This window comes from Leptonychotes weddellii, chromosome 3 (genome assembly GCF_054177405.1).
Source record: "Leptonychotes weddellii isolate Sample4059 chromosome 3, ASM5417740v2, whole genome shotgun sequence".
Classification (NCBI taxonomy): Eukaryota; Metazoa; Chordata; class Mammalia; order Carnivora; family Phocidae; genus Leptonychotes; species Leptonychotes weddellii.
The window spans coordinates 126092769-126156924 of record NC_138371.1 but is presented as its reverse complement, the minus strand read 5'-3'; the positions used below and the strand labels follow the sequence as shown (position 1 = coordinate 126156924).

Here is a 64156-nt window from a genome sequence, read left to right as displayed (position 1 = left end):
CCAGGTAAGGGGTGTGTGTGTGAGAGAGAGAAGCCCCAGGTAAGGGGTGTGTGTGTGTGTGCGTGTAGTAGACAGAGGCAACGAGAGAGAAGGAGACTATGATGCAAAGGAGCAGAACCTCCCTCAGGGAGTTTCGAGAGCCAAATGTCCTGAAAAGCCCTTGGCCCTGTACCCGGCACAGGGTGAGCGCTGTGTGGACGCTATTTATTCTTATCGTGGCCAAGAGGCACGGAGTGTGTGGCGGATGGGGAGAGAGAGAGAGGAAGGGAAGGTGGGAGGCGGGAGGAGCGAGTCCTTGAAAGCCGGCAATTTAACAAAAGCTGGAATCTGGGCAGACCTCCCTTGTTCTGGCTGTTCTCCCATAGAGCTGACTATGCTCACCTTCCTCCCCTATTGTATTTTTACATTTACATAACACAGCCTCCATTGTGTAAAGGAAAATGATTTTCTGGATTCCCCAAGTACCTCAGCACACAGTGCATTGAGGGTCTGCCGGGCAACAGGCAGCCAGGTCCCAGGGACAGGGACAGTGGGGTCTGGGGGCCACATATCACCCCTACCCCTAAAAGTAAAGCCTCTGCTGTGTGCCTGAGCCCTCTCTGCCTGCCCTCCTACCCCCATCCATCCTCTGGGTCTCCTCCTATCTTTGGCCAGAGGAAACCGCTTCCCGGATGTGTAGGATTAAGGGTGAATCGCACACAGCCCATGGATCCCTGGATGAAGATGGGTCCCGGGTCCCTCCAGGCCCTGACAACGGAGACCAGCAGGAACTGCTCCTTGGTGAGAGACTGAGACAGAAAGACAGAGGCACCAAGAGGCCCCCTGACAGCCACTAGGCATGTGTTGTCAAGGTGGCTTACTAGGGAAGAGCACGGGTCCTCACTTTCCAGACTGTTCTAACGGCGGGTCCCCTGGTGCTCTGCCCAGCCTCCCTGTGGCATTGCTGTGCAGGGGAGGCTGCGTGCAGGCTTCCTCCTGTCCTGGTGGCAAATGGCAGCAAATCCCAAGCTGGGTTATTACATCAGCGGCTTTTCCCCTCCTCGGCCCCTGGGGAGCCTGGGCCAGGGTGGAAGGCAGCAGGAATCTTTTCCAACACAAACACGTGATGATTTCAGGTAGCAGCCCCTGAAAATGGGAAGAGACATCCTAAGGGTTTCACTCAGGTTGAAAGGGTTTGGAGCTAAGCCCAGTCCCTTCAGGGCTGCAGGCCAGCCCAGGAGACTGAGAGCTGGAGAGATGTCCCTTGAAAGACAGGTTTGGTGACTTCCAAAAGCGAATGACCTTAATTCACAGAACTGAACACTCCTGTTCCTTTCCCATCCTTTGCCTGTTTGCAGCAAAGAAACACCCAGCTGGGACCTCCCCCGTATTAGGCAGGAACAAATGGAGTGTTTTCCTACTGCGTAAAAAGCCCGAGTTTTCCCATCTACAGAGCATGGAACAATGCCATCAACCTCTCCTCTTTTATTTTCCCAAAACACCTTCCGGAAGAGAGAGCCAACACCAGATGAGGGGATGTCTGCCTAATAGGCAGATAGATACCTTTGTGCTACTGTCGTATTGAAGGTCATCTTGTGTCCCAGCAGCCACTTTGACTTCCTCAGGACAGTTCGATTGGGCCCCAGCAGCAGCGTGAAAGCGGGAGCCGAGGCTGCCAGATGCCATGGACCCTGCAGCGTGACTTCGTGCTTGTGAAACCTTTAGTAAAGGAGCCTGAGAGCCCAGGAAGCGGCGAGCAGCCCCCCCCCCCCGCACCCTGCTCTCTGCTCGTCCTGAGCGCCGAAGACATGCCCAGTCCACAGACACCAGGGCCCTTTTCCCATGTCTTACTCCCTGACAATCCTAGTCCCGCCTTACCACCAGAAGTGTACCTTTATTCTGCTCTCACCATCCCCTGCCACCACCAGCCTATATCCAGCCTGAAGATGCTTATCAAAAGAATAAGTCAGATGAGAAACAGAGGAGAAATAAGCCCTTTTCTCATACAGAAAGAACACAGATCTGGGAACTGGGCAAGTTTCTAGCATCCCTCCTGAGAACACGTCCCTCTGGGATGTGGTTCTGGAGTGAAGAGTGAGTGCGGGAGGTGTAGCGGGGGCAGGGTGGGTGGTGGGACCTGGGGCCTGGCCCAAGCAAAGCGTGTCCAGGGAATCTGAGTGGGTGATACAGTGAATCACTGAAGTGTCAGAGAGTCCCCTCCCTCCCTCTGTGTTTTTCTTCCTCCTTCCTCCTCTCCCCCCACCCCTGCTTTTCTTTCTTTCTTCTCTTTCTTCCTTTTCTCCGCAACCCCTCTCCCCATCGGTTTTGAATCTCCAGTGTTGTGTGAGTCGACTGCATGTCCTGGGTCCATTCCCTTCAGGAATGACATACGAGGAGATTTGGAGATAACATGTAATCAGAGTGAAACTTGCAGTCGGCCAGGCTCTTAACAGATACCGATGGCTCCAGAGCCCAGATCAATTCTTAGTCCCACCAAAACTCTGTCTTCAGGAATGACTATAAATAGCCAACCGTGGCACTGAAGTGGTATACGAACTTTGAATTCTCTCCATCAGCTGGGATGAACTGTGTCCACCCATCTGCACTTTCCCGTCTGGGCATTCTTGCCTCTGAGAGTCTGTTGTTCTAAGACAGGGTTCTGGTAGGGGTAGGATTTTGAATGTGAATTGTTTTTTCTTTTCTTTTTTTTTTTTTTTTTCCTATGCAGTCCCCACCTGTCCTGAGTAGCAATTATTATTATATTATTATATGGTTGCCAGCAATGATTACATACATAATTGTATACATAGATGTAATTATATACATATATAATTTGTATACATTTTACAGTTTTTTCAAAGCAATGTCACATACATCATATCATTTGCTTCCCACAACAGCCCTGTGATGTGGGAGGGCAGGATATCTTCAAATGTATGGCTGTGGACATCAAGGTCCAGAGAAGAAGTGATGGGCAGAAGCCGGGGCAAGAAACCAGGGGCCTGAATTCTGGTCTTGGACCATTTCTACAATTCAAATCTACCCCCCCATCCCTCCAGTCTTGCTGAGAGTGTGTATTCATCAAGGGTCTACTATTTGCCGACTCCCGTGATCATTCATTTCCTGAACAATCATTGAGCTCCAGGCACTGGTCTATATCTGCAATATATAGCAGTGAAAATAAACACAAAACAGAAACAAAACCCGTTGTTTCTGTTCGTTAGGATCAGGCCCCTGTGAAGGGCAGCACCATGATGAAGAGCTCAGACGCTGGGGCCGGCCCGCCTGGGTCTGAATCCCAGCTCCCCCATTCATCAGCAGCATCCTCTCTGGCAAATTTTTCCAACCTTCTGAGTCTCAGTTTCTTCCTCAGTGAGTCAAGGATAATGATGACACCTACCGGAGGTGCGTTTTGTGAGGAGTCCACGAGCAGATAAACAAGTCCCTGAGCAGTATCTGTACACAGCAAGCCCTCCATAAGTGCTTGTTGTGAGTCTACCTACCTTATGGGGAGACTCAAAAAACCAAGTATGTGTGGAGATTGTAAAGTGCTTAAGAATGCTTTGCAGTAAAATTTGGGTGATGACTCTATGTTTGTTTCTTTCTGGGCTTTTCCTCTTAGCAGAGATTTCCCTTCTCTTCTCTGTATCTCCTTTTGCCCTCCCCCAAGAAGAAATGGATTACTTATAAAAATCTTGTGGCCAATTTTAACAAATATTTATTTGGGCTTTTCTTCCAGAGCTCTCTGCAGCTCTACTCAGTTCTCCTTGTGTCCCTAATGCAATACTTAACATTTTATCTATCCAAGTAAGAGAAAATAGAAGTCTTTGTGTACAGATTTGTTATCCTGAGGACTTTCAATATGTCAGTGGTGCAATGGATGCCTCTGTTTTGACCGATGGCATTTTGAACATTCAAGGCTGAAACTTTCCAGTTGCTTCACAGATAGAGCTTGCCTCCCAGCACTTCCCCTGACCCCGCCAGTAAGGGGGTAGCTTGACTTTGGCCACCATCCCACTTGACTCCCCACTCACACTGGGGCACTGAGAGGATTGATATCCTTGGTAGTCCCAAAAGGTTTTCTCACAGCTCTGCCAAGGCAAGTCAATTACTTGTATCACTTCTATGGTTTAAATTCTAAATTTCTTAGGAGAGTCTGCCTTATGTTATGGGTTTGCGAAAAGGCAAACTTTCCAACTTAATCCAGTGTCTCTTGAGATGAGGGTTTGTGCATCTGTCCATGGGCAGGTTGACCATACGTCCTGATCTACCCAGGACAGTCACCATTTATGTTTGGTGTCCTGGTATAATTATCAATAGTACCCCCTTTCGTGCTTACAAACATCCTGGCTGGGGCCATAAATGCCAAGGTCACCTACCCACGGCACACAGTGAGCCTTCTCTGAGCCACCGTCTGTGAGTCGGGCCCAGATGGGCCCTTGAGGCCTAAGGAGTGCGGTGAGATTTAGAAATTTAGAAAAAGAAAAGGTGATGGCTAGAAAACTGCCCTCAATAGAACACTGAATCTCACAGTCATAAAACATGCTCAAGATACAGTAAGTGTTATGGCCGAGACAGAATTCCACAAATACCCACGTGTACCCCCACATCTCCCAATCTTCCCTGCAGATGGGCTGGGCCATAGGACTTGCAGGGGCCAATGTCGTGGTGAGCGGAAGTGAAGGGTCACTTCTGGGCCAGGGCAGCGAAGACTGCTGTCCCTACTAGACCTCAGTGACCCTGGATAATGATGGTGGCGTAACCTGGACTGTGGAGATGCTCCCTGCAAGGAAGCTTAGCCAGCCTGCTCCAGCCAGGCTTGTGTGAGAGAGAAGTGAACACCTGTCGGCTGAGTGCCTGAGCCTTCCAGTTGTTACCACAGCACGGCAGCATCCAGATCTTAAGCTAGAATGTTCTTGTGTCTGCAGAGGATGAGAATTGTGTTTTAGCAAAGAGCAGCCTACGTAGGAGTGCACACTTCCTTCTCTTTTGGGCCAGCGAGCTCTTTCTTCAGTGTACTGGCCTTCCCAGAAACAGTGTTTGATCTCTGAGTGTGCCCTGCGAGGTTGAGGCCTGGAGGAAGCCCTTAGCCTTCCCACCGTGCACATTTCCCTCCTACAGGGCTTCGGGAGTCAAGTATTAAGCACCCTGTACCCCACTCTGTGATCTACTTGAGACACAAGGATACACAAGACCTGGAGCCAAATAAGACATCATGTCTCATTGCTGCTGGGCTCTGCAGAGAGCCCCAAATGCTTCAAACGTCGGCGGGAAAAACTCCTGTGCAGAGTTGTTGCACGGTTAGGTTTGGGGGTGCTACTGCTGAGTCCCTGCTTGGGCTTAAACGAAGTCAAAGTTTTTAAACTGGTGAGTCTGTTTCCCAAATGCTAACGGGTAGATGGGCAGCATCAGAATCATCCCGACACGAAAAACCAATACATATGCATATGCCCATCTTCCCTGGAGATTTTGATTCTCAGCGACCCAGGGTGGATTCCTGCTTGAAAAAACAGCCATCCCGTTGAGCACCACATCAAAAACTTATGATGTACTATATGCTGGCTAACTGAACGTAATAAAAACAAAAAATAAAGAAAATAAAAAACAGCCATCCCCACCCCAAGTGATTGTGACGAATAGCAAGTGATTGCTGACAAAGGGAATGTGGTATTTCACGTTAATTCAATGAATTCAAGGAGTTGCTAGTGTTCTCTTTGTGGGATCTGCCAACGTACCTGAAAGACCCAGAGAAAGTGCGTATGTGCCACCCAGGACGTACTGATGGTCAGTGACTGGTGTGACTCAGGCTCTCACCAGAATGCACAGTGAGATGTAAACTTTCTTACCTTGTGAGACTTGCTCATCTGTCTCTCGCTAACGGCTGGATTTTCCGCCCGAAGAGCAGTGTTTTCAAACTGTGGGTTGGAACCTATCTGTGGGTTATAAGAACCGTTGAGCAGGGTGCAGCTAGTATTAAAAAAATTAAATAGTCCAAGGGTGCGGGGGCCGGGAAGAGTGCATGACATATGTTAGGGATAAGTGTGGTTCTGGAAAACTTGTTTTGGTGGGTGTGTTGTGCTTTCGGTTGCCATGTATTTCTTACTATGTGTCATGGCACAAAATGTCCGTAAGTCTCTCCTGGACAGCAAAAATCAACCATGACTCTAATTTACTTGGGGCAGCCCCTGTCTCCTCTTTCAGAAGAGTGATAGAAGTCGTCACCGGGGACGGCAGACTGTCATACACAAGTACTTCCGGGAGGCTACCTGGAAAGTAATAGAAAACCAATTTGTACATGATCGCATAGCCTAGGGAGATAAATCAGTCTCAGGAAGTTTTACCCATAGCAGCTGACTCAGTCCACCACACCTGTCACCTGGGGACCGCTGGCTTTATCTGGAACCCAATCTGGCCAAATTTCAGTTTCCCTAATCACCCCCATTGACTACTACTATTGTGGGAAAGACCAAATTCGTGTCGGGGGAAGACTCTATCCAATAAAGGAGGAGCCCCAAAGTGTTGGCCCAGCCCTGGCCTTTCCCGGTGGTTTGGTGGGTATGCTGTTCTCAGGGCAGGAAGGGCAAGGCCATACTCAGATCAGGTCTAGGCACTGTGGGAGTTAGAGAGGGCGCAGACGAGGTAAACCTGATGTCAAGTGGCCTTTCTTCTTCCGGCCGCTTGACAGGAGCCCTGAGGTCTTATCTTTCACACTACACTGGTCTTACTCAGTGACCTAGACGAGAAGAGGCAGCGGAGCCAACAGGATGAGGGGACCAGCTCGCAGAGCATCTTGTGTGCGGCCCTCATGGTGGCAGGTGCCTTCTGCCGGCTTGGGAGGGGCTTGGGGGGGGCGGCAGTGGGGGAGCACAAGGGTGGGGGGCTGTCCCTAAGGCTGCTAATTTTGGAGCAAGCCTGCTACCCTCTTCTCAGGGGGAAGAGTGAGGGAGGAGGATGGGAGAAAAGCAGGCCTTAAAGAACATCACTGAAGGGTCTGGGGTGAAAGACTCCAGTGGACCCAAAGCCCCCCTACCACTCCCCCCCGCCCTGTTTCCAAGTGTGCCATTTACAGGAAAGCCCCCAAATGGTTGAGAGAGGTCCTGGCCACTGCTGCCACTTCTGTGCTTAAAGCTCTCACAATATTCAGGAATGAAAAAAACCTGCCAAGAATGCAGAGATGGAATTTTAAAATGCAACCCAGGCCTGTTTCAAGTTGCACGGTGAACATCTTTAATCCCGCTGCTGATCTCTGTGGCTGCCCCTAGGACTTCCTTAGGCCCCATCAGAAGCGGGAACAAAAACGGCCGGCCAACCAGCCCTTTCCTCCAACACCCGCCCCGCCAGGATCGTTTTGCTTGAGAGCAAGCTTCGGCTGCCTTTGCTGCTTGGAAGGGACAAAACTCACTCCCTCTACAGCTGGGCTTTCTCAGGATCGTGGTCCTCAAAATTCTGCGTGCATCAGCCTCACCCAGGGAGCTTGTACGGAGCATTAGTCTTAGCTCCGCCCGTAGCACTTCACATTTAGTAGGCTTGAGGTGGAGCCCCAGAGTCTGCATTCTGAGATGCGTTCTCCGTCCCCCCACCCTGCCCCCCAAGCCCGGATGCCAGTTCTAGGCAGACCACACTTGGAGAGGCTGATGGGGAGGCTGGCCAGGGAGGGGAGGTTTGCACCCACCAGCCCTGGGCCTTGCCCTCCCAGCCTTGGGGCTGACCACCCAGAGTGAGGTGGGACTCCCGCCCTCCTGTGCTCTTTATTAGGGCAAGGCTGCGCCCTGAGGTTGCCTGGTTTTCATAAAGAGGCCTCAGACATCTGCTCCCCACCAAGTCCTCAGGCAGACAAAGAAGAGGTAACAGCTAATCGAACCTTAACATACTTTGTAGGTGCCTTTTCTGCATTGAAAAAAAGAACATCAAAACCTCAAAAGATCAAAAAATTTAAAAAGTAACGTGGGTGGAAAATCCAAGGTCATTAGAGCAGCCCAGGGCTTCATTCTGGGCAAAGAGCTTGAAGGTAAATCTAGCTCTGGTTCCCAAGCCACAGATTCCTGACCCTGTCCCAATCGTCTAGCCCAGTCCCCGCCCCCGCCCCACCCCCCCGCCCCCGGCAATCCCACCTGGAGCTTTTCTGGCATTTTCTTCACTGTGGTTTTCTCACGGTAGCCCACACACGGTATAAGGTTGAACAAAGACATTTATTTGTAAAACCAATTCCCAATGGAGGAGAGGCTGAATCCATGGAAAGTAAACTGGTGATCGATCATTCGGAGGGCCACATGCATACATCAGTGAAACCAAGGGCAAAACCAGACAGCCCGCTGCTGCAGACACCTGGGAGCTACCAATCCCGCCAACAGAAAAGCAAAATGTCCTTTCCGCTCCAGAACACGGATGTACCAAGATGTCCTGTGAGAAGGCAATTTGGTCTGACATCCACGATGAAGTGATCAGAGAACAATTGAGGGAGCCTTTTTTTCTATTCTGTGTGGCTTGTTTGCTTCCCACAGATACCCGGCTAAAAGCTTAAGTGGTCCTCCGCCCTCCAGAAGGAGGGGCAGTGTCAAAGCCCCGGGCCTCCTCACATGCCCATCCTTATGCTCTGAATGATCTGAAAGATAGCTGAAAGAGGAAAACAAGACAGACAGCTCAGGTACCAGGCAGCACGCAGCTGGAAACCCCAGCCCACAGCGAGCCCCCGCTCCTGCTGACCCCCGGGCCCTGGAGGTGGGAGCATACAGCTGATGAGATAGTTCCTAACAAGGAGTTAAGTTAACAAAAGGTTAGTGAACTTCTTTAAAAAAAGGCAGCCTGGCTCTGTCTGCCGATAGATGATGGATGCCTCGGGGATTTATGGATGACTCCTGCTAATTCCATCAGGAGTGAAGGCTAGAATTCCCTCAGGCGCTTGGAGAGCTTTGCCCCCACCCCTTCCGCCGAAGTGTTCACTGGCTGCTGGGGAGAGGGGGACAGGGCTTTCTATACGGGCACTGCACTCATTTCACAGGTCAGTGAGGCTGCCTTTTCCAAACGGCAGTGACCTGGAAAACCAGCAGCCCCTGAGCTGGGAACGCGGGCCAGGTGCTTGGAGCAGATGTGCCAAGCGCCGGGCCCCTGACTGCGGGGAGCCCTGGGTGCCAGATCTCCGGGCTGCCTGCGCACAGGTTCTGCAAGGCAGCGAGCTCCCATCCCCAGCGACGCTGATTTTATCCCGCTGGGGGGCGGGGGGGGGGAGCATCTAAACCCACAGAGAATTCCCGGCACCCTGGCTTGTTTTGCTAAGAGCTGGTTCAACAGCTCCCCGGCCTGGTGCTAGGTATCGCGGTCAAATGCATCCCAGGAAAGTCAGGCCCCAGCTTCTATTTTACACCCTCTCCAGAGGGCAATGTCGGTCAGTCTTGATGAGGACGACGGGAATGAGGGACACGGCAGCTACTGTGTGTGGTAGGATTTTGTTTCTGAGGCGAGGCTGGTTATCCTTGCCCTGAATCATGTCTAAACACAGAATAAACAGGAATGCAGCTGAGAGGCCACAGGAAAACAGGCTCTCCAGAACCCTCAGGAAACAAGTCGTTGGCATTTCATCATCTAACGTTGGTGAGCACGCACTGTGCACCAGGTACAGCGCTTCGGGTGTACAAAGACCAGTAAGTACCACGCAGGGCCTTGGGCAATCTTTCTTGGACAGCTAGATTTGAAGGAGAGATAAAGCATGAATGCATTTTTTTCTTAAAAAAAAAAAAAAACCAAACCCAAAACCCTGCACACCTCATCACTACTCTCCTAAATTGAATGTACTCCAAACATGACATCATATTAATTTTTTGTAAATGTTCAGTGTGACCCTAATGAAAAACAGTCATTGACTGGACTCTGCTGTAATATGGCCATGGAGTCTATGCGAGGCGTTCCACTGGGCTGTGTGCTGGGCTCTCGTTTCTGCTTCCGTTTTGTTTCATTACGATGATTTCGGCTCGCCTCTCTGGGGTCACTACACCAGCCTTCGGTGGGCCCTCTTCCATTAGGATGTTGCCGCAGACCCGGCGGGACACAGAGGCTGTTAGAGTTACATGGAAAATTAAAGCGAGCCCATTCCGTGCGAAGATCAGAGGGGCTCTTCTCCAGATACAGTGAAGGGGTGAATTCAACAACTCGTGATATTTAAATCTGGTCGTGCTCAGAGGTCTCCTTGGCTGCTTCTGGGTTTGGGGATGGGTCTTGACGGGAGAAGTTGCTGCATGGGTGAGAAAGCACCTTACAGAAATGGATAAGCTCATGGAAATGGCGGGCAGGTCTGGCCTCCCCTCCCAAGGCTGACAGGGAATAAAAATTAAATAAACATTCCGTCTTCCAGCTCAACAGGAGTGCTGGGAGGCAGCTGGATATTCAACAACGTTAGGGAAAAACTATTTACATCCACCATGCCTCATGTTCTTGGGATCGGGGAAACATCTCTAATCTTGACAAACAAGTTTGCAGAGGAATGTTAGGGTCAGATGGAAACAGGTCTTCACTGAATAGCCGTGTGACCGGACGGATAATTTAACCTTTTCGAGACTGTTGCCTCTTGGGTAAAATAAGGACCACGGTGCTTGCGGTGCTCTTACAGGGATTAAATGATCCGACACAGACGAAGGCTCTGGGCACGTTGAAGACTCGGTGCACGGGAGCTATTGCTGATTATTACCATTCCTACAGTAATGACTGCTTCTTCTCCACGCATGAGCAGGAAGACTGGAGCTCAAGTACCCAGTGCCACAGGCCGTTCTCTAGAGGTGTGCACTTTGGGAAATTCCCAAATAGTTCTGAGACCTGATTTCTCTCTTTGTACGCCCGTAGATAATATGAATCTCAAAGGATTGCAAGGGATAAATACCATGACATAAGCAAAAAATCTGTCCATCATAAAATACTCAAAAATGTTATTTCTCCCTTAATTTTATCCTTAGACAAGAAAAGTAGGTCAACAAATAGGAAACAGTCTGTGCCTTATTAAGTCCATCATGCCCCATTCAGTTCACTCATGACTTCAAAAGGGCTAGGTAATGATAAAACCACTCAATTCTGTTTAAGGACCTGCTGCAAATTTCCCTAAAGAATCTCAGACAAAATTTTCTTGTTTCAGAGTTGCAACACTTGTATTAAAACAACTTACCAGTTACTGAATCTGCTTTAAGAACTAACTAAAGATCACTCCTGACCCTATAGAATCTGTGAATTAACATGTGAGAATCTGATGGTCCTTCTCATGGTTACAGGTGACTCTTTAAAACTGGACCCGCTTGGAGAAATGACTTTGGATAAAGTTTATTTTAAGCTCGCCATTTGCCTCCACTTTTAAGATAATGGAGAGATGGTTGTGTTTATTATTCCTTTTTCAGTTGTATTAATGTCTTTAAGAAGCCTTCAACATTCTATACCAATTACAGTAATTGTACTTCTGCGTGGCCCCCAGTAATGACCCGCAGAGCAACCCCGGCCTTCCAAATGCTGACTTCGCGAGGCAGAGAACAGGAAGGGAGCCAACAGTGTGTTCAAAGTGGGAAAGGAAGTGGGGAGTCTGGACCCTGACAAGTTAATAACTTAACAGTGGGTGAACAAAGCTGAGAAAACAGCTGAGCAGGCTGTAGCAAAGGGGCTGTGGGTAAGCCAGACAGCAGGGAGGAGAGATGCCAAGAAAAGGAGGGACGGCAGGCATTCCAGGGCAGGGCATCTGGCCTTGGGCAGGTCACTGAGATTCAGAAAAATCCAGGCTAGAGAAGGAGCTACAGAATCCCGGAGCCTTTGCCCTCTGCAACCTGTTTAGCTTCCTGATCTTCGGTAGCCTCCAATGGCCACATCTCTCTTTTTATTTAACCACCCCCTTGCAATGAAATCCTTAGGCTTTCGCATGCAAGAACCATTCACATCCAAACAAACCGGAATGATCCTCCTGACTCCACATCTGCCGACAACAGGTGCCCTCTCTTCCACTCAACCACCTTTTCTAGAAAGCTGTCTATACTCACTCCCTTTCCTTACCTTCAATCCCCACCTCAGCCCATTTCAGTCTAGCTTCTGCTCTCTTCAGTCTACTGAAATAGCTCTTGTTAAAGCCACAAAGCTCCCTCCACGTCACTGAATCCAATGGGCCTTTTCTAGCTGCCTCTATGTCTTACTTCCCTACTCGCCACTGTTGAGCACTCCTTCCTTCAGCCCTCTCCTCCCTGGGCCTCGTGACACTATATTCTCCTGGCTTCTAGTTTCTTTCCTTCTCTTTGGCTCTTCACACTACATGGGTTTTGCAGGGGTCATTCTAACTCCACCTGACCGGTAAACAAGAATAATGATGTTCCTCTGGCTTTCTTCTATTCATTACATTCTTTCTCCCTGGGCGACCTCACCCTGGCCCACAATTTTAGTTGGCACTTAGCTTTTGATGACTCACCTATTTGTACTGCCAGCCCTGACTTCTCCTCAGAGCTCCAGACCCACACCTTCCACCATCTAATTGAGATCTACACATAGGTGGCTCAAAGACACTTCAACCACAACAGGACCTTCTCATGATTTCTTCCCACCACCAAACTTGGCATCATTATCCTCCACCTTGCATGTAAACCCCAAAAGCCAGAGTCCTCCTTGACACCTCCAACTGATCACCAAAGACCTGTGGACTTTACCAAAGTACCTTGTGATTATGCACGTTTCTCTCCATGCCTCCGGAAGCTACCCTAGTGCAAGTTACTGCCATCTTTCCCCAGACCCTTGCGATGCCCTCCAACTGGTCTACTCTTGCTCCTCTTCAATCCTTGCTCCATCCTGTAGCTAGAATTATTCTTTAAATGAAAACAAATAAGATTGTGTCATCCCTGTGTTTAAAGCACATCAAAAGCTTCCTATTGCCCAATCCTTGATGGCGCCTCCATGACCTGCATATCCTCGCTCTATCAACCTGTCCAGACGCATCTTGTATTACTCTTCTTTCTTGGGGTAATCCCTTGTGTTTTCAAAAGCCCTCTGCTCTTACTATAGGGCTTTTGCATATGCCATTCTTTCTGTCTGAAAGACTTCTCCTACCCTGCCCTATTGCCTGGTTTTCCCTTCTAATCCAAAAGTTATTTTTGCAGGGAAGCCTTCTTTGGCCATCTGAAGCAAGAATTCTCACACCTGCGTGTGTACAACAGTCTCCCGAGGACGTGTGAAAATAGAGGCTGGACCCCACCTCCGGAGTTTCTAATCTAGTGGGTCCAGAGTGGGAAATGAGATTGTGTATTTCTAACCAGGTCACAGGTGATGCTGAGGGCTGCTGGTCCAGGGACCACACCTGGAGAACCACTTACCCAGAGGATACCAGCCTTTTGCATTTTAGGCTTCCACAGCCTTACATGCCTCTCCTTCAAACACTGTCATGGCTGAAATGTCACATGTTTCAGCATGACTACTTGATGAACTCATCTTGCTTCCCCACTAGGCTATAAGCTCCAGGAAAGCAGGGACCTTGGATGATTTTTTTTTTTTAAGATTTATTTATTTATTTGAGAGAGAGAGAGAGAATGCGGCAGTGGGGGGGAATAGTTACGGAGGGGATAGAATATCTAAGCAGACTCCCACTGAGTGTGGAGTTCGATGTGGGGCTCAATCCCAGGACCCTGAGATCATGACCTGAGCCAAAACCAAGAGTTGGATGCTTAACCGACAGCCACCCAGGCACCCTAAGACCCTGGATGATTTTGCTCCCGACTGTACCTCTGGGCCTAGCTCAGCTCTGGGCACATAATAGTTCCTCAGTAAATATTTATTGGAGGAACAAAAGGTGAATACTTGCAAAGAGCATGGAGGAAACACACATATTAAAAACCTCAAACAATTATTTTGTGAATCAAGAGTCAACATCAAATGACTACTTTTACATTCCAATGTTGCAAGAGCTCAGTCTTTGGAGGGGAGGCAAAGTCATGAAAGACCATAAACTCCTTAAGTCCTGGGACTGTGTCATTCCAACCCTCTCTTACCCTGGGGACTGACCTATCCCAGCTAACTGGGGGTGCCAGAAGGACACGGGGATGACAGGAAGGGATCCCCCAGGAAACTGTCAGACAGCTAGACAATAGGAGGCTGCCAGACAGCTGACTGCCAGACAACAGGAAGCTTCAGAAGGCCACTTTTATTGAAAATAAGATTGATGATAAGCGAGATCAAGAGAGTTACTGAGAAGAGGAGACAGGCCAGAGGAATATCGTTTAGGAAGATAAGACAACTCTAGAAATGACATAATTTTGATTATTTTTCATTTAAAAAAATGAAAAAAAAAAGCTGGTAAGAAAAAAAGGACAGGTTCTGTGAGAGACAAGCAGAAATGTCAAGAAATAAGACATTGCAAAGGTGAGCCATTAAGCTCTCAGGAGGAGTCAGCACAAAGAAAGTCAAAGGCAATACTATTCCCAGTAGCATTTCCCGGTTTCTTCTCCAGAGATGGAGAAGAGGGAAGAGAGAGAGGTGCCTAGGATACGTGAGGGCAGAAAGGCACTGTGGAAAGAAGGGATAGTATTAGCTAAGAATGGGATGCAAAATGGCAGACAGCAGCAATGCTCTTCTGAGCGGCAGACCATACACAAACCCAAATGCTCCATGGGGCACAGGGCAGAGGGCAGCACAGAACGCGGGAGGTCGCAGGTCACCTCATGGGAGCCAATGGCAGATGAGACATCTTTTTCAGAGTGTCCACCTCAGGTCCTGAGGCAGGAGTTCCCGAGCAGAGGAATGTCCTCAGTCCTTCCTCAGTGGTGAAACGGAAGGGCTCCTGCAGGCCTGCTCAGTCTCTCAAACCTCCTGCTGGCCAGCCTCGGGGGGGAGGGGGGTGACAACCACTTCAGGTGTCACAATTCTGAGATCGTCCTGGAGGTCTCCGGGAAAGGCCAGTGTTTATTGGTCGACCCGCAGACTTGGTGAATTCCAATCTGTCCTGGAGTAAGGTCCCGAAAAGGGTAAGGTGATCGGGTGCCCGGTGGCCCAGTCAGCAAGCAGCCCGTGGCTGGGCCAAGGTTTTATCCATCCGGGAGCAGACCCGGGATGGTTATGCGTCTGGAACCTCTGGCAGGGAAAGTAGGAGATGCTTTAACAGGAGTTGCTTTCAATATGCAGTCATACGCTGAAGGCCTAGGGTTGGTAGAAAACTTCTGCTTGGGAGCACTTTGGGGGGAAGTGGTGAGAGAGAAGGAAGGCAGGGTAATAGAAAGCGGATGGGTGTAGAGTTCAGGTTTGGGTAACAGCTTTCTCACTCTTTAGCTGTGGGATGCTGGCTGCTTTCCTTCATTAGCCTTAGTTTCATGATCTGGACAAATGAGCACCATAGCTTTTTTTGTAGGGATTATGTGACTAGAAAAAAAAGGTACATGTCAGGCCTAGTGTTGTCATAAGTACTCAGGAAATGGTAGCGAAAACAGTTGTATGAACAGGTCCTCCTCACCCCCATCCCCTAGGTTATAAAGGATTCTTTCTAGAAATAGAGAAGAGGCTCGAGCTGCCCCAGCAGAGGTGACATCACCGACCTCTGGGTGACAAACCTGTCCCCTACCTGTCCAGTGGGAGCTGGTTCTGCCACAGCTCCCTCAGGACCTCAGAGCTATCTATCCCCATACGAGATTTCTTACCATAACCCAAGAAAGTCACTAGAAAGATCCAAATGTTCTCTTTCTTTCTCTGTCAGCATTCAGAATCTTGGTCAGAACCTTGCGTGGGAGGCTGAGAGGTGGGGAGATAGTGTGACTAAGGGTCATCAACATAATGACAGTAACAACAAGCTCCTAAGGTCCTAGGAGTTAGAGACCATTCCCACGTCTTTTAAGAATGGGAGAACCAAGGCTTAGAATGGGCGGAGGTTGGACAAGGCCACAGGGCTAGTAGGTGGCAGAGCCAGGTTTCAAACCCAGGGAGCCTGGCCCCGGAGCCGGCACACGCGTGACTTGGCCTTCCCCTCCTCCACACCATTCTTAACAAAAGCCGCCGGTCCTGGGGAGGGTAGGGGTGTTGGCCCTTCCAGAAATGGAGAGGCCTTATGTAAAGGGAGACAGTTGGACCACCTGAAACATGAGGCTGGGGGACCGACAGGCTTTCAGGCCCCTCAGGTTCAAGCACTTCTTCGTATCTGTTCTGAGTAGGCTGTCCTGAAAAATGGCCCTGTCTGCGGCAGGCTCTCACCGCCCCCTCTCCTGCGCCCCTGGCAGGCAGAGTCCCTGGAGGATTCAGGAGAGTGTAGTCTGTTATGTGGCAGACAAAGGGAATGTCTCTGCCCAGAAACAGTGCGGCTACTCACAATTCATGCGCCCGATAGACCTAGCAGGCCCTTTGCTGAGAGGCGTTAGCTCTGTCATGACAGAGGCCGGCTCCGGGCCAGACGCAGTTTCCTGTTTGATGGGCAAAGAGGGTCCAATGTCTAGTCCCTTCCTGGGATGAAAAACTCAAAATATCCAGCAACACAGGAGGTACCCCCTACATACACACACACACAGAGTCACACACACTCACAAATGCACACACACACACTCACAAATGCACACACTGTCACACACACTCACACGCACACAGATCCCACTTCAACCTCAACAGCTGCTCTTTCATTTGTTTTTCTCTAACATTTGAACAGAGTTCAGCTGCTCTTTTTTTTTTTTTTAAAAGGCTAAAAACCACTAGTCTAGATGTTTTCTTCTTCAGATACACTTAATTTTTTCTGATTATAAAGGTATATCTGGGAAATAGAGAAAAGTCCGAAGGAAATAACAGTCATTGGTTAATCCTATTACCCGAGAGGTTTCCCGCTGATGGGGGATGTAAGCTCATCAGCTTCGAAAATACCCAGGCTTCCATAGCCATTAAACTTCTCATAATCTCTAATTAGGAAATGAATATCAAGCTTGGCCAGAGCGAGAGGAATAAAATTGAAATTAGGAATATGTGAGGGAGAAATAGTGTGAGGGAGGGACTAGGGCAGGGCTGGTATGGAAGAGTTTCCCTCTGGGAATCAAGGGATCATGGGAATGAGAGGACGCCCCCACGCACCCAGTGGAAATCTCAGTGAGGGCTGAGGATGGGGACGGGGACGGCCATGCTGACTGTGGCTGTCAAGGTGGAGGTTCACACCAGGGCTCGGAAAAGGTGCATAATGCCTCAGGATCACAAGATACGTGTAGATGCTGACTCACCAAGCAAACTGTCTGGACAGCCAGCATGTTCAGGAAAAGACCTAATTTCATCGAAGCCGGGAGGCCTTCCTGTCAAAGAGGAAAGCTGAAAATGTCGAAGGCGGTTGTCCTGTCAACACCGTGGCCCTAACGCCAGAAAAAGGCCCTTCCAGGGGTGGCGAAGATGCGCATGGGGCCCTGCTGCCGACACCAGGCTTACGGCGGACAGGACTGGTCGACTGCAGCACACGTTCGTTCCCCGGAGCTGGGCTGTGGCCTCTGAATCCTTCGCAACAAAAGCTCTTAAAGTTGCTGAGGACAAAGGGGAGAAGAAAACCCCGGAGGCGAGGGCTCAGGGCTGCAAGCAGGGGTGACTAGCTTCCTTAATGGTCTGGGGCAGCGTCAGGACCGCAAGTGTCTTGCAGAGATAGCAGTTGGCCTATCTGGACAACAGCATCTCTGCTGCCCCAGACACACATTCTGGGTCACGCTTGTCTCTGAGTCTTCAGATAACAACAAGCCCTCCTCAGAAGCTGTCACACAGTTCCCAAGGGGGCAGGTTTGCCACCAGGGACCGGGACAGCCAGGACGAGCTGCTTATCTGGAAGGAGGCCCCCCCCGCCTGCAGAAGTGGAAGGTCATGTTTTTATAAACCGGGGAGAGGAAAACACAGCAAAGTCTCTAAGCAGGGGAGTTGCTTGAATCCTCTGGGCTTCAGTGTGCATCCGGGGTCCTTGGAAATCAAGGAAAGACAAATGCGACCCATTAAAAAGGCCCAAGCGAAACAAAGTCCCAGGCCAAGACTTGAACAAGAAAAGTTTCTGGCCCGTTTGGAATAATCATCTGAGGAGACTCAAAACAGGTAGTTGGCTTTCTGAGAAACAGGGTTTTTGATTTCTGACAGAATGTACATAATATGAATAACAATAGAGCTAGTTACCAAATTAAACAAAACAAAGAACAGTATGGCCCTGAGATGTCCTATCTACTGTGTCTCAAAAGAACACACTGCTCCTGAAACTTTTGTATCTCACAAAGAAAACTTTTATAGCAAAACAGTGGTGCATTCAGGTTGCGTTAAGGAAATGCAACTTACATTTTATTTCTGATATTCAGCTTAAAGTACAAACCCCTATTCATCGATTTCCGCATGTGGGTGCTTCCCTTTTCCTGTGTGGGGAGGTCTGAAAGATTTTGATGCTTTATCATGGGAACAGAGTCTCAGGCACCCGAGTGTTATCACTTAAATTGCTGACACTCATCCTTGGAGTGGAGAGGCAGGGCCTACTGCTTTCTGAAAGATCAAGACCAACTCGAGTGGCTGAGCCTGGAAGGAGGAAAGGCAAATGGAAACCAAGCCCTACCACCCACGCACCAACCAACCCCCCTCCCCCGCCGCCCCCGGAAGCTGCAGGATTCAAGCTTGCTGTGGGTGGAGGGGCTACTATTATCCCTCTCTGATCAATAAGGAAATCGATACAGAGAGTAAATCATGTGTCCAAGGTTGTCCAGCTGATAGCGAATCTAGGCTTTGAACCTACATCTGGCACATTCCAGAACTATCCCCCCTCTCCGAGGCCTCTTAACCTCTTATCCTCTTACTGCCAATTGGTCAGTTTTCAAAGAAGTGTCTTGCCCAAGAGCCCTTTTGCAATCATGGAAAGTGGAAATCTACTTAGTCTGAAGAGAGGTGTATTTAAAGAGCCTCTTCCAACTGCAGCTCAACGGGACAATGTATTCGAGTTTACAACCGTGTGCCTGGGCTCAGGGCAGCCCCAGGAGGTCTGGCGCTCTTATCTGATTTCCTGGTGAGGGGGCGAGCGGGGTGCGTGTTTGTGCCAGGGGTCTCTGGGCGCCTGTGCTCTCTGTCCCCTCCCGGCTCTCCTGATTCCTCTCCCTTCCTTTTCCTTATCTTGCTCTTATCAGCGCCGCAGGCATGACAAGCATGTGTGGAGAATGAGGAAGGCCGCAGCAAAGAAGCCGAGAAGCAAGGGGTCAGGACTCTGCTGTGACACATCGCTCCCCATAGTTAAGGGGTCTGGTAACCTCCTGGAGGTTTGGGAACTCGTTTTTCCACATAAAATGGAGTAAGGGTGGCCAATAAGAGAGCATATACTTAAACGCCAACATTTTCCCAGTCTTTCCTTTCCCACAAGCTAGCTGAGAAAACAGATAACATGTGCATTCCTGATTACTCGCCTGACCTGAATATTTATTTATCCTAGGTACACCCACACTACTTCTAAAAAGAGCACTTTGCCCAACCAATCATTATTAGAAAAGTGGGTTAACAGAGTGAGGTAATGAGAGCGAGTCTTTCAAGAGAATCAGATCAATGATCAACACCTTCATTAATCTTCGAAGATTCCATAAGTTTCCTGTATAAAAATATACAAACTATGAACCACCAGCCACGTGGACTGAGAGAGAACAGTGACCAGGAGCTTCAATCATTCCATCACCGAGAAGTCTCATGACATGAAGCAGAGGACCTGACTGGCTGGACTTGGGGGAAATGGCCCCCTTTTACACGCAGAGAACACACGGGCCCTGCAACCCACAGAAGGAGAAACTCCAGAGGGACAGGAGGCTCTGCAAGATGAACGGAATCGTGACTCATCCCAGGGAGGTGGCAACAGGGACAGATCTAAAGAAGTTATTGTGTTTTTCATGACATGTTTGGATAGAGAAGAACACATACAAAGATAGAAGGAAGGGCATGGTACCAAGGACAAGTTGAGAAGAGTGACACATTTCTGTGAGAACAGTGCCTGGCTTGAGCTGAGGCTTACAAAAAAAAAAGCTAAAGTTAGCAAAAAAAAAAGGTGGTGTAGTGGATTATTCCTAGTTATGATTTAAAAAGAGATGATGCTCATGACTTAGGGTTCATGGTAGCATGTTAATGGAGCACAGAGAAAGTAAGATGACCCAACTCCTGACTAGCCTCTCCGTAAAGGCAACACGGTCTTGACTAGAAAGATTTCAAGCAGGGTCACTAGAAGAGCACGGGACCTGAAGCGGGGGAGTGGGGGGGCTGTGTCCTCTCAGCCGCTTGAACTTCGCATCTCCCGGCCCTGCAGGCTCCCATCCCAGGCCCCTGGACAAACCCACAGAAAGCATAACAGAGCCAATGTATTTAATCCCTGAAAAAACGAAGGGAGGCTGGGAGGGCTCCAAAAGATTGTTGTCAGCAGATGTCCCAATTTACCCAGGGGGAAAAGACACCGTTCCCACTATACAGACCAATAGCCTGGCAAGATTGTAATGAAAATGTAATTTAGAGAAGGTTTTTGAGCCCTTTGAAAAAGATGGGTATTGAGAACGAACACAGGTTTGAGAAAAACAGACCGAATGACTTTATTGACTTAACCGCCCCCCCCCGCCCCCACCATAGGCTACCCAATGGTTCAGGCAGTTAATGTGTATCTTGACATCAAAAAAAAAAAAAAAAGAAAAAGAAAAAAATATATATATATATTGGCTCTGGATCTATTTAGTCCCTGACAACCCCGGCTTGCGGGCTTGCGGGCTTGCGGGCTTGCGGGCTTGCGGGCTGACTGGCCTCATGGATCCCTACGACTGGGCTTTGGCCATTCTTGAGCCTCGCATACCATCTCAAGCTGTTTGTCTTTCGACACTCAGCGCAAATGGCACCTCCTCTGGGAAACTTTCTCCTCTGCCCAGGACGACTTACAAGTCCCCACTCTAGTCTGGTTGTTTGCGTTCTCCCGCACTCACATGTTGGAATCCTAATGTCCAATGTGACGGTGGTAGAAAGCGGGGGCTTTGGGAGGTGATTAGGTCATGAGCGGGGGTGGCCTCATGAATGGGATCCGTGCTCTCATGAAAGAGACCCCACGGAGCTCCCTCCCCCCTCTGCCATGTGAGGATACCACCGGAAGACACAAGGAGAAGTCCGTGACCGGGAAGAGGGCCGCCACCCAACCACACTGGCACCCCAGTCTGACTTCTAGCCTCCAGAGCTGTGAGCAATACATTGTGCTCTTTACAAGCCACCTAGTCTGTGGAATCTTGTTATAACAGCCCGAACAGATGAAGACAATCCCTTATCCGTGCCCACCAAGCACGCGGGGCACTCCACTATCACAGAACCCCCCCCCCCCGGGTGCAACAGACAGCCTTCCTTCCTTATCTGCCTCCCTCAGTGCCTCCGGGCCCCCGAGGGCGTTTGTGTTCCCAAAGCCCAGCACAGTGCCAGGCACACAGGGGACCCCCAACGCCTGGTGATTGTTTGCACGAGTTTTGCTGAGAGGTTCAAGGTCAACCCGAAGGGAGTTGTCTCTGCGTTCCGTAGGCTTCTGCCTGTCTAGACTTTATCAGTGACTTGGAGGAACATTATACTTTCAGAGACTATAAAGCTGGCCAAGAAAGATGATTAGATAAAAGGCTCAAGGTTCAAGATCGAACAATGTACAGGCTGGCCACAAAGCATGAAAATGCAGATTACTTTTTTATATAGATTTGTTTTCCTTGATATTTGTGTGGCATGCTAAAGGCATATCTTGTTTGTTTTGTTTTGGGGTGAAAATCAGAGACAGATCATCTGAGGCAACGCAGAACAGAGGAAGATGCAGGCGCTGATGGAAATGTGGCGTCGACGCACCATATTCCTGGCAATTTTCTACCGTGCTCCGAACCATGCATTGCTAATGAAGGTGATACATTGACCATATCATGTAATGTCACTGACCGTATCGTACATTATAAGATCGGCAAGCCATTTATTATGTCTGTTCTTCTACGTTTCCAGACTTCGTGGCTACTCTGTAGAAAGACAACTGACAACCAACTATACAATTTTAATAGAAATATTCATGAAGTTTTATATTAGGTCTCAAAAAAATCAACTGGCTATCTACATACAGTATGGGGAATGTCTGGCTTTATTCATCCATCCACACATCCATGAATCCGTCCAACCATACTGAGCACTCACTATGTGCTAAATACTTACAAGAATGTACAGATTTAGTGGACAATGAACACTGTCTTCCCTGAGCTTATGTCCCAGTAGTGGAAAATGGATAATAAGTAAGCAAACGAAATAATTTCATATGTTGATGAGGGCCATGAATACAATAAAGCAATGTGTGATGGGGACAAGGGACAACTTGGATTAGGGGGAGGTGTGGAGATGCATCTCTGAAGCTTGCAGGACATTTATGTAAAGAAGAGCCTGGTGGCGCTGGGCTGGTCATTAGCTCGACGTGAGTCTAGGATGTGCTGTGACTGTTGAAAATAAACCGAAGCTCGGGTCATATTAATAGAAGTAGACTGATGGGATCAAGGGCAGTGATGATCCTTCTGCCTCTGTAGCAGTCACACCATTTCTAGACCCACTTCCGCAGCTGCAAATGCTCTATATTTTAAGAGAGTCATGGAGTGCATCCAGAAGAGGGGTCCAGAAACCACATCTTATAAGGCAAGGTTGAGAGAAGTAGGGGAGTTTAGTTTGCAGAGTTTAAACTCATCTTTAAAATATCCGAAGATTCAAGATGTTCAGAAGAGAATGAGCCCATGCTTTGTGGTTTTAGGAGTTCACACCTCAACTATTGAGAAGATAGCACAGTGTAGCTCAAAAGAGGGGAGATGTCTCTAACAGAATTAGAGCTATACAGAAATGGGATAGGCTTTTTGAAGAAGTGAACCCTCCACCCTCAGAAGTAATCTAGTAGAGGCTGGGTAACGTCTGTTAAAGATGAGGGATCCCCATGTTGGGTAAAAGATTAGGAATGGGGTACAGTTTTGTTTCTTTGAGTGAGAGATCTTGGGAATCATGGAAGGCCTGCCTTGTTAGAAGTGACCTCACTTCTCCTCATTTACCACGATTTTCAAGACCCAACCCATGGGGACCAGGAATTCCAAGACTCCCAATAACAGAATTCAACTAGAACAAATGCACGATCCTTTGCTCAAGCCTCCCCTGTGTGTGTGTGTGTGTGTGTGTGTGTTTGCATGTGCGTGTAAGCAAAGCTGTCTGAACTTACCACCCTCTGGTATGAGGTGACTGTTCGTTGAGGCTCAGGTCAAAGGCTCAGCTCTATCTAGGAGCTCTGTGGCATTTCCTCTTAAGGCAGAAAACCTCTCCCTTTCTCTGGAATCTGGATCTAACTCGGGCAGACAGGTGGCTCCCGTTCTAACTGCCCTTTTAGGGCTATGTTTTCACACAAAGGTTTAACTGAATTCTAAAGTGTATTCAGCCAATTTAATTGCTTGGTGTAATCATTTTATGACTATGATTTGATAGTATATCAATTCTGTCTCGTATTTTCTCTGGAGGACCAGAGACCAAATCAAAACCCACTAAGATGAAGGCTTCAGGCAGTGATTACCTTGAATCCCAGACCAATATATTTTTTTGTCTATTTACTTGGGAAGTGTGTTTTGAAGGACAGAGCAGAACACGGGCTGTGAGATCAGTGAAAAACCCATACCTGAGCCACAGACAACAAAAACAAACAGTGCCAACAGCCATGGTCCCACGGGATATTTCTCTTCTTGTGGCCTCTGAAAGGGAACGGGGGAAAGGAAGGTTAGGTTCATTGATTCAGGAAACATTTGTGGGGTAATTACTAGACGCTACTGAAGGCTGGGGATGCCACAGTGAGTGAGACGGATCCAGTCTCCATGCCCAGTGGGCAGACGTTGATGAAGAAATTCAATTGTAAAGGGTCCAGATAGGTGTGAAAAGATTCATCATAAATTTATTTATACTCCTGTAACTCAGTGAACTCGGTGGGCTTAAATATTCTGGGGACAGATGGGGTAAAAATACACAAACCAGTACAGCGATTTGGGAGGCCCAAACGATACTGCTACAAATTGCTTCCACGTGTTGAAGGCACACTCTAAGCCAGGCTCTCTAAGGCACACTCTAAGCCAGTCTACATCGCCTACTTCCACCACTCACAAGGCCGTGCAAGGCACATTCTTATCTCCAATCTGTAATTGGGAAAAGGACACGAAGTCTGTTCACTTGAGCAGGGCTGGGATGTAGGTCTGCCCCATCGGAGAACCTGGGTGTCTTCCATTAATAGAGTCATCTTTAATTGCCTGAATCGGTGGATTCCAAGTAAGGTCACAGAACAGCTATTTTCTCAAAACCTTCGACGGGCCAAAAAGTGTTGGCAAGTTGGTGCCGTGGAAATCCTTGGAATGGCAGAAGCACCAAAGCAACTGTGAGTGGATCTGCAAAGGTAGCAGCCTTTTGTAATAAAGCTCCTGAACCTCAGTGAAGCTTTCTCTTTGGCGAAATCTCTGCGTTCCTTAGGGAGCAGAAGGGCACCATGGTGCCCACACGAACCCAGAGCCCTGCGTACCTCCTGCTCCCCTCAAACCAATAGCACAGACATAATAAGAACAACCATCCACAACCCCTCTAGGTCTATTTGCAGTAGGGCTTGGTCCTTAAGATCAAATCGATCAGTGGGAAAACTATTTTTAGAGAGAGGCATCCAAAAAAGTGGTGAATTTCTCAAATAAAAAGGGAGAAGCTGGAGTGAAAAAAATAAAGAACTCACTAATGTTTCCTCATGTGTGTGAGCCAAAAACAAGCTATCACCAACGTAAATTAGAGAACTCATTTTATTACAGATAAGCAACAATGCTTTGGTTCTCAGCTTGCCTGTTACATGCTGAGAGAGCCTCCTCTCCTCTACCCCAAGTGGGCTCACTGACCACTTATGTATCAGCAGGTATGTTTTCTTGACGGCAGCTATCACAGCTTGTATGTTTATTCTCGTGATAATGTGTGTACTGTCTGTCCCTCCGCCAGACTATGGGCTCACGAGGACAGGCACTGTGTCTCTTTCCTGTTGCAATGCACAACAGTGCCTGGCACGGAACTTAAACACAGTAGGCGCTAAATCAGTGTTCATCGAAGAATGAATAAGCATACGAACTTCATTAAATATGATTTCTTCGGTCAGGTTGAGTAGAGACGGGGTCTAGGAAGGATATTGTCGTTTTTTATAAATACTTCCTAACTGGTGATAGGGTTGTCCCTGCATCTCTCTTACTAGAGAAGTATAGGTTAAAGTGCTAATGGCAGGTAGACTCTGAAGATGAAAACCCCTCAGTGCTCTGTGCTTGACAAGCTTGTATCTAGAGCCGCTCTTGCAGGAGCGAAGCACCTGGAATGGTAGCTGTGCTTGACCAGACAAGGACACAATCAGTCTTACACAACTGCCTAACTTTACCCAGTGCAGTTACTGTGTCGTTCTTTGGCCCTTAACACCAGATCAAGGGTAGATCAAGTAAATAATCGAGATATTAAATAAAGTGACCTGAACACAGTGCGACACTTACCCCTCCCGACCCTCTTTCACTAACGCCCTAACAATCTGTCAGAGTTGACCAGAAGCCAGCTCCGTTGCTGTCATCCCGCTGATGCTACATAAAAAGTTCATTTAGCTCTATCTCCAGCAAAGCCAACAAGTGAATTCAGGAGCCTTGTACATGAATTACTGGTCTAGCGCGGATACCGAATGGAGTCCATTATTTTTCCTTTGCAGAAAAACACAAATTATCAACATGCAGAGTTTGGACTATATAACTCCAGAATCTGTTGGATGACATTTTCCAGTGAATCAATATTATTTGGGGGACTTTCAGAGCTCAAGAACAGTAATATATCCTTTTTCTGAGAGCTTTAAGTTCCTCTTTTTTGGAAGCAGCCCCCAGCACAATCCCATTGGGGCAATGCACCCAAGCCTGAATCTATCGCTGGGAAAGGTAACAAAAGCAGTAGAATTCTGCAAATAACATGGTTCATTTCAAACAGGAGTTTGCTACTTCCCCAGGCTTCGGAATGTCAGGGGCTGGCTTTCCCTGTGATTACATACCAGCAGGGTAACTCTGAACTCTGAAATTTAAATCCCTGTCTGTTCTAGAGAAGTTACTACTGTGTAACCACAAAATGATTATTCTATTTCTTTGTTTCTTTGATTTATCTGCTATCTGGGAGAACAGTATTCACTCCATAGCTATTAGCTAAGGAAATATTGAAGCATCTGCATACAACTGAAGGGGTTTATTTCTGAATGATTATTCTGAATTTTCAGTTAGAATCTGTTCACGTGTCCTCAATTTCATCCTGAACAGGTTATCCCTTGCAAGTTACTTCTTTCAAAGTATAATTGTGTTTGACCTGTAATTAGGAAAATGAGATTTAGGGTTTAAAATATTTCCTTTTGAAAGAAAATTTCATTTTTCTTTTTGGATGCTGGTCCATTTACAATAAAGTTAACCAAAGAGCCCTTCTAACCACCTGAAGATAAACAGAGATTGTGGCTTGGTTTGGAAAACTTTCATTACAAATGTAATAGGGCCGTTTGGACACCCGCATGGGTGCCAGGCACCATTCCATGGTCTATCAGAACCTATTAAAATTCACTCGCATCATAGATTAAACAAATCTGAATGCAGCTCTGAAAGTTGAGTTGAGTTGAAATGGGGGTAAGTACATTTCCTAGATATTTAAACATTTTCCTCCAATTTTTAAATTTTCTTCTTATTTTGAACACAGTAACTTTCCCTTTCCCCCAGGCCTCAAACACCTTCCAATGGCCTTGAAAAGCTGGAGGTCTCAGACATTGAGCTTACCAAGCCTAATGGATACATCGGCTCTGCAAATCAGTTCCCCAGTTGCTACTTTTGCAGGCGGTATTCGTCAACTGAGTTCAGTTAATAACTTTCCTAGTTCTTCAGGTTCTTGGTTCATTAAAAAGAACCACACAGCTAATCTGTATGATATCTAGGACGAAGTGATCTCCTAGGGATATAAAACCCTGAGTGCTTTAACATCAATTAAAATTTGTTTTTCAAGGTCAACTTGGAGAGCACGGTTTGTTTTTTTCTGAGTAAAAACAAATAGGGAAAATAGATCTTTGTGAAAAGTGGTTCTGATTCAATGGTATATTTGCATTTTACTGCAAGGTGATAACTAAATGATCTAACACCCTATGAGAGAATTTCAAGCGTAACTTAAGTCTGGAGCTGTGTATAAAGCTCTGGGTAGAGCTGAGTTTGATCCTAAGGTTTCTCTGCCTTAGTACTGCTCAGTTTTGTAGGAATTCTGCTGTGATGATTGTAGCTCTAGCTTTTTGCTCAGTTACTCAAACCAGCATCATTTCTTTGGCTAAAAGGAATGGCCTCATCAGGTCTGCAAGCTTTTCCAGCCAAACCCCAAGCTTCAGCTGGACTTCGCTTAAGTGTTTAGGATAATAGATTCCAGGTGCTTTGGCTCACAGACTTGGAGACCCAACACTGCCCAACAACTCATCCCAGGCATGCCTCTGAATGTCCAAAATCACTGGTCTGGCATTTTCTCTTGAAGATATTCTGCTTTGCTAAAAGAAACCCCTGTGCATAAGGCCCAGATTTTACTTTAAAATCCAGTTATAAAAGCTTTAATCTGGCCTCCAAAGTTCTGGATCATACCATTAGGATGAGCCAAAACTCACAGGGTGAACAAGAGTAATGTTGCATTTAAACTTCAGCCCAGTGGTGAGAGGCCCCACTAGGGAAGAGGCAAAGGAGAGAAAGGAGGATGAAGGGAAACGGGTCTGAACCTCATTTGGCACTTTGAGCCCTTCCAATTTATACAGACCCATTACAAAGGGGCTGGAGAGAAAGCTTAATCTGTCTGCTGAGGGTGGAGGGCAGGGGTCAAAGCCTGCAAGAAGGTGATGATAAGTGGTCTCCATTTACCTATTCATTCATTCATTCATTCATTCACCAAACGTTCTAGCACCTACTAGGTTCCGGGCCCCGTGTCACGCACTTCCTTTAACTGTTCCTTAAGGATGTGACTTTCCGTTTTTCCCAGAGACAAAGGCCCCATTGTCTCCTGGGGAGGCTCTTCCGAGCCTCGGTGGTAGCCCCAGCAGCCACTCCAGAAGGGCCACCACCACCCTGACCCTCGCCGCCCACGAGAGCACCTCGTGGTGCTCGCCTCCCAGAGCCCGGCTCTCAGCTCCCACTCCGCGGGACCCGGCGGGAGGGGTGGGAGGGGCGGGCTGGGCCCGGGGCAGGGGAGCAGAGAGGCCGGGCCCTGCGCCCGCCCCCCGCCCGGCCGGCCCCGCCCCGCCCCCGCCGGCCCTGCCCCGCTCGGCCCGGTCGGCGCCGCCCCCGCCTTACCAGGGTTTTGGCTACGTTCCCCCTCTGGGTGATGTTTTTGCTGTGCTTCTCGTTGGCCATCCGGATCCGCTGTTTGGCCACCATGGCTTGGGCGCTAGGAAATGCCCTCGATTCCCACCTGCAAGAATCCCCCCGCGTTAGCCCCCCGACAGGGCCGCGCGCGTCCCGCCCGCTGCGGGCGCTGCAGGTGGCAAGGCGCAGCCCCTGAGCCCCGCGCACCCCGCTCCCCTGCCCCCAACGAGCCGGCTCCAGAGAGAGGCCAGAGCCCGGACGGAAGTAATCTTTCATCTCAGGAAACCCTCTCCTACTTCCTCGCCATCCTTCCGGTCCCCCCTGCTACCTAACCAGCGCGGCCCGGAGGCTGGCGCTGCCGCGCGTCCTCCTCGCACCCGGTGGCCGCGCTGTGCGCACTGGGCGGTCGGGATCTAGCGGCCGATCGCAGCGGGGCCCAGGGTTCCGGCGGCCCCCGGCTTTGTGCGCTCATAGGGGCGGGGGCGCCACTGCTCCGGGCCTCCAGGGCCGGGGACCCACCGGGGCCCGGATTGGGGCGGCCGCGCTTTAAGCCAGGGCGGGCGGTCTCCCCTGCACCAATGACCCCTGGCCGAGAGCTGCACTGGAGGCGGCGGCCGGCGGACGTGGGGGGTCCTCAGAAGACAAGCAGAACCAGGGCAAGGCTGGGCCCAAGCTGTTGGGGGACAGTCCAAAGAACCTCCCCTTCAGGTGTCTGGGGAAGGGCCCTGCGCGAGGGAAGCCCATTGCAGGACCTTTCTCAAGTACTGCGGAAAGGGCTGGAACTTCCCGAGGATGGGGATAAGTGGGTGTGAGGATGGAGCTGGGGTAGGTCATCTTGCCTTGGTAGCTGAGGGGGTTTGCTGGAGGACTGCCAGCCACGCATCTGAGTGAAAGGTGGAGAAAGGTCGCAGTCTGCAGCCCAGCCAGATTTGGCAGTCACTACCCTAACTTGGGCGGCTTTGTCTGGCTTTGGCTCCCCACCCGCCTGGGGCAGTTTGAACCTCCTCCAGCCACCCTTGTCCAGAGGGATGTGAACTGGGCGTTTCCTTGCACTAGGGGGTAAAAACTGGAGGGTCTGTGCCTCACAGACCCTGCTGTTAGGGCCCTACAGATTGCTTCTTCAGGGCAGGGGGGAAAGGGGTCCAGTCCCTCACTTTTCCTTTGTGCTGCATGACTTGAAGTGAACTCTTAGAAGCTCAGAAGAGTTGAGAAAAAAAAGGGGAAACATCAGCCTGGAAGATCTGGGGCAGTGGGAAGTGGTGGGGAAGAACTGGGGTATTAGATTTGTTCTGGCTCCTGCACCCCAGTCCTTCCCTTGCAGGCATCTGTAGGGTTGTGTGCGGACAGAATTTCCCAATGTCAGTAGGAATTGAGAGAGTGCTCCTTCTTTCTTTTAAGGGCTCTTTATTAAGCTCATCGTCACCCTCCTCCCAGTATGCTGTCATTCAAGCTCTAATATAGACGGTTTGGGGGTTGCTTTTGGTAACCCAGAAGAAGACAGAATCTACCCAGCATCATTTAGTAAAGTCTGGTTGTTCTGCTCTAAAGGTCACTTAGTTTCCAAACTAGTTTCCACCAACATCACCACGATTATTACAGGACAACAAACCAAGCAGGCCCATTATTATTATTATTTTTTAAGATTTTATTTATTTATTTGACAGAGAGAGCGAGCACAAGCAGGGCGAGCAGTATCAGAGGGAGAGGGAGAAGCAGGCTCCCCGAGGAGCAGGGAGCCCGATGCAGGGCTCATCCCAGGACCCTGGGATCATGACCTGAGCCGAAGGCAGTTGCTCAACCAACTGAGCCACTCAGGTGCCCCCCCCAAGCAGGCCCATTATTAAAAAGACTTGTGTTTTTAGTAATGATGGACTCTTCCGGTGGGGAGAAGAGAGAGGGCCACCCCTGCCTTGGGGACACGTGCTGAGCCTTGCAGAGGTGTGAGGCCCAGAGAGTGCTTCTCCCTGAGTCACCTTTCTCAGGTCTTGCCCGAATGCCTGGGGAGGAGGTAGAAGGTGCGTTCCCTCCTGAGTTGAGTAGAGGCCTGGCTCTGAGGAACAGTAAGGAAAAGATACAGAGATGTTGCCCCTTCAGGCCTGCCAGTGGAAACGTGTTCTTAACAGAGAGAAGTCTGCCTTCCCACAGGCTCAGGTGAGCCCCCTGTTTGGGAAAAAGTTCTTTCTTGACCCCTGATTCCTGCTTGATAGTGGCTGATTTTACTCCTTTTTCTTGTTATGCTTCGCTTTTACATCATTTTAAATTTGTTCGTTTTAGTTATACGGAGCCTGCTTACTCACAGTCGACATGCAAACAGAAATAGGATATACAGTGAAACCTAAAGGCTTTTCTTTGCCTCTCTCACTAATTCCCATGGGTCCTAGGTTACCCTTCCAGTATTTCTTATTCATGCATACACCCGCTAGTATATTTCCTTTGTAAAAACAAACAGAATCATACTATACAAACCATGCTGCCACTTACTCTTCTCTCTTACTTTATTGACAATGTTATCACATTTACTTATAATTCATTTCCGCTTTTTCATACATAGATCTCAGGCCTGTTTATTGTCTCGAGCATCAGCATTATTTGCTAAGAGAGGTTTTCTCTTCCATCTTGGGTTCTGTCCCTTCCTCCACTCAGCCTTCCACCTGACATAAACTAGAAGTTGAACTGGCTCATCCCAGAGGCCTTTCTGCAGGGAAGCTGGGGCCAAGGTCTGAAGCCAAGTCCCTGAGGACTTCCAGAGTAACCACGGGGCTAAGAAGGAGCGAGGCCTGGGGTCATCTTGCTTTTTGGAGGTGGGAGAACCTAGGGGAGGAATGGAAACGTGATCAAGAGTTGAAAGTTCCCTTGGGTTAATTCATGCCAGCAGCAGGAATTTTATAACATACTGGTAGCAAACTTAACCACAACTTCCAAAATTGCCCTGGGTAAAGTAGCAAGAAGCTGCTAAATGATTAAAATCTAATTTTGGCTGGTAATTTTTTCAACCTTTAGAGCAAGAATCTTACCAAGCCCTATCGACATTCATCACGAGTCTGCCCCCATTAGGGTACTGGGTGTGCGACTGTAGACTCTAGGTTTTACCCATCTTTACAAATGTGGATTATCAAAGTGTACAGATGTTACACTATTGAGCTGTCATGTAGTAAATCCCTGTCATTTTCCTGTGGCTGACCAGCAGGCAGAACCCTTTTCTATTTGGGGGATTCCCCCACTGTGTGGGTTAGGACCTTCCTTTCCGCTCTGGGAGCCCAGTGGGAGAAGATATGGCATACCTTGTTTTATTGTGCCTTGCTTTATCATGCATTGCAGATATGATGTTTCTTACAGATTGAAGGTTTGTGGGCACCCTGCATCGAGCAAGTCTACGGGTGCCTTTTTCCCGACAGCATTTGCTTATTTCATGCCTCTGTGTTGCAGTTTGGCAGTTCTTACGATATTCAAACTTCCCCATTATTCTATCTGTTACGGTTATCTGTGATCATTGTGTACAACTCACTGAAAGCTCACATTATGGTTAGCATTTGTTAGCAATAAAATATTTTTAAAGTAAGGTATGTACTTTTTTTAAATTTTATTTATTTATTTATTTATTTATTTTTTTAAAGATTTTATTTATTTATTTGACAGAGAGAGACACAGCGAGAGAGGGAACACAAGCAGGGGGAGTGGGAGAGGGAGAAGCAGACTCCCCGCAGAGCAGGGAGCCCGATGCGGGACTCGATCCAGGGACTCCAGGATCATGATCTGAGCTGAAGGCAGTCGCTTAACCAACTGAGCCGCCCAGGCGCCCATGTACTTTTTTTTTTAGATGTAATGCTGTGGCACACTTAATACACTGCAGTGTCGTGTAAACATGAATTTTATATGCACTGGGAAACAAAAAAAAAGGTCATTTGGCTCGCTTTATTGTGATATTCATTTTTGTAGGGATCCGGTCCGAACTCGGCTGGGCGTATGGCCCAGCTTGGCCAATCATCTGCTCCCTTTGGAACTTCGAATTTTGAACAAGCGGTACAAAAAGAAAGAGCAAGTTGATGTACCCGAGGCAAGCAGGATTCAGTGGTGGCGGGGGGAGGGTGTGTGTGGTAGAGCCCACTTGTTTTGTGGTACCTGAAATTCTTAAAGTCCTCTTCTGCTTCCGTTGGCCAGAGTTTATTTGTGGTGTTTACGCCCAAGAACCCTGACTCATGTACGTGAAAACGGACAAAAAACCCAGAAGGTCTTGCTTGGTCATTTCCCCTTCCAAATCTGGAATGATTGTCGTGTCACTCGAAGCCTTCAGACATTGTTAGCCAGTGGTCTTTTCTCACCAAGGGGAACTGAGTCTAGAGGCCTTGGTGACAAGTGTTGTGGGTGGCCGGTTCTCGAGTATGGATGGGAATGACTCGCAGACACACCTGCTTGAATAAAGCCAGCAAATCACCAACACTTCAATACTTTCAGTGTCTTCTTCATCCAAATCATTTCCGGCACTGCCAGAGAAGAGAAAAATTTGGCGGATCTCAACATCATCTCCTTTCGTACATGTTATATTCTGGTGCAAGTGTTCATGAAGGTGTCTCAACAGTAGGCAGAGAAAACTAAGAAGAGAGCTGACGGCCAACGTTATCTGCTGCATGTGTTGGAATCCACTCCAGGCACTAGATTCTGATTTCCTGGAATCATGCCACATCATCACTGGAAGGAAACGCAGAGAGTCATTTGCTCAGTGTTTACTGAGTGTCTACTGTACGCCAGGCACTATTTCCGACACTGAGAATTCAGTGATTGATACAAGAGCTTCTGCCTTTAGGGAGCTCACAGTTGTGTAGAGGAGACAAAGAAGTAAACATTGGGAGACTGCCCTAATTTCGCAAGTGAGCTAAAGCCTAGGAATTGCCAAGGAAATTGGAGCAGAACTGAAGGCAGAATCGAGGCCTCTTGGCTTCCCATTTTCTCAAGAGAAACATTTACCAGGTAAACTTGAGAGGAAGCCAGGGTGACAGGGCCGAGCTTTGGAGCAGCTTATACGTGCACACACACACACACGAATCACAAAGACACATAAGCATGCACACTAGTGCGCGATAAACTCCATTTCGGACCTCCAAGGCTTGAACTTTGGTCCATAAGTGGTGGCACAAACAGACTTTAACCATTATGATAACTATGTAATTCCTTGACCCCAGAGGTGATCAGATTAAGCCTTAAAATGCAAGTTGTGATTACCCATCTCCACTCTGTAATTGGCTGCACATCTGTTATTAATAGCAGTCAAAGCTTCATATCCCAAGGGGAAAACACATACCCCGCTACAGTACTTTCCCTAATGACTTCCCATGGCAATCCACTCCCCACTGAAGAGATGTGAGCTGCTTGCACATGTTGGAGCTCCCGGGCTGGCTCATGACCATGCCCTTGCCACAGTGCTTTCAGGACAAAGCCACCTTGTTTCAGTTCAGTTGGGTGCATGTTTTTAATGGCTGGAAGAGTTTCCTGGCAGGGAAGAAACTACACGTGTGATAATATCTAACGTTTCCTATGCACTTCCTGAAGAGCCAGACCTTGCCAAATAGTTTCCCTATACTTTCTCACTTCTTACACAACCCTACAAGTCCATGGACCCTGGGAACAGACAAATCCCGGGCCCTCCACTTACTACTTTAGTGATCTGTCTCTTTTCTAATCCAATAGCAATAATGTTTATTAGACACGATTATTTTGAGATGAGATGATACAATCCATGTTAAAAGCACTGGGCCCATGGTCGTCATGCAATAAATGCCAGCTACCACTATATCTCTGTACGCCATTGAGACAACAGTTTATGGAAGTTAAGTAACTTGCCCAAGGAAGGTCAAGATGATGAGCAAATAGTCCCTGCCTTCAGATAATTTGGAGTCTTCTCCGAGGTACTTAAATACTGCTGAACATGGTAACTCTGGACGCACACAAGAAGCCATTGAATTGAGAGGACCTGTGGACAATCTTTCCAGGTAATTTTTTTTTCTTTTTAATTATTTTAAAATCTGAAAAAAAAATTCAAGTATTACGATATCAGAGGCATATAAAGAAGAGTTGGTCTTTTTCATTCCTGACCTAAGTTCAAAGCAAACACTTTGCGTCTTTCTATGTAAATTCAAGCATGTATGCCTAATGCATTTTATATATGCACATATATGTATGCTTATTTATGTATAATATATTTAAGCTCTTTACAAAATCCTTTTAATCCCCCTTTAAAAATCTCAAATAGTACCATTTTATTCAATATGATTTGTACCTTGTTTCTGTTTTTTTTCACTTGATAGTATATCATGGAGGCTGATCTACATCATTATATCTAGATCTCTTACATTCTTTTAAAAGGGTTGCATGGTATTCCACTGTATGGAGATATAATAATTGATTTAACCAACCCTTTACTGATGGATATTTAGATTATGTCCGGGTTTTTGTTTTTGTTTTTTTTTTGCTACTATGAATCAATGAACAGCCTTGTATATGTTTTTGCAAATATGCATGCATATATCTGGTGGAGAACTTCCTAAAAGTGTAATTACTGGACCCAAAGTTATGCACCTAAATGTGTAATGGATATTGCCAAATTATCCTCCAGAGAAGTTATATCAATGTATACTCCTTCCATAATGTATATGAGCGTGTTCAGTCTATTATTTCTTAGTTATATGGCATTGGGCAAACAGTCCTAGGTAAGTAGCATGCTTCTTTTCGTTTCTTTATATTTACTATTTAGATTGAGTGCTATGCTAATGCGGCCAAGGCCATGAATTTGTCCACTAAGTAGTTAATGAGCTTTGCTAGCTGTTTAATCAAGGTTAGTTCTTTCTGTGGTCTGTGATTCCCAATAGGGACTAGAGGCGAAAATGGACAGATAGGCAATATTCTTGACCATTTCTGGATTTAAAGAGTGTACCTTTCTAATGGTGAATTATTGAAAGACTTAAATTTTAAAAAATGATAGTATTGCTCTGTTTTCTAAGCTTCATTATTTGTAGGGAGGCATTTATATTTAGTAACATGCTCTAAACAATTTAGAGAAAGAGGACTTACATTTATGAACAATACTTATTGCACAGAAATTGCTTTTCATAAACTGTTAGCTCCTTCGTGGCATAGACCATGGATGTTCTTCATGGCATTCCCAGGGGCTATCATAATGGCAAACATTAGGTATTCGGTGGATATTGAATGAAAGGATAGTGGAAAACTGAGAGGATTTGGGGGGTATGGATATTAATTACAATAAATATATATTCAGTGTTTTATCTAGTTTGCATTTCATTCACTCAGAGTGCAAGTCAACTTTGTGTTAGGGGCACAAGGTTCCTACTCTGAGTTGTGACCCTGCTGTCCTAGACAGATAACAATGTAAGCCCTCACTTAATTGTCTTTGCTGCTTTTCTTTGATCTAAATTAAAAGTTAAATTACTCTTTTAAATAACATTCATGTTTTCCTCGTCCAATTCACTTATTCCTTTTTATAGTTGTTGTTATTATTATTATTATTAATCTCTGCCAGGCCTGATTTAAAGAAAAGTCCAGCCTTTTCAATAACTGCATCCCAAAGTCACTTGAAAGGAGCCTTGTGAATGATCAGGAATGCTGTTGGCTTTTCTGAATGTCAGCACATTAAACGCAGGATCCCAGCTTCTGGAAACCTGTCACATCTGATATACTTTAAAAGGATTTTGCAAAGAGCTCATTGGCAATGATATGTGTGGATTAGGAAACCATCTGCGGAAGGCCCGGATGTTTGCATGGAGCTGTTTTCTCTGAAACCACAGCAGCTTTTAATCCCACCACGTCCCTGCCTGCTTTTGTCTCTGGAGGGCCCTGGGCTGCGCTGGTGTCCTCGGTCGGCTTCATCTGGGTGGAAATGCAAGCCAGGCAGGGGCTGCCCTCCAGTTGTTGAATATCCCAAGTGTAATCTGGACCACGATTAGGAAAGAGGGACAAGAAGAGGAAGCTTTGCAGGGGATCCCTCTCTGGGTCACTATGGAAGCATTAGAACCACCGTGTCACCTGGAAGTCAAGCCTAGGGCCACAGGCAGAGTCCCTCTCCCACACCCACATGCACACTCATTTCATCCAGGAGCAGAAATCAAGAAAAAGCCAGTCTGGGGGAGGAAAGGAAGTGATTCAGAGCATTTGGCAATCATCATCAGCACTAAGCGGATTCGCAGGAATTTCTCTGAGCAAGATACTGGGTGTGTGGTTTAAGCTGCCCTTTGACTCCAGAGCCCTTTGTCCAAGTGTGACAAAATACCAGCAGAGAGTGACAAGAGCCGCAGCATCACCCTCGCGTCAGGCCGAGGGGATGGTGTGAATTCTTTCCGACGGATAGGCCGAGAGTTGTGTTGTCCAGTTTGCAAGGCGTTTTACCGGGCTTAATCAGTCAATCCCCACACCACTATGGGGAGGTAGGTCAATGTTATTATTATTCCAGGTCTACAGCTGAGAAACTAGCACACAGATGGTGACCGCTACAGAATTTCTCTATGGGAGGGCCTTAGGGACAACAATCTGGTCAGAAGGGGGATGGGGCGGATGGTGGTAGGAATGTGTCCTGCAGTCCTGTTTGCCAAACATTTTGTAGACAACTGAGAAAACCCCAAACACGCCCGACCTGCACCGCTACCACTCCCATTGGCCACGGTGACGGCCGTGACTTTGCCAGTGGGGGGTTCTCCTGGTACACCCGCGGTGGCATTGGGTTGGGGTTCGGGTGGTCGGGCCTCGCCACCCTTTGTCAGAGCTCCCCATTTCACAGCCCATGATCCCACCTCCTGTATGGACTTGTGGGACTCTGGGGTTGAAAAGGGCCTTGGAGATTATCCAGTCCAACTCCCCCTGAAGGGGATGCAAAGCAGACGTCAAAAAAAGGAAAATTCATCATGATGGGTGCCCTGTAACTGAGACAGGTAATTTTCATGTGCAAAAACTGTACCCAAAGAATTTGAGCATATGTGTGTGTTGGGGGGGGGCGGTTGGAGCTCATTTCTGTTCATTTTGACAAGACGTAAGGCACGTAGTATAAATAAACTACTTCATTTGGACACGGCTAGTCATCATTCCGTAGTAAAAGCCATAAACAGAGTTTGGCAATGAAAGGAGCAAAGTCCAGAAGGAAGGAAATGTGACCGATGGGCTGAGGGCTTTGCTGCTCCTTTGTTTTGAAGGAACACAAATATGTTTCTTTCAGATCAATTGCAGTTAACGTTAGCGTCTCTGTTGTAGTAAGAAAACTTCACAATTTTACCGGCGAGCCTAGTTCTCCAGGAAAGTCCCACGATTGTTTTCCACCTACATGTCTTCCCTGGTCACTTAGTGCCTTGGTGTCCCTTTTGTGGATTATCTTTTGTTATAATTGATAGTCTGCCAGTGTGTCCACGTGGTTCGTATTTGCATGATCTGTGTTCTCTTTCTCTGGTCACCTTCCCTGCACTGCGGTTCACAGCATTCTGCACAGTTGATGTTTCAAAGGCACTGACATGCAGGCGGCGTACTTCAGATCAGCAAAGGTGGCCTATGTTAAAAACAGCATTGCCTGAATGTGCATCCCGCATTTGGACTCCATGCAGTAGAAAGAGCTGCACGTTTATACTGCTATCTGCTGAAAGGGTAGGTTGGACTCAAAGAACGATTCATCTAGTTCATTCTACAGCTCTGTTAATCTGAGAAGCAGGAGGGGCGCCTGGGTGGCTCAGTCGTTGAGCATCTGCCTTCGGCTCAGGTCATGATCCCAGGGTCCTGGGATCGAGCCCCGCATCGGGCTCCCGGCTCAGCGGGGAGCCTGCTTCTCCCTCTCCCTCTGTCTGCCGCTCTGCCTACTTGTGCTCTCTATCTCTGTTAAATAAATAAATAAAAATCTTTAAAAAAAAAAAAATCTGAGAAGCAGGACCCTACTCAACTCTATCTACGGTAAACCACAACTGATTTTTTTTTTTTTTCCCCCAAGGCTCTAAGTTGCCTCTTTGCTCATGGCTCTGTGAAGAGCTCATGGAAGGGCAAGGTCAGTCCGGGTGTATCTCCCGATGGCTAAGAATGCCAAAGAGGCAGAGCCCGTTCACCTGCCTGTGATCTGTATTGGCTCCTGCTTCTTCTTTCACCTTCCTGAGATGCTCAGACCTGAGCAGCCCATGGGAAGCTCTCAGTGTGTGGCCGTGTGGGTTTGTGGTCTCTGTGCTTGGTGTGGTCCACATCCTCCTGCTTTGCTCCAGTGAGAGTCAGGGAGAAGGTGTTGTGTCATGACTGCTATTTTATCCCTTTTCCTCCCCTGTCCAAACCCACAGAGTCTAATCAGTACCCAACAAGCTTTATTACAGACTTGGCTTTCTCTGTGACAACTTAATGAAAAGGGACCTTAACTCCCCTTCTTGTTTCTCTCCATCCATTCCTTTGACTTGGACTCCACCCCACAGGAACTCACTCCGACAAATGGGTATGGTTGGCTTTCTCCATCCCTGGCCTGTAGGGATCTGGAAATAATTGACTCGTCTCACACTTCTTTCCAGAGCCGAACTTGTCTAAGTCAAATTGTGGTTTCTTCTGCTTCATTGGCTATTTGTTTTCTTAGCTCTGAAATGTGCTTCTGCCTCGCCACCCCCTCCGTCCTGTGTATCTTGTTTATCCAACGTGGGTGGTTGCCAATTTAAAAGAAAGAAAATGACCGGGTAGGGCTCTGAATAGTTTAGCAGGGGGAGGAAGGGGACAGGAGGGCAGAGAAAGAGGGACTGGGCCACTTGGAAAACTTTCGGCTGAATAGGGCCTTGCCAGCCAAAGATCCATGATAGATGTCTGCAGAGTAGATTGGCTAAGTGCTGTCTCACGCCCATAGGAGCCCTCTTGTGAAATATAGATTTTTTTCCTCCCATTGTCTACCATCTACCAATTCTTTATTAGTCTTTTTCCTTAGGACTCACTCTTTCTTTCTTGGAAAGGATTTTCATTTTATTGTTATTTCAAGGGGCTGGGATGGTTTACCCAACATTTAAAAAAAAAAAAAAACTGTGGGAAAATATACATACCATCAAATTTAACCATTTTAGAATGTACAATTCAGCAGCATTGAGTACATTCACAATGTTACGTAACCATCACCACTATTTCCAGAATTTTCTCATTATCCTAAACAGAAACCTTGTACCCACTAAGCAAGAACTCCCCATTCCCCCTCTCCCAGGCCTCTGGTAACTTCTATTCTATTTCTGTCTCTATGAATTTGCCTATTCCAGGTACTGAAATATAGTTTTGAAGTCTTAGTTTCCTTAAAGAGGTAATAATTGGCTTCAAGCCTCAATGCGCTTCCATTAGATTGCTGAATGACCATCTGGCAGGCTGAGTGGTTCCTTGAACAATCCAGGAACCGATGGCGCACCTGAACTACTCACACGATGGCTCCTAGCGAACAGTTTCACTTTTCTTCATATTATGCTCTTCAGAAGCCTTACTGTGTCCCTCCCCTTCTATTATTATATTTTAAAAATAGTTTACTAAAAACCGGTTTGTCATAAAAAGGTGGCAGTTGCCCCAGTCACTGTAATTAGGAGAAGAGTCTAGATTCTAGGTTTTGAAACAAGTATCTTTTATTCCTTTTTTAAAATTGTGTGCCTGGGTGGCTCAGTCGGCTAAGCGTCTGCCTCTGGCTCAGGTCTTGATCTCAGGGTCCTGGGATCGAGCCCCGTGTTGGGCTCCCTGCTCAGCACGGAGTCTGCTTCTCCCTCTCCCTCTGTGCTCCCCCTGCTCATGCTCTTTCTCTCAAATAAATAAAATCTTAAAAAAAATAAAATAAAATTGTGGTACAATATATACGTATTAACACAAAATTTACCATTTTCACCATTTTTAAGTGTGCAGTTCTGTGGCATTAAGTACATTCCCACGGTTGTGCTCCAACTCGCTGTTCGCCTCCAGAACATCTGGATTTTCCCAAACTGAAACTCTGTCCCCATTAAAAACAACTCTGCATCTCCCCCTTCCCCAGCGCCTGGTAACCACCATTCTATTTCCTGTCTTTATGAATTTGCCTGTTCTAGGTGCTGCGTATAATTCCCTCTAATTGACTCAATGTCTATAAATCCTACTCAATAGCAGCAATGGGATTTCACATCAAGGGGAAAGGGAGTTGTTAAACTTCTGGTCTTTATTTCAGGCATCTGTTTTCACACAGGTGGACCTGGAGAGATTTACAACTGGGTTCCTTGTTAAGAGATTGGCTTTTTGAGATTCGTTTACGGTGATAAGGAAACCGCTTTAGCAAATGTTGCCCATATTGGGTTAGTTTCTTCTTAGGAAATAGGAATCACATGTTTCTTTGGCTACAGGTGGGGCTTGCAGATTTCTAAAAGGGAAATTACTTCCTTGAGGGACTGTTGACTTAGTTAACGGTGGTTGAAGGGTGGCCCCTGGGGTGCATTCAGAACACTTTCAAATTCCTTTGGGATAAGAGTGTAAATAAAACTTACTCTTGTGGCATGGGAAGGAGAGCTTCTAGAACTGGAACAGGCCACTCAGGTAACCCACCTCAACGTTGTGTTTAGAGAAGTTGTCACTACTTTTCATTTTTTGGTGAGGTAGAGGAAGGATAGAGGAAAGGATATGAGTTTGTTTTCTGCCATCTTGGTCCAGAAAGGTTCAAGACAAATGTGCAGACGTAATTAAAGATAAACAGAAGAGCAAGAGCACAGAATGATCTCTCTGTGTAGAATGCTCAGGACCCATGTTTCCCCGTGAAGCATTTTCTGGAACTTTTCTGTAACAATTCAGCCTCTAACTTTTCCTTCTCTGAAACCCTCCCGCTCTTTTCCAAGTCACTCAAACTGCAGTACAATTGTCTTAAAAAATTCTTTACCCGTGTTTAAAGCCTGACATACTTCCCAGAGGGTCAGAGAGCAAACTCATTGATGACAAGAATCGGGTGTTTACCATTGCATCTGATCTTGGACAAGCTTTTATTAACCACTGAACATAGCCTTTGCCCACAGGCAGCCATCAATCACAGTTTGGTGAGATTGTTACTAGAAGGGAAGATATCTTTATTTGGCTTTCTAGGCTTTGTTTTTTTTTTTTCTGACTTTTCATTCTTTGCCTACACCTTCCCTCTTTTCTCCTCCCCATTAGTGAGAATTCCCTCTTTTCCTTCTGTGCTGCCTAAGGCGGGAGCCCATGAGCTTTCAAGGGCAGTGGAAAAAATACTGGATTTGGAACCAGAAAATATGGGTTTAGGTCCTGAAACCCTATGTCCTGGGCAGGCATTTGTGTTCTCATCTGTAAAGCTAAGCATAACAATACTTCCTCTGTAGGGGGAAGAGCTTGCTGTGGGGAATAAGCATGGGGTAGGTGTACAAGTGCGTTGTAACATGTAATGCTATGTAGGGAGGTTGATGGTTAAGGATGTGGCTTTGGGGGCAGCTTGCCTGTGTTTGAACCTTGGCCATGTCACTTGAACTCTGTGTCTCAGATTCCCAATCTGTAGAACAAAAATAATAATATCTGCCTCACAGGTTTACTCTAAGACTCCAACAATCTTAATATGTGTGTAGACATGGAGTAAGCACCATGTGAAATGATGATGATGGTTATGTAATCATAAAGAGTTATTATTACTGAATGCAGATAAATTCTAGTCCGAGACTCAGTTTTATCATTTGTTCTTATCTCCCACCCCAGTCTGCAAGGTGTTTCCCCTTGGATATTTTACTATCGCTCGAATGTCTTGCCTCAAATGGAATATATATTATGCAATCCAAGCATCCCCTAAACCTGCACTGCTGTTCAACTCCACCACTGCTGGTGAAGGACTTGATTCCATTGTATCCTCTTAACGCGAAAGACATTGTCCCCAGCTCTCTCAGCTGAACCTGAGTATGTTTGAAATAGCACATCCTGTTGATGACTCAGACATGGAGGATAGTGGGGAGAACAGAGTCAAGGAGAACTCTGAAAGTATAAACGTGAGTAGCTAGGAACTAAGCACTGTTGATCTGTTAAAGGAGGTGTATGGTACATATCCACAACCTATGAAGCACAACACTTGGTTGTCCTGTGACACAGGAGATTCAGCTTGAAAGCACTGACCACCAGACTCAGTTGGAAATTCTAATTGTCATTCCTGTTGTTTCCCCAGCTTTAAGAGTGACAACCAACCAAGTGTTGTGCTTCATAGGTTGTGAATCTCAATGAAACCTGTCATAACCTCTGGGCCTCGGTCAGGTCCCCCTGAATATGTACCATACACCTCCTTTATCAGATTAAATGTGGTGTGGCATGTTGAAGTGTAGATTGGCATTTACTTGTGCAATTATTTGATTAGCAGCTGGTGTCCCCTCTGGGGTGTAACTCCATAAAGACAGATACCATATCTGCTATTACCATTTTATCTCCACGACCAAGAAGAAGAAAGGAAATTGTATCAGTTGACTGAATATATGAAAGCCAAAACATACTAATATTAATAGGATTATTTCAAGAGCCACTCAACATCCCATGGAAATTCCAAATTCTAAATCTTTAAACCCCATTTTAAAGAGAAAACTTCAGGTCAAATTAAACTCATATCAGAGTAGTTAAGGGGATAGGCTTAAAGTTCAAACCTTAACTTTCTACTTATGAGCTGGGAGACCTGGGGCAAGTTACTTAGCGTCTCTAAACCTCGACTTTATCAGTTGTAAAACCAGTTTAATAATACTTAATCTCCTCAAGTAGAGTACAACACTCGGCACATAGTAGGCATTCAGTGAAAAGTAGTAATTATTATTAACCAACTGTTTTGACTGGAGTTTCCACAGCGTACAAATGAATCTTCTTGTGTCATTCCTGCACATGAAAATAATGAATTAGTGACTAGCGATGGGCCATAACAACAAGCTTGTTGGAGATCAAAATCGCTACATTAAAAACCTTTGGGATCTCACTTTTCTAGTTCAAAAATGAAAACACAGATGTATTCTTGATTACGTGTATCCTAATCCTATCTGAGCTGTGTTTAAAAAAAATCTACCACGTGAAAAACTTGACACATGTTTATGACAGCATTTTTGAGGTGCAATTTCCATTTTGATGTGTTGTTTCACAGATTGTATTGCTGACAGTTAGGCAGGATGGAAAAGAAGATATCAAGTTGACATCTTGGATAGATGAAACTTCAGCTGAATGGGACAGGGCAGTCCACGCAGGGCTATAAGGAAGAACACTGTGAGTGGAGCAGTAATCTCAGTGTGTGCCCAGAGACACAGACGGATTGCCAGGCTGGGATGTGACAACAGTGAGTAGGTTGGCTTTTGCTCTCTCATGACACACTGTCAAATGTTTTTGAAGAATTGATCGTGTGCGTTCATAAGTTGGAAAGAAAGAAAAAGAAAAGTAATTCCCCTGCTATTGCTTATGAAATAGGTTGAAAGGAGGATCAGAAGAGCAAGAAATCTAATAAAATATTTGGCATGTGAGCCCATTATCACAGATCACAGACTAAAATCTTTGTAAGTGGTTTCTTCTGGGCTGCTCTTAGAGTTGACAGAACAGAAGTTAGACTGAGAATTGGAACATCTGGGTTCTACTCCTAGCTAGACTAGCCATATGATCTTAACAAACCACTTATTTCCAGGCCTCATTTGTTTGATTTATAAAACGAGAATAATATAATAATATTTATTCTCTTAATTCATGAAATTGTTGTGACAATCACATTAAATGGATGAAAAATCTTTGAAGAATATGAAGCAGAATATGTGTTCTTATTGTATATATTTCTCCAGGGTTTATTCCTTATTTCCCAATTACATTTTTTTTATGTTTCAAAAATTTTCCAAATTTCCCCTCAGCTGTCAGAAATGCTTAGCAAATATGTCCGTTGCTTATTGAAAAGATGAGCTTGGGGCTCGTTTGCAATGGTTACTGTGCACATAACACTTTCTTCTGAGATGCCTGTCTGTCCTTCCAGCAATCCTGCAGGAGATCCACAAAGTAGGCTGAAATACACTGACTGATTTTAAAGATAACAATCTGTCTAGTGCCAGGAGGGAACCTGATTACATTTCTAAGGAGGCTGGGAGGACTGTTTAAAATGAGGCACTTTTCTTAGGGTTGGCAAAATAGATTAGCTAATAGCCTCACAATGTACTGATTTATCTTGATTTACACATAATTACTATTTGAAACCCAAAGGTCAGGAACGACTACAGCAGAACCTAAGACCCCATTGCTATCTTTATGTGGGCTTAAGAAATAACAAAAAAAGGGGTGCCTGGGTGGGGCAGTCAGTTGAGCGCCCAACTTGGTTTTGGCTGGGCTCATGATATCAGGGTGGTGGTCTCAGGGTTGTAAGATAGAGCCCTGCGTGGGGCTCCACAATCAGGGTGGAGTCTGCTTAAAACTCTTCTTCTCCCTCTGCACCTCCCCCCCCATGCCTGCTCTCTCTGTCTCTCTTTCAAAAAAAAAAAAAGAAAGAAAGAAAGGAAGGAAGGAAGAAAGAAAAGAAATAACAAAAAATTTATCACCAATTATAATTTTAAGATATTGGTGATTGTTAGCAGGACCTGATTTCAGAGATTTTAAAGCGGGGGAAACAATGTGACTTAGAGTTAATAAAATATGGTATGGAAAGGACATGCCTTCTTCATTAATTTAATCCCCACAACAGACCCTTGAGGAAGATGGTTTTTTTCCTCACTTTACAGGTAAGGAGACTGAGACACAAATAAGTTACTCCACCAAATGATTCTATTTTATTATATTCTTTAAGATTTTTATTTATTTATTTGAGAGAAAGAGAGCGCACGTGCACAAGGTGGGGGGGTGCAGAGGCAGAGGGAGAGGGAGAAGCAGAATTCCGGTGAGCAGGGAGCCCGATAAGGGGCTTGATGCCAGGACCCTGGGATCATAACCTGAGCAGAAGGCAGACGCTTAACCAACTGAGCCACCCAGGTGCCCCTCCACCAAATGATTCAAAACTGGTAAATAATAATCCTGGAATTTAGATCCAGGTCTGTCTGATTCCAAAGCCTATAATGTCATGTTGGGTTTTGTTGTATGTGGACCTGTCAAGGAGTTTGACTCTCCCTCTGACGGTATTGTAAGATTGGAAGATGTTTGGCTGGTGCCTTGTGTGTCCTAGCTGGATGTTCCTCCTTTTAAAATCATGAATCACATTAGACTTTCACGGGATGACTGACCCCAGAATGAGATTAGACTCAAGTGACCATCTTGCTCAGGCGTCTGCCTGCAGACGCACTCCTCATGCTGCCCTTGTCAGAGAGGGGGCCATCCGCCAAGGACTTGAGGAGGACGCGGTGTGTGGCAGGACTGAAGCAGACTGCTTTCCAGTACAGGGCTTTTTCAGGATACTATTTCCCTTTTCAGTTTGAATGAGAAATTTGTAAGTTCAGAAACAACAACAAATATAGCCAACACTCTGTGCTCACCAGCCAGAAGGAATAGATGCACTGGTTTTTTATCATACTTGCTTCAGAAATGTCCAAATTCCTTCTGTTCCCTTTCCAGTCCCATTCTGTTTCCCCTTCCCCAGACACCACCACCGTCATGAATTTAGTGTGCATCTTCCAATTCAGGTCTTTGTGCTTTCCCTACATAACATATCTTAATAGTGTACTTTAAAAATATTTGCAGAGAGGTGGGGACATGTTACACTTCTCATGCTGTGACTTTTCCCTGCTCATTTCATGTTAGATTCCTAGGATGTAACCATGTTGGTTTATAAAAATCTAGTTGATTGATTTCAACTTCTGCATTGTGCTCCATCATGTGGATATAGCACGAAATCTATTACTTCCCCTATTTTTGGCTATCACCTAGAATGTTATAGTAAACCTTCTTATGTAGCTCCTTGGACACATAAGGGGCATTTCTTCCAGGATTAATACCTGGGATGCCACAGCGGGGTCATAGGTCGTGTGTATCTGCAACATTATGAAGTGTTCTCTAATGTTTGAGTTGATTTACACTCTTACCAGCCATGTATGAGTATTCCTATTTCCCCCACACCTCCAATAACACTTGGTATTGTCAAACTTTTTAAATCTTGCAAATCTGATGAGTGGGATTGTGTGAAGCCTCTCCTGAGGATCTCCTCTCCTGAGGATCTCCTGAGGCTTCACACCATCCACCTTCTATCCTCACATGAGTGTCCGAGGCAGACAGGGAGGGGGTGGGCAGGCCAGGGTGTGGCCTGTGGTGTGTGTGGAATATATGTCATGCTCTGAGTCTGATGACTGCTTCTGTACCCACATCCTGTTAGTTGACAGGACTATGTGGCCATAACAATATTGACCCTAATTTTCTTAAGTGTAGGCTTCTTTCTGTTTATTGGTTGGTTACATTCAGGAGCCGCTCTTCCTGGTGAGCTTGTGGATCAGAAAACACCTCTAGCCAAAGGCCCTTGGCAGAAAACATTCTGCTTCCCATGTCTCTTGAGAAACTATGTCACACAGTGTCGAAGTAGACATGGAAGCCATGACTTGTTGGCTGTGATTCTCCCTGAGCCTCTCTTCCTTAACTCTTCAAGTTCACTTAAGCATTAGATCTTGGTAGTGTTGAGGAAACTGGGATTTGGGGCACACATTTGCTTAGACGATCCTGGGAAAGTTATCTCTCTCTGAGTTGCATTTTTCATCTGCAAAATGATGACCGTGATAACACCTGCCCTATTAGGTAGGATTAGGTGAGGTAATGTAGTAATGCAGTAAGAGCTGATTACATGTTGGCTATTTGTGGTGATAACTATTAGATTTATATGTGGGATTACAGGTCACAGTGAACGACATAAGTGCCACAGGATTTGCACTGGTCTCCAAGTTCCCTATATAACGTACTGGGCCATTTGTGTTTTTAACCTGGAATAGAGAAGGTAAAGTGGAGGATCAAGGGAATGTATTTTATTTGACCTGCAAGATACTATTTCTTATTTTAATTTGATTCAACTTTTAAAACTGGGAACTTTCAAATACATATCTTGGGTTCTTGCTTCTCTTAAAAACTTGAAGCTCTGGGGGTGCCTGGGTGGTTCCGTTGGGATCGAGCCCAGCATTGGGCTCTGTGCTCAGCGTGGAGTCTGCTTGTCCCTCCCCCCCCCCCTCTCTCTCTCTCAAATAAACAAATAAAACCTTTAAAAAAAAAACTGAAGCTCTGGTAATACTGGGTCAGGTACCTATGTATTTAAGATAATCCCAAGAAGCCCTTCTCCATGGGGCACACTTTCTCCTGTTTGTCATAGCCCCCATGTTGGCACACTGGATGTCTAATTTATTAACACCTCTGCCTGGCCCTGGTGGGGAGCTGAATTTCCACTTCCTGCTTTTGTGCTCACCAGTCTTCAAGTTCCTTCACGATGATTAAGCCATAGTTCTCTGAGCTTCCAGGGATTGGGGTGGGAAAGAGGGAAGAGAAGTAGAGTTTGGTGATGGGCCAGCTCGGTGCCAGACATTTGTGCCCCGCACTTTCCACACACTATATTATTTAATCTTCACAGTAGCTGTGAGGTAAATACTATTATCCTCAAGTACAAATTACAAAATATGTATTACAAATGGTTAAGCAAGCTTGGTAAGTTGAATAACTTGCTCTGGGTCACACCGCTACAAAGAAGCAGAGCTGGTATTTGAGGCCCTGTGGAACTCCTTAGCCTTTTCTGTCTGTTACGTTGTGCTGAAGGAGAGGAAATTAGCTTATGGGAGGCTCTGGTGTCCTTCATGCTAAGGCTCCACCTTGATGTTCTGGCATTGTTACTGCTTTTCAGGTCTGCTCATGGGGAGGGCTGGGGTGGGATCACAGGACGAAGTGCACCTGTGTGAGCCCCTGGGCATTGTTTACTAGTTCCTGATTGGAGCTACGTCCTCCTTCAGTGACCGGCACCCGAAGGTCAAGGACCTCGCTAGTTGTGCTTCTAACTCTTCAGGGATGGTTTTGAGTTTGTCTGTGCCCCAACATGCTAGGAGGCAGAGGTTTTGAGCTTCAAGAGTTAGGCCACTTATTTACCTGTCTCAGACTTCCCAGCCCAGTTCTGGAAAGTCAGAGAAAATGTTTGGGAGTTTGAGCAAGCGGAAACAGGATGTGTTCCCTACTGGAGGTAATTGCATGGCTGGCGGAGTAGTAAATGGTAATGAGGTAGGTGAGGTCACACAACAGAGATGCCTCTGATTGGCTGAGGAATGTTTCTCTTACCTGGATAAATATTTTGCAGTGGTTACCTGGGCGAAAACCAGCTTCCTGTAAAGGGTTGATTTAAAAGCAACAACAACAACAAAGACTCTTGTGGGCTGAGTGCTCTGTACTATGTAATTATTTTTCAACTAAAGATACCAACTCAACTTTATGCAAAGGGAAGGTTCAAACACAATTCTCATTGGCCAAGGAATAGTCCAAAGTGTGTAACTATTGCTCCATAGTTTCAAAGGTGAGAACCACTTGTTCCCTTGTTCTTCAAACAGAATTCAGAGCTATAGAAACCTCCTTAAATTAAAAAAAAATTTTAAAAAAGCGCCATTGAATTTAGCACTCACAGTTCAGTAGAAAAGTCTTAGAAATCAGAAGACTTAATCCAACATCCTTGGTGAGAGAACTTAACTTTTTTAAGCCTTTGTTTTCACCCATATAAATGAGATAATAATATGTCAATTTCTACCTGGTGCTGTGAAGTTCAAGTGAGATTATGTTCAGTTCATGCAATGAATATTTATTGCATGTTGACCATGTGCCAGGCACTATGCTTGATGCTGGGAACAAAAGATGGAAGGGTCCTTGAGCCTCAGATGCTCCGGGTTTACTGGGGACAGACCCTGTTCCATCCGCTAAAGGATGGCCAGGACACAGGAGTCCATCCTGTGGGACAAGAGCCCACGGAAGGCCACAGACTCAGTGTGGGATGGCAGTGGCTGGGGGTAGCACTGTTCTGGGTCTGGAAGGTGTACGAGGCTCCACCAGGAACAGACAGGGGATGACAAGGTGGGAAAGAGCCTGTGGATGTGGTGCAGCATGGGGAGGTGTTCCTCAGCGTCAAGTGGGGCACCAGGAAGTGGGGGTGGGGAGATGAAGCTGGGAGGTGGGAGAGCAGGGCAGGGTGGGGCCAAGGCGGCGCGTGGGCTTCCTGTTGGGGATGAAGGGCTCCCACTGGAGGAAGGGATATTGGCCACTGTTGGCAGCAGGAGCAGACAATTTTGCCATCATCGGGTAATGTGGGCCAGTCAATGGCTTCTAGTCATTATGTAGAGCAAATCTCCTCTGGACCTTGACCCCAGCAAATTCTGCTCTTCCAGAGTCGTGCGTCTATCTGAAGTCATTTCTCAGAGCCTTCCATCTGTCCTTCTGATCACATGCCCCCACCCGCCTTGGGCTCATCCTCAGCCTGGATTTCTGCACCTGCCAGACCTCAGCATCCTCATTTACAGGGTGCCATGGCATTTCCCCTCCACTTTATGCCCTGGAGAAGTTCCAGGCCCTGGCCTAGGCCTGCCTCTCAGACTAACCCCAGACTCAGCTGGACTTGGCAGTTCTGTGGCCCACCAATCGATGTTCCTTGGCCTTGACTTTGCCTTTTCAGTGCAACCTTGGGAGGTCTTCAGTCTCATAAGGGGACGAGAGCCAGATTTCCCTGACAACAAATTGCAGAAAGAGCTCACTGGTCCTTTTCTCTTCCTCTCCCTTCAGGGGTGCTCAAGCCCCGGGCCCACTACTGTTCCCTGCCTTGATTGTTTGAACTGCTTAGGCAGGCCCGACTCTAACAGCCACGGGCCCAGAGCAGGAGTTTGTGGTGGAGAATCACAGCCTGCACATCTGTGTCCAGAAAGCTCAGCAATGGCGCTAGCAAACTGGTAAATAAAATGCATTATGTCTGCCTACCATGCAAAACAGCAACAAAGCTTAAAAATACATATAAGGCGGGGCGCCTGGGTGGCTCAGTTGGTTAAGCATCTGCCTTTGGCTCAGGTCATGATTCCGGGGTTCTGGGATCCAGCAGGGCTCTTGGGAACCCTGCTTCTCCCTCTCCTCCCTGCTCATACTCTCTCTCGTTCTCTCTCTCTCAAATAAATAAATAAAATCTTAAAAAAAAAATACGTGTAAGGCTGTAGTTTTTCCTTGACCGATAGTTGGCAAAATATTAACGATGACTGAATTTAATTCTTATCGTACATGTCTGGGTGATCTTTTGATGAGCTGGCAATGTTTGGATAAATAATAAGTAGAGGCCTAAATCATAATAAATTATATAATTATTAGATACATTTTATTTTTCTTGCCTTATTTTGGCTCAAGATTTTCATATCACTTACACTCACTTGATAATAAAGATACGCAGGATTAAAATGCATTGTAATTATTTGAAGGTGATGAAGTAAATATTTTTATTTAAAAAATGAATTATATTAGGGGCGCCTGGGTGGCTCAGTCGTTACGCGTCTGCCTTCGGCTCGGGTCAGGATCCCAGGGTCCTGGGATTGAGCCCCGCATCGGGCTCCCTGCTCGGCGGGAAGCCTGCTTCTCCCTCTCCCACTCCCCCCGCTTGTGTTCCTGCTGTGGCTATGTCTCTCTCTGTCAAATAAATAAATAAAATCTTAAAAAAAATATATATATATTAAATGTGAAAATTTATAATGATTTTACATACATTTTTAATAGTTATTTTTCTCCTAAAATAGTCACAGTTACCTTTTACAATTAAGAGGCAAATTAAAATTAAGAGGCACTTCAAATCAAAATGATTTAAATGGAGCTGAGTTTTTAATTTAATTTTTCAAATATTTGAGTCCTGTTAAATATTTTATAAAAAACAAATCTGTTTGTATTTCTAGTGTTATATGTCTCTTTAGTTGCCAACATAAGAATTATTATGGTTTATGTATGTCATGTGCATATTAATCAACACACAAATTTAAGCGTAATATGAGCTGTTTAATATTGCAAAACGTTTTTCTGTCAGCATGTTGTGAATGCCCTGCTAATTTGCACGTGTCTCCAGAGCACGCACTGGGGCACAGATGAGCCGTCTGGTGCTACTGTGAAGCAATATTTAATTTATGTCATCCATGCTCTCTGAAAGGAAGGGCTTGGCAACTTAACTTGTCTTTTACCTTCATGCTTCTCTCTCTCAAAAATGCTGGGCACTTTGAAGCGGTGTTCACCTCTGACCCTGGCAGTGGCTCAACTCACAAACCTTCGCAGCATTTGCAGTTGCCTTTTGTTTCAAGGACAAAAGGGCAAGAAGTGTGGACGAGAGATTCCCTGGGGCCTGAGTGGCGTTGGCTATGAGAATGGTTTAGTTAGTGACAGGTTATGCTGGGCCACCGACAAATGCCAGGTCTGCATAACAGGTGACAGAGGGCCTGTGTGTTTCTTTACTACATTTTTTGTTTGTGTGAAATGTGTTTATATTATGTAAAGCTTTCTAAAGCATGGGACAAATACAACATATGTGTTTGTATAGAAGTTAAGCGAATTGCCTAAGATGGTCCACTTGGTAAGTTCCAGAAGCAGAATCTAAACCTGTGTTGTTCTGACTCCCACCTTCTGGTGGAAATGCAAGCTAGGGTGTGGAAGAGAGAAGGGAGAAGTGCTCATCTGTCTTTAGCGCCTATTGGACTTTAGGCATAATCTTAAACACTTTACACTATTGACAATCTCTCTTGTTCAAGACAGATTGAATTCTGACCTCTCAGAAAAAAAAGACATGGAAAAAATGCAGAATTGTTTCCGTAAGGTAGAAATTGTAGTGCTCAAAACAAACAAACAAAAGTGTTTGATCATTGTAAAACTTATCTGGAAATGCAAAAGACCTAAAATTGCCAAAACAATTTTGAAACAGAGGAACAAAGTTGGAGGACATAAACTATCTGATTTCAAAACTTAATGTCAAGGTCCAGTAATCAAATACATGTGACATTTGCATATGGATAGCACATAGGTCAGTGGTATATATTAGAGTTCAGCAATAAACCCACACATTTGTGGCCAATTTTTGAAAAGGGTACAAAAGAGCAAGGACAGTCTTTTCAACAATGGCGTTAAGAACAATCTTTTCAAAATGGTACTGGAAAAATCAGATATCCACATGCACAATAAACAACAGCAACAAATACAAAATATTTATATCCTTACCTCATTCTATATACAAAAATTAACTCAAAATAGATCATAAATCTAAATGTTAAAGCTCAAACTATAAAACCTTTAGAAAAAAAATCAAAGGAGAAAAATCTTTGCAACCTTGGGTTAGGCAAAAATTTCCTAAATATGACATCAAACGTATAATCCATAAAAGAAAAAAAAAAGGATAAGGTGGACTTTATCAGAATTAAGAACTTTGACAATTTGAATAACATTTCTAGGAGAATGAAAAGCAAACCACAGACTGAGAGAAAAGATTTGCAGATTATATGTCTCTCATGAGGGATTTACATCCAGAACATATAAAGAACTCTTACAACTCAACTATAAGACAAACTATCTAGTAAATAAATAGGCAAGATATTTAATAGAAATTTTATCAAAGAAAACACATGACTGGCCAAAGAAAAGAAGAAGCATATGAAAAGATTCTTACCATGATCAGTGATTAGAGAGATATAAAAAACACAAAAATTAGATACTAATATGTACCTACTAGAATGTCGGTAATCAAAAAGACTGACAATACCAAGTTTTGGAGAGAATGTGGAGAAACTGAAACCCTCATACATTGCTGGTAATAATGGAAAAGGATACAGTCACTTTGGGAAACAGTTTGGCTGGTTTTTTTTTTTTTTTAAGATTTTTATTTATTTATTTGGAGAGAGTGAGGGCAAGAGAGATCACAGAGGGAAGGGGAGAAGCAGATCACTGCTGAGCAGGGAACCTGATGCGGGGCTCCATTCCAGGATCCTGAGATCATGACCTGAGCCTAAGGCAGATGCTTAACCAACTGAGCCACCCAGATGCTCCCAGTTTGGCTGTCTTTTAAAACTTAAACTTAGGGGAGCGTACCTGGCTCAGTTTGTAGAGCATGTGGCCCTTGATCTCAGGATCATGAGTTTGAGTCCCATGTTGGGCCTGGAGCCCATTAAGAAAACACCAAAAAACCCACAAAAAAAACCTTAACATAAATTTACCCTGCAACCCAGTGATTCTACTTCTAGGTATCTACTCCAGAGACATGATAATATCTATCCAAAGACTTGTACATGAATGCTCAGAGCAGCATTATGCGTAAACAGCCCAAAGTCCAAATGTCCATCACCTGATGAACGGGCAAACAAAATGTGATATATTCATACCACGGAATACTACTTGGCAGTAAAAAGGCGTGAACTATTAAAACATGTAACAACATGGGTGAAACTCAGAATGAAAGAAGCCAGACACAAAAGACTCCCTGTTGCATGACTCAATTGATATGAAATTTCTAGAAAAGGCAAAACTGTAGGCTGAGAGTGGGAATGGGAACGAGGATTAGCTGCAAACAGGTGTGGGGAAGCTTTCAGGTGACAGGAGCGCGCCAGATGTGGATTGAGGTGATGGTTCTACAGCTGGATGGCTTGTCTCATAATCAAACTATACATGGGTCAATTTTACAATATCTAAATTGTAATTCAATAAACCTTTAAAAAATATGTGTTGTATTTAACCAGTCAGCTTACTTTGTCAGATACAGCTTTGTGCCCTATTTGTAACACGCCAGGGACTTCCAACACTTTGGTTTAGTAGTCCAGTGGAGACATCTTTGCAAATGGATCAGCCTGCTTGTTGCATGTCTTCCAATTGTCCTTAGGGATGTTCTGAACTCCTGAAGGAAAGGGATATACATAGTGTTCCAGACTTCTCCAGACGATGATTTCTGAAGATACCATATTTGGGTAAGTGGAGGAGAAATCTCTCAAGGAAGCCACTGAACTCTTACATCCTCTTATCTTTATAACTGAAAAGAATGCCGTTAGGTTCAAATTTGCCATGGATGGAGTCACTGCCCTTTGAATTTATAAGGGACTTTGGACACAAGAAGAGAAGACTGTTCTTTATACCTCTGATTCAGGACGTGAAGACCTATTTCCCACCAAATGTTACAGAAGCAGCTCCCCAGGAATGCGGAGTGTCCATGATGCAGGCGGATTACGAAGAAACTAGTAAGTCCTTGAACCACAGGAACGAGACAAAAAAGGCAGCACGAGTTGCTGAGGGACTGGTGCTTCCGCTAGGGTTCTGCTTCCCATCCCTTTCTGCTCCCGAGCGTGGAGGAGCTTCGCTCAACACCCTCCTTTGCGGTGCCCCCTCTGCAGTCAGGAGGGGGGACAGCAAACACTCCCTATGCCTCACAGGTCCCGGACAGCAACGGTGGAGCTCTGGTTGAGGCAGTTAGCTGTGGGTCCGGGGGCCCCTCGTCAGGGGATGACCTCATGCGTTGGCTCAGTGTGGCACTGAATTTCAGCTCATACTGTCCCCAGTCACCGCAGTTAAATGCTTCTGCCTGTATCATTTTCTCTAGCATTTATTGACCAAACCAACCCGCCCCTACCTGGAAGGGGGACCAGAAATGTTAACAGATGGCATCCACGTTCCCACAGTGGCTCTTTGGGAGCACTTGTCGTCCTTGTGACTTGTTTACACGCGTGTCTCCCCCCACCCATCACGCTGTGAGTGTCTCCAGAGAAGAAGCTGTAACTCGTCTTCCTCACCTACCTCCGCCTGGCCCAGCACTGTGCCTGGCACTTAGTAGGTGCCGAATACACATTGCTCTTTCTGTTTTGCTTTGTTTCCCCCCCTCCCCCAACAAATAGATGTTCATCAAGAAAAGCCCGAAGCCCTGGCTTAGAGAAATTGTGTGTTCTGTATTTTTGCATTTGACTTTCTTTCTAGTAAAAAGCAGCCAAAATCCTGAAGTTTCCATTTGTTATCCTGTAAGTCTGAGGATGGTTAGCTGCATTTCTCACAACTTGGCTGGGTCAAATCATGTGGTTTATGATTTTTGAAAAATTACAAGAAGGGACCATTCGTTTCTCACTGTTGTTGGAATATTTACAACAGTATAACTTTTGCTCACACCCGCTCTCCCGGGAGCGCAGTGTGGTCACAGGGATGACCTAATGCAGTCAGGGCTTGGGGGGAGAATGGAGGTACAGTAACCTCCATTGTCTGGAATGAAGCCTCAGTAAGATTCAGTGGTTTGCACAAGTACACACATGAGCCTATAGGCCTTGATTTCCTGACTTTGGTTCACACATCTCTCCATTCCCTCTGGTTCTGTGTTAATTTTTCAAATCCGGAAAATGTGTGAAAGTGGCCAGTTGGCCTCTTTTAAGGTGAATATTTTTCTTTTCCAGCGTCTTTTTCATGCTTTAAACAACTTGGGTTCAAAATAGTTGATATAAAAACAAATCCACCAAAATAGCAAACAATATTGCTCCGAAGCCAAGGTCACCCCTCAGGTCAGGCCGGACAAGCTCAGAGCATGAAATTAAATGACCTCAAAGGCCCCATCCTCTTCTAAGATTTCATGACTCCAGACTTGAGAACATCTCCAAATGAAATCTATCCTGACTTAAACAAATATATCCAACTGACTTTCCAACGGCTGTCTCAGGATGTTTGCCCAGTGCGCTAATGGCCTTGGGAGGTCAGCCAGCCACTCTGGCTTCTGTTCTTTTGGAAAAAAAGTGGTTCGGAGTTTAAAAAACTACTATGTAATGTAGCAAGTCACCTGGCTCGCTCCATGCCTTTTTCTTTCCACTTTATTTGTTGGTTCATTCATTCATTTCTTCATCCATTCACCAAGCATCTACTGGGTACCTGCCCTGTTCTGGACACTGGGCCTCCTGCAGGGCCTGGAAAAGCACCTGGTCTCTGTCCTCAGGGATCTCACTATTCAGTGAGTATACAGGGAATTATAATCCAAGACAGTAAGTACAATAATAGGCACAGAATATTTTAAGACCCCTGCCGAGAGGTACCTCAGGCAGCCTTGGGGTGGCCAGGGAAGAGGTCAGAAGGAATTCCCAGAAGAGGTGATGGTTCAGGGTCAGTATTCAGGTATGAGATAGGCATCCTGGAGAATGCAAGAGTGAATGGAGGGGAATGTGGTCGGACTGCCTCGCAGCACTGAAGGTCCCTTTGAGATTATCAGTCATGGATTGAGACCGAGACCAGGGAGCCTGGTGGAATGTTGTCCTCTAGCCATGTCAGGATGTGTGGATACAGGTTGGGAGTAAGTGGAGGGTGGGATCTTTCTGGGGCTTGGTGCTTCCATATGAGTACAAAAGAGGGAAAAACAAGTAAAGATGGCAAGGCTGTGTGCATGTAAGGGATGGCCGTGTTTATGGCCAATGCCCCTCAGCTGGGAAGAGCGGGAGAGAGAGAGTGCCACTAGAGGATGTTTGGAGTCTGGGTCAGGACCTGAGGGAGTGAGGCTGAAAGACAACAGGTGGAGGTTGGAGAGTGTGGTGCTTGAAAGTGAGATGTGGGCAACCTACTGTTACAGGCAGTGAGAAGATGGCGGGAACGGGGCCTATGGAGGAGAGGAGCCCAAGGGACAGAGGGACTGGACCATATTGGATGGATTGTCTACTCTAGCCCAGATGTTAGAATCGCCAGGGCTTATGACCAGACTTGTATCAGCTTCCTTTTGCTGCTGTAACAAATTGCCATAAATGTAGTGGTTAGAGCAGCGCAAATTGATTATCTCACTTTTCTGTAGAAGGCCAACACAAGTCTCATGGGCTAAAACCAAGGTGTTGGCAGGTCTGTGCTCCTTTCTGGGGTTTCCAGAGGAAACCCTGTTTCCTTGCCCTTTTCAGCTTCTAGAGGCCGCCTGCACAGCCCTCGGCCTGTGGCCTCTCTTCCACTTCAAAGCTGGCCACGGGGTGGGCTGTGTCCTCTCGTGGTACCACTCTGACCTCTGTTTCCCTCTCCCATTTTTAAGGACCGTTATGATTGGGCCCATCTGGATAATCCAGGATAATCTCCCTGTTTTAAGGTCAGCTCATTAGCAGTCTTAGTTTCATCTACAACCTTAATTCTCCTTTGCCATGTGGGTTAGCCTGCTCGGGATCCCATAACAAAATCCCACAGACTTGGGGGCTTATACAACAGAAATTTATTTCTCACAGTCCTGGAGGCTAGACGTCCAAGATCGAGATGTTGGCAGGTTTGGTTTCTCCTGAGGACTCTCTTCTTGTCTTGCAGATGGCTGTGTCCTCCTATGGTCTTTCCTTAGTGTGCACATCCCTGATGTCTCTCTGAGTGTCCAAATTTCCTCTTCTTTTAAGGATGCCAGTTAGATTGGATTACAGCCCGCCCTGAGAGCCTCATTTTAATGGAGGCACCTCTTGAAAGGCCCTATCTCCAAATATAGTCACATTCTGAGGAGTAGAGGTTAGTGTCTCAACATAGGAATTTGGGGAAGATGCGATTCAGGCCATATCACCAGTTAACATATTTACAGGTTCCAAGGATTAGGACATGGACATCTGTGTGTGTGTGTATGTGTGTGTGTATGTGTGTATGTGTGTATGTGTGTGTGTGTGTGTGTGTGTACGAGGGGCATTGTTCTACCACAGGAGAAATGTTGAGGAGAATAACCATCCTCCTGGTGCTAGAATCTTCAATGAGTGGGGCTGAGCCCAGGTTGTGTGCAGGTGACCCAACAAGGGAGTCTGGTCTGAGAGTATGTGCATTAGACTCGCTGCAGTTTTGGGAGGAGAAGCCAGAAGGAGGATCCGAGGACCCCAGCCCGGCAGGGAACTTGGTGGGGATGTGTGTGCAAGAAAGGGTTGCTCCTTGAGGGGGCTGCTGGAGAATTGGCCTCCTTAGGAGGGAGCTAGGCAGAGTTAGGGCAAGAAAGTGACAAGGTCTCTCAGATAGGAGGTTTAGATGTCAGTGTTCCACATCATGAGATCCGAGCGCACAAGGCAAGGGTTTGGTAGGGTAGGAGGACGGTGAGACTGAGCCAGCGTGGGGGTGTACAGACCTGTCCAGGAGATAGGCATGGCCTAGAGACTTGGATGTCCCATGGTGACTGATGAGAACAGAGATGTGAGGCATCTTAATTACTACTCAAGCCCTCCGCCAAACCCACTACCTTCAAAAAGCATTTCCCAAGCTGGCACTGATCTCATTTTTCTCATTCTTTCTTCACTGAACATATCATTTGGTTTTGTACTTAATTTTTCTTTGTACCATCAGAGGCTTGTATGGTTTGTCCACACAATTGGAGTGTAACCTCTTCTAGGGCAGGGACCATATTTGATTCCCCAGTAATGCCAAGCATAGTCCTGGGCACGTAGTTCAGATACTCAGTAAATAATTGATTGAGTTCCCTATACATTTTATTTTTAGACAGGATAACAGCTTGGATACTTTCACCACCTTCCATGATTCTATTTTCTTTCTTACAATTACCAACTTTCCAATGACTTGAGAATTTTGCTTAAAGTATAAAGTGATCTTGTTTCCTCATAGACCCAAAATGGCTACTGACACTTACTGAGCACTTTCTTTGTGTGGATGCCATGTTCCAAGCATCATGTCACTGAATTTAATCCTCCCAACAACCGATGAGGCAGATAGTTTCCCTGCCTCATTTTACAGATGAGCAAACTGAGGTCTGGACAAGCTAGATAACTTTTCCTGAGATCACACAGTTGGAAGGTGGCAAAACCAGGTTTCAAACTCAGTTCTGTGTGAATCTAAAGCCCATTCCTTCTATATTTTGATGGGCAACCTTCCATTTGTCAGTCTTCCTTCCTTCTCTAGTTGTGAAACAGCAAATGATAATGCTTATATAAGCGTTGCTCGTACAGGACGACCACTTCTAGACTTTGTCGTAAAGCTTTATTTCCATTGTGCCAAGTTGAAACCTCCGGAGTCCAGGTTCTTGCTATGATATCAGTATGAGTTTCTACCCCAGGGGTTCCTGAACGTGTGGAAATGAAGTCTAGAGTCTTGGTCGTTTCTGAACAGAGCTGCCAGTAACTCCAGGTTGTTTTTTTTTTTTTGTCTACTCTACAAAGCTCTATTTCCTGTGATTTGTGAAGATGCCAAGGAGGTCAAGAGGTGCTTCTACTTGGGACAAGAGCCCTGTGGGCAGTGTCTGCTCCATGGGTCTTTCCAGCTGAGGGAAGGACGACACCTGTTTTCTAGGCACCTCATTTTATTTTTTATTTATTTATTTTTTAAAAAGATTTTATCCATTTATTTGACAGAGAGAGAGAGCACACAAGCAGGCGGAGCGGCAGAGGGAGAGGGAGAAGTAGGCTCCCTACTGAGTAAGTAGCCCGATGCGAGGCTCGATCCCAGGACCCCAGGATCATGACCTGAGCTGAAGGCAGATGCTCAACCGACAGAGCCACCCAAGTGCCCCTAGGCACCTCATCTTAAAACTATAGTTTAGTGGGGCGCCTGGGTGGCTCAGTTGTTAAGCGTCTGCCTTCGGCTCAGGTCATGATCCTGGAGTCCTGGGATCAAGTCCCACATCAGGCTCCCTGCTCCGCGGGAAGCCTGCTTCTCCCTCTCCCACTCCCCCTGCTTGTGTTCCCTCTCTCGCTGTCTCTCTCGCTCTGTCAAAATAAATAAACAAAATCTTAAAAATAAATAAATAAACAAAAAAACCTATAGTGAACTTTTTTCCTTTAAAAAAAAAAAAGCAAAAAAAATGGATCAGTTTGCTCTTTTTGTGGTGGGAGATTAACGTGGAAGCAGACATTCTGTCAGGGTCTAGAGTATGTTCTGCTTCCATCATCTTTCTCTAGATTTTCAATTTCTTGCGTGTATCCAGAGGAGTTGCATTTCTGTTGTACTGGCCTGTTTGATCCAGTGCGATAGGAGGGAGAAAATGTTCCACACCATTCCAGGAAGCAGCCCAATTCTCTCTCAAGGTCACAGAATTTCAAGTCACGTCTCTGCCCCCCAGATCTGTGCTTTAAGCTACTCCAGAGATGGCCCTCCGAGCTCCTAGAGTCCGCTGAGAAGACAATGCCCAGGCGGTTTTGTTTTCGCAGTGGATTTCAGGGTCTCCCAGCCCGGCTGCAAAATGAGTTTCATTACGTAGCTGAAATCTCAGCTTTGGAGAAAGTGAGCCCCGGACCTTGTTTTCTCCTCGGTGCGGCTTCGCTTGCTCTCTGTGATGTCCCTCTCCTGTAGAATGTGTCTCCTGGGAGCCACGGCCCAAACGCTGTCATCGGAGCCCATCTGTGGCCGCGGCTTGCAGATGCGGGTCTCTGGGGGTCTGTTTGTGCCTGGGTCCGGGATGGTGCTGAAGCATTGGAGAAGTCTCCTCTAGAGCTCGGGCACTGATGTGATTTTGATGGGCATCAGCAAGCCTGAGAGCCGCAGTGTGTCCTGTAGCAAGTGCATGGACTCTGCTAGTGGTTCTCTCCAACGCTGGTGGGTGAGGGGAGAACACAGAGCCTTGGGCGCTTTGAAATAGGATAGCGCCTGGGCCTTTGTACTTTGAAAAAGTTCCCCAGAAGATTCTGATGTGTTCTAATGTTTGAGAACCACCGTTGGGAGCATAAAAGTAATTATACAATCGCCGATCCAGTTGCATGCTAGTGAGAGGCTGTGCTGATAAATGAGAATGTATTTCTGGACGGTGACCTTTTATAAAATCGTTTCTCATTGCAGCTGGAAAGGAGGAACTAGGAAGTACCAGAGGTTCTATCTTCTTACAAGGCAATCAGGAGAAAACCTAAATCATTGATAAGGGGAGTTACTAAGCAACCACTTGTCTGGCTAGGATGATAAAGGTACTTCAAATGAAAACTGCTAGGCCGAGGGAGAGAGAGCTTTGGGCCCCACTTCACTTTATTTTGCTTCTATTTTTACTGCTGGTAAACATTCCGAAGACAGCATCCTCATCAAATTGGTAAAGAAATTGTAAATGATATTTCAAATGAAAGCTAAATCATTTATACAAGAGGATAAAACAGAAGACCGAAGCAAATAGTTCTTGATGAAGGGTAACTGGGTAAACTAATTTTTTAAAAATATTTTATTTACTTATTTGAGAGAGAGAGAGAGATCACGAGCGGTGGGGGAGAGGGGGAGAAGCAGACTCCCCGCTGAGCAGGGAGCCCAGTGAAGGACTCAATCCCAGGACGCTGGGATCATGACCTGAGCCGAAGACAGATGCTTAACTGACTGAGCCACCCAGGCACTTGTAAACTAATTTGTACTTGTGTGTGAAGGTTTGGCAAAGGACAGTTTTCTCAAAGAAATGGGCACCAATATAGCCTTAAGGTAAGAGAACTGAATCTTGCAAGGGGAGCCATTCAGCCATTAGAAGCTGAACAGCTAATGCCGATCCAGGCTGTGGGGGCCCAGTGGCCGGTGGGCCTGGTGGCATTTGAACCTCAGAGTGGAGAAGGCTTTGCAGGCCCCCTCCCCGCCTTTTATGCCCATGACAGGACCCGACAGGCTGGGTATGAGAATTAACAAAACAGCAAACCCAAGAGAAAAACTGCTACTAAATGTTCCCAGGGGTTTAGTCTGTTGGAAATTTTTTCAGGGGCCCAGTAACTACTAACATTCCCATAGACAAGCATGGGTATGTTTTTTTAAAAAAGGCCTAGGCCTCCAGCTCTCTGGAGAAAGCAGCACCCTCGAAGGTGAGGGGCCGGCGTCCTGTTAGCACCTGGAGGACACACTAAGAGACTCAGCACTAAGAGACTCAGCAAGGAGCTTTGCAGGCCTAACAGTTAAAGCCGGGACTGAGGGGGCCTCTAAGCCTATGTTTGCCCAGCCTCATTTTCTAAATTCAAATTTATCACCTGGGCAAATATTTGTTTGTGGGGCAATGGCATGGACTATTTGAGATCAGGACTGTAGTTAAAACCTGCAGACATATAAATATTTCGTCTAACTTCAGGGCTGGGGTGTGACCATGACGCTCTCAAACCTGAGGCACGTAGATTGTCTTGGACACGGTTTTTTCCCCAGACATGTTCTGCCTGGGGAGGCCTTTGAGGGGCTTTTTCAGCGTTATGTTTGCCTGTACTAATGTTCAGACTTTCATCCCATAAAGAAAATGTGAAAGGGGGTCTTTTTTCTCTAATGCTTTTTTCTTTCCAGTGGGAAGAGAATACATTTTCCAGGTTATAAAATTAAGAAGTAGATCTTTTGTTTGGTTTAAATAGTTAGGAATGCTGGACTGGGAAAAGACTGTCCTTCCTTGATTCTGGTTTTTTTGTTCTTTAATTTTATTTATTTATTTGAGAGAGAGAGAGAACGAGAGAGAGAGAAGCATGAGTGGGGAGTGGGAGAGGGAGAAGCAGGCTCCCTGCTAAGCAGGGAGCCCGATGCGGGGCTCGATCCCAGACCCTGGGACCATGACTTGAGCCGAAGGCAGATGCTTAACCGACTGAGCCCCCCAGGCGCCCCCCTTGATCCTGTTTTTGTGCTTTCGTAAGGCGAGTTTCACATGAGCAACTCCACAGAACCACATGACTTGGACTGGAGTGCCCTTTGCTGTTGGGGCTGCTGGGGTGGGTGTTCTCGGTGTTCTTGGCTCCGGAAGGCCCCGGGGTGGTGTGTGTCAGGCTGTCATACACCGCCCCTGTGCACCACTGGGGTCCAAGTCCTAGATTCTAGTCCTCGGCTGCGGCAGAAATGCTGATGTGCGCTCCGCCCCGCTCCCTCCGCCTAGCAAGACAGTATCACTGTGGAGAACGGTTCTCACTGCGCCCCAGGCTGGACTTGTGATGGGCCAACGACACACAGAGAACTGGGATATGGAGGGAGGAAAGAAGAAAGAGCATTTATCAAATGCATGCTTTGGGTCAGCTGCTTTGTATTTTTGTTTTCTTAACTCTCCCCAGCCACTTTGTGAGGTACAAAATGTTACCCTCATCTAATGGATGAGCAAACTGAGGCCCTCACTGGTTAAATCAGTTGCCTGAGGTCATGCAGCCAGTAAGTGTCTGAGTCAGGATTTGAGCCCCTCTGTCTGATTTTAAATCTGCACCATCTCTGCTGCTTTATACTGGAATCGGCTTGTGCTGGAGATTAAAATCCATCTGGTCTGGTAGAAGGGTGAAGCTTTTCTTCAGTGAAGCTCCTCTTCTTAAATCGAGGTAAGGAACAGAGAGCTTCCCCTCTCTGGGGGACACTTGCCACCAGGACACTGCCCGGCGCTCTGGGGGGCTTTCTCTCCTGCACTATGTTCTGGATGGAGGCGGCAGCAGCAGGGGAGGGATGCGTGCAGAAGTCTGGGGACCTCACGTGACTTTGCAGAGTGCGCTCCTAAATCTGTCGTCCCCCTGGTGGGTTGTTGGTGTGTGCTCAGCTTCTCACACCCACTCTTCTCGGTCTTCTCCCCAGCACCCTCCCCATCAACTCCTTCCCGCTGAGCTCAGCCCACCCAGCTTTCTGTTGCTTGCAAAGCCGGAGCCCTGGCAGCTCGGCCCGCCCAGGATAACTCCACACCGGCCGCAAACGGGAGGGAGGGGCCGTCCCCCCGACGGGGAGACCCCACGCCTCTGACAGCCCTCGGCTCCGCCTTTCCCCACCACGCGTTTCTTGCTCTGTGCGGAGTGTGCAGTTCCACACACGAGGCATTTTCCTATCAAAACTATCCCCAGGACAGGCTCTGGAACGTCGTCACCTTAAAATCAAAGGGCGGATAAAACTGCGACACAGACCTCGTCCCAGGGGAGCTCGCAGTTTGTCAGAGCAGTGGGGAGGTGCAAAGGCAGGGACCTGGGCTGCAGCGGAGGGAAGGAGGCCCGCGGGAGGCGTAGAGGTCTCCTTGAAAAAGGCGGTCATCTTCCTTCCAGGCCTTTCTGTGCCTGTGCCCTGAGCAGCGCAGGTTGGACCCCCAGCTGAGACTTCTCCAGAGCTGTGGGGAGCCTCTGAGAGCCATCGGGGCTTATTGAGCTGCT

The 64156-nt window shown here is 46.5% G+C and overlaps 1 protein-coding gene across 3 annotated transcripts; it reads right to left on the bottom strand.

The window, feature by feature from the left end:
- Positions 1–8149: 8149 nt before the first annotated feature.
- On the bottom strand, positions 8150–29079 carry SERP2 (stress associated endoplasmic reticulum protein family member 2). Of its 3 annotated transcripts, XM_031025148.2 has the most exons (4): positions 28630–29079; positions 28290–28407; positions 23585–23657; positions 8618–9658 (listed from the first exon to the last, which is right to left on the bottom strand). In XM_031025148.2, exons 2-4 carry the CDS (start codon positions 28371–28373, stop codon positions 9555–9557), a joined length of 261 nt encoding a protein of 86 aa, XP_030881008.1. In that variant the 5' UTR covers positions 28374–28407; positions 28630–29079; the 3' UTR covers positions 8618–9554. The 3 variants fall into 3 exon arrangements, with proteins under 3 accessions (XP_030881010.1, XP_030881008.1, XP_030881009.1); XM_031025150.2 differs by lacking the exons at positions 8618–9658; positions 28630–29079 and adding an exon at positions 8150–8592 and having other exon boundaries at positions 28290–28510; XM_031025149.2 differs by lacking the exon at positions 28630–29079 and having other exon boundaries at positions 28290–28526.
- Between the last annotated feature and the right edge of the window lie 35077 nt (positions 29080–64156).

What these genes read in the sequence shown, in the direction of transcription:
- SERP2 (XM_031025148.2), bottom strand. Translation starts at nt 28,373, where the DNA reads ATGGTGGCCAAACAGCGGATCCGGATGGCCAACGAGAAGCACAGCAAA. An exon ending in GGAACGTAGCCAAAACCCTG is followed by an intron (nt 23,658 to 28,289) that starts GTAAGGCGGGGG and finishes GTTCCCTTTCAG; the next exon opens with AGGCCACAAGAAGAGAAATA. An exon ending in TTTTGTTGTCTGTGGCTCAG is followed by an intron (nt 9,659 to 23,584) that starts GTATGGGTTTTT and finishes CTTCAAATCTAG; the next exon opens with CTGTCCAAGAAAGATTGCCC.